Genomic DNA, 72,089 nt, shown 5'->3' on the forward strand with positions numbered 1-72,089 from the left:
CTTAAGTTGATAAAATCTTGCTAGAAGAGGTCAGTGAAAATACTGTATATGTAACGTTATAGAGCAGGTGAGGACAGACATAGCTGACACATGACTCCCTTCCTGTCTTGTTTAGTCTTCCAGTAGACCATATGATTGATCGTCAGACGACTGTATGACTGTCATATGGTTAGGTTGTTGATGAAAAGGGCGCACTTCGGGTATTTAAAGCGTTCTAGGATTTAAATATAGTCCTGCTGTCATCCACAAGAGATTATTAGCCTATGTATTATGTGAACTTAATTGATTTTAAATAAGTCAAATTAAAAGCTTAGAAATCCTTGTGTGTTGAGCACAAAGTACAAAGGAGGTGTGAGTTTCTGTTTTAAAAGAGCAGCAAGAGGAGATCAAAATTAGTTGCTAGCCAGTTTAAATAAGGTCAACCTGTTGCATTGGAATAATACTGAAGCCTTGTGATTCAATGGAAATTCTCACAGGTCCTATTTTTTAAATGTTTTCATTATTGCCATGTTTTACATATGCTTAGATAACATAGCATGTATGTCAGTCCATATCAAAATATTGTCAGAACATACAATATGTTTAATGGAATGTAGACCACAAAGACAGAAAAGTATTACATTTTTCAGCACTCAGTGACAATGACATTAGTAACCCTCTTAAAATACTGACAGTGCCTAATTTAAAGTAGAAAAGAGTTTTATTGTAGTTTGTTGTGGGACAGCCTTCTTTGTCTTTGCTGTTTATCCATCAGCTTTCCTGGCCTACAAATCTTGTTCTCCTGATATTAGAAAACATGTTTGTTTGGTACAGACCCCAACAAATCTCACATCATGTTTTTAATATTTTTTTCAATAAAAATAAAAATAATTTTTAATCAGTTAAAAATAATTTGATGCAAAAATAATCATTCCCAATAATTGTGAATCATATTGCAATATCTGTTTAAAAAAAAGTTTTTTCAAATTATTATATTTACTGATTCATACATCAAGTCAACAATCAAAACACATGTTTATTTTTACTCAGATTTTGGGATGGACTGATGGACGTGGTGTCCTGGACAAAATTCAAGCTCCCCTGGAGAGTTTTTGCTTCCCTCTAGGCTGGTCTCCTACCCTGACCGTTGACCTGGTTGACAGCCTCTTACCATCTGCCTATCTCCAGTTGGTAGCAATAGAAGGTATGCTGAGGAAGTTATTGTTCCTTTGTGGAGAGACTACTTAACAGATGCAGAAGGTTAATGTAGAAGCATTTAAGCATTTCTTTCAATCAACTGAAATATCTTCTCACTTGAAATTAATAATGTACTGCATCTTTTTTCTAAATTTAATTTCTGATGTATTGCTTTTTCCTTAGGTCTCAGGTAATACAGAAACTGTGGACAATTATAATCTGGAACCAATACTGTGTCAAGTCTTTACTTGACTTGTATGTACTTGACACTCATATGCATGTATTTTATCTAACTTTTTTTAGTATCCATTACTTCCACTGACAAGGAAGTTCCTAATTTAGCAGGAAGTCACTCTTAAACCAGGAAGTACATGTGCAAGACTTGCTGACCTGATGTTAAAAAGCAGCACTGCGTTTCATTAGTTGTTCAACATGCCCTTGGCACTTGCCCTCAGGGGAATCCCCGCCGCCATCATAAGTGTCGTTCCAATTGTCTGTAAAACTGAAGTGAACTTGGTGAGATGGACCCTCGGAGGGCTGAGGTAGGTAGGCCTATTTGAAACAGATGTTTGTGGTTGAAAAAAACAGAAATGAAGAAAACAGGTCGGACCAAACAATTTACAAGTGTAAGTAACAATATCTTGATATTCTGAGTAATAATGTTGAAATTAAATTTTTGTCATGCTATGGAATTTGCTTTATGCAATATACTTTAGTAGAATGTTATAATTCTCTATTACTTGCATTCAGAACTACCTATGTAACTGAATTATGCTGTTTTGCACAAAATTTCACATTATAGCATTGTTAGTGGGTGACACAAAGTTTATGTGATTATGGTACTAAAGGGTCAGAAGAAGAGACCGAGCTCCTCATTAGGCTGAGGAGCTCCAATGATGCCCTTTTCACAGGGAAGAGAAATGCCTCCAAACTGGCCTGGGAGTGAGTTTGATTTATTTTAACTTTAGCATTATTTGATCACCTTGTAGTATATATTACTGTCGTTTTTCTAAATGATTCCAAATAAAGACATGTTGCAAGTGTCTTTTTTGTTACTAAACCTAATTGAATTTGTAGCATACACGTTTGCAAGCATTTCACGTGTTGTCATCTTGTTCTGTGTTTCTGTGCCAACAGGAAAATAGTGCAGATGATGGGGTTGAAGGGGAAGCTGCTCGGGGCACAGGTAGCCAAAAAATGGGAAAACCTCAAAAAGAAATACAAGGTGCTGTGATATACATTATAGCTACATTACATGTATTCTGTTTCAGTAACAATAAGTACCAGTATTTTGAAAACAAATGTGTTCATATTAAAAAGGACTGAAAATGTTGGTGTGCTACTCCCATCACTTAATTAGGTTTGCTCTCCTTTACCCCTACAGGACCTGAAACCCCCCCCAGGAACAGGGACTGATCAGGGAGAGCCCACGGCAGGCAGCTGGCAGTAGTTTGCCATGATGCATGAGGCAATTGGCTCCAGACCATCCATTAAGTCCTCCAGTGCTCATTGCCTCATGCACAGGGCAAGATGAAACCAACACAGCCAGCTGTCTGCCAGAGCCCCCTGAAATCCTGTGTGAGGGGGGAATGACATCTTCACCACCACTACTACCTAGCCAGACCCCACCCCCGTAGCCTCAGCCAGGCAGGAGTGAGGGATCGATTATAGAAATTACTCACACGATCAGTGGTTAAAAAAAGAGGTTTGATCTTAAGACCTTGCACCACTGACCTCAACAGCACAAGGGGCTTAATCCACATTGTCCCTTTATGCGTCCTGCACAGCCTCCTCAATGTCCCCAACTCCCAAGCAGATATTATGGAGGGCAGCACAGCAGGTAATTATTGCAGGGACAAATGTATGGTCCACCTCCAGGGCCTTGAAGAAAATGCTGCGCCACCTTGTGTTCATCATGCCAAAGGCCCGCTCTATGATACAGCAGGCCTTGGCATGATGAAAATTGTAGCTCTCCTGGACTGTATAGTGGTTCCCTATAGGGTGTTAGGATGCAGACTGGCTGCTCCATGCAGGGGTACCCACCATCCCCTACAAGGAAGTAACCTGCTGGAGGGTACAACACATCGTTGAAAAGGGGGCTGTTTTTGAGGATTTGATGATTACTTTCTTTTGTTTGCTATAACTATTTTTGAACTTCGAACTGGTTGCGTGGTTGAATTTATTGAAATTGAGTGTTTTATTAATCTGCTCTGCTGTTATTTATAAGTGTTTGTTTTTCAAAGAAAATCAGGGGTGTCTGTGTTCTGAGCACATGTCCTTTGTGGGGTTTGGTATTCACTTGATTGATACCTGATTTTTATTTATTGCATCTGGGGGAATGCTAAATAGCAACAACAAGATAGCGCTGATAATATCTTCAACTTCATATTAAAAGTTCGACATGTGGGAAATTTAACTCATTGCAATTACTATATACTACATATTGAATCCTACTGTAACCCAGTTAGGCTGTGGGCTATGTATTTCTTCCCAATATTCCCGATATTGTGTTGTAGGCTACAGAATTTATGCTGATTTTCTCAGCTCACAAGAGACATTTCTGAAATCGCAAGCCTACTTACCAAATGCCAATGTAATGCAATCATCCAAAGGAAATGCCGTCGCCTCATTGAAAGGTATCTGTAGTTGTTCTGAAGAACTTGCAAGCCACAATAAAGCGCCACAGTCACAACTGGCCGACGGTCCATTGTGACTACTGACTCCAAGGGCAAGTGCGTTTCATTTAAATCCCCCGCTCCTCCTCCGCCCACTTTCCCTCCGCGCTCCAAGTGGCCTCCGTGCGACGTATGCTGTTACGTCAGGGCTGAGGGTAAGTGAATGAGGGGAAGTGGAACTACTTATGAAACGCAGCGCAGGATGACTTGAATAGCATCATTGTGTACATAATGCAGAGAATTGTAAAAAAAAGTTTAATATAATATCAGGAAAACTCATCTCTGATGCAATATTTAATGATCTGCTTAAAATACATCCAAATCATTCATTTTACACAAATTTCATGCAGTTATTGTGTTCTCTGTTTGTTCAATGTATAGTTTATCAGTTCTTCTGTACTGTTATTGTTATGAATATTATACATTATTGTCCTTGTATGGTTGTCTGGTTACTTAATTATAAAATTAGACAAAAAACCAGGTCTGAGAACAATTATGTCCTGTTGCCTCCATCTCCACCCCCCATGAATGAACATCAAGCCTAACCCCTAGTTAGTATTGCATTTTCTTGACCTCTCTGATAATAAAAAAATAGTTAAATGTTTCTATGAGAATTGATCATATATATATTTTTTGGCATTATTATTTTTCATTGTGATTGTCTGATCATTCTCCTTTAATTTGTCCATTATGTTGGAAAGGTGTCAAAAAAAAATGTTAAATTTTTTTTTATCAGAGAGGATAAGCAAATGCATGGTTTTTGAATAAAATGTCTGCTACTTTGGTTACATATCAATTAAAGCATTCATTAACACACCTTATCTGATGATCTATTCAGTGTGAACTAATCACAAAAAGTCATAGTAACTTGATCATTTTTGTAATTGGTGAGCGACAGGAAATCATGATACATCCTATATTAATTCATACAATAAATCATCATGAGTCATGCATTAGTTAAGCATTATTTAAGTATATGATTTGTACCCTTATGATAAAGTGTTACAGATTATTTTCTCGGTGTGGTATTGGGAGGGTACTTTTACTTAAGTAAAGGATCAGAATACTTCTTCCACCACTGGTAGTCAGTTTCCTAAAATGTACTTGATGTGGTCAACAGTATTGGCTCCAGTGGCAAAGATGAGAATTGTCCATAGTAGAGGTGGGCGATATATATCGTTTGCGATAATATCGTCATTGTTGTTTTGACGATGTGCAAATTTCCATTATCGAGTATTTAAATCACTTCGCCAAAAATATTAAAACGCTCAAGGAAACTGGTCCGTGTATGTTTTGGTCATTGGATTTTCCTTTCAGAAACGGGTATTAAAAAACAGAAAACGAGTGGTTATTTGATTTTCGTTTTAAAATACAAAAATTTAAATTTAAATACAAGGCTGTATTCACGGCTGGCTTGACCGCAGTCTACTAGCCTACTGTTTCTTCTACACAGCACCGTCCTGTAAATGACAACATCCGGTCTCAGAATATGAAAAAACAGGCCTTTTTTCCGTTTCTGTTTTCTAGTGATTTTATTTTTTGTTATATGAAAAAGAAAATGGTGATCGAATAATTTTTTTAATTTCGCTCATCCTTTTTTGACCATGAAAAAGAAAAAATGCCTTGTATTTAAATTTAAATTTTTGTATTTTAAAACGAAAATCAAATAACCACTCGTTTTCTGTTTTTTAATACCTGTTTCTGAAAGGAAAATCCAATGACCAAAACATACACGGACCGAAACTCCTCACATCCACTTTATATACGGTGCAGCAACGCTCTCTACAGCATGGCAGGATTCAGTCACACGACTAGTGGGCCTACGTGATAACATGATGTGATCACATGACCTCTCGCTAGCATCCTCCTTGCAACAGTTTAGCAGCGCGTTGTGATGGTAGAGAGAAAATGCAAGCATCTCCAGCCCCTGAAGCTACCGGTACGTCAGATGATTTAGTGCCGAGGCGTGGGTCTACCTCTCTGGCATGGAAATGGTTTGGTTTCGGAAAGACTTTCTTAGCGCAGCACTCAGAGCGCTTCAAGTTGAAATCTGTTCAACTTTTAACACCGCTGGACGCTCGGAAAATGAGTTTTTGAGCGCTCTCAGCGCTAAAAAGGCATTTGGTGGACACAAGCCCTAACTCAGACAATTCCAATCACATTTTAAAGGATATCGACTGATTATCGTCATCGCCAAAAACCCAAAAAATAACGAGATATTATTTTTTGCCCATATCGCCCACTCCTAGTCCACAGCTTCTGTATTTCCTCTTGACCTAGAGAAAAAGCAATACATCAGAAATTAAATTTAAAAAATGGTGCAGTACATTATTAATTGTTAAATGTTTTCTAATATCTGGAGAACAAGATTTGTAGGCCAGGAAAGCTGATAGGCAAACAGCAAAGACTAAGAAGGCTGTCCCGCAACAAACTACAATAAAACTCTTTTCTACTTTAAATTAGGCACTGTCAGTATCTTAAAGGGACATTGTGTAGTGTTTTAAGTATTGTATTAGCTAAAATCAATGTCTTCATTCATAAATGTGTCCTCATTGGTGTAAAATTACCTCTGCCAATGATCTGACTTATCCTCGTAAGCAAAGAATTTGTATATACATTGGACGGGCAAGTCCATGGAGGCTTCCATGTCGTTCCGTAATCGCCGAGAGGGACATAAAGCACTAGCCTACCTGTCTAGCTAATCCACAAAGCGTTTTCATTCAGAGCCAGCGTCACGTGACTGAAACCAGCTATAACGGAGAAGGAGATCAGTGAGAGGCGCTTGTCACTGCCCCGGAACATTTGAAAGTCTGCACTGCACTTTAGTTAATAATGGAGGATCATACTTATGCCGAGCCACAGGAGGAGGAATCCTCGCCGCCAAAAAAGCGAAAGGGAATTAAAAAGGTAACGTGACCAGCAAATTCAAAAAACGAGGGTAAACATCGGGGTAGCTTTTCCCAGGTGGAAAGAGCTAATGAAGGAGAAAGACTTTCAAAGGGACACTGAAGTTGCCTGCTTTCTCCTCAACAGGTAGGCTTCTTGGTACGGCTACCGTAGTTGCAATACGCATTTGAAAACGCGAGGCACTAGAGAGCACTATTCGTTTGAATGCAAAATACAATTTCACCGCTAGATGGGAGAAATTCCTACACAGTGTCCCTTTAAGAGAGTTACTAATGTCACTGTCACTGAGTGTTGAAAAATTTAATAATTTTCTGTCTTTGTGGTTTACATTCCATTAAACATATTGTATGTTCTGACAATATTTTAATATGGACTGAGAAGAGAGTCATGTGTCAGCCATGTTTGTCCTCACCTGCTCTATAACGTTACATATACAGTATTTTCACTGACCTCTTCTAGCAAGATTTTATCAACTTAAGTCTAACTATTAACGGAATATAACAATAACCTGAACCCAAGTTGTCGTTAGGTAATGTAGCTACTGCTTATGCTAGGTACATTAATATAGGATATTTAGACTAAAGTAACCTTAGAGCAGTGGCTCTCAATTATTTTGTCATGCAATTTTTTCACACCCCCCCTGAATTTTAATACCATTGTGAACCTGATAATATTTATTTGTGCACTGTATGATCACCTGATTATCAAAATAGATTAATAAAATGAGCTGAGATAACATCTGCAGCAACTTAAAACAATTTCCAAGTTCAGTTTATTAAATCAATGTGTAAAATCTAAACAAACTGCTCAGTCTGCGTGATTCTCAAAACAGAGAAAAAAGCAAATGACTCACTGGGATGTGCATTTTTATAGACTTAACACAGTAACATTCAAAACTTTTTTTTTTTTTTTAAGTATATTTTTAGGGCTTTTATTGCCTTTATTATAGTTGACAGCTGAAGACAGACAGGAAAGGGGGGCAGAGAGAGGGGATGACACGTAGCAAAGGGCCGCAGATCAGATTCAAACCCTGGGCTGCTGCAGTAAGGACTCAGCCTTGGTACATGGGTCGCCAGCCCTACCCACTGAGCTAATCGGGCGTCCCAAAACTTTTTTTAACTGTAAACACTGGTCACCCTTCAACTTCATCAGCTTATTACTTTTCAAAAAGGTATATGAGTTTTTAACGTTTGTTTTTTTTTGTGCAAAATTTGCAACGATATTGCTTACATTCAACGTTTGTCTGTTAGATGTTCTGTGAGTTGTTCTCGGAAGTCGTCTGAAATGTCAAATATACGTATCATATAAGAGAGACAGTATTCAGTGTCTCAGCACTTTTCTCACCTATGAGCAATGCTGCCAGAGTGTTAGTTCCTCTGCTATTGTGTAAGGTTTTTTACACCTTGCGATGTGGCGGTGTTTGTACGAGGCGTTTTTATTTACTGATGCCGCGCTCACAAAATGACCGGCCTGCTGGCGATGCGCATCGAGTTTTAGATGAAAAAAGTCCAGTGGCTTATTGACTGAAGGTCCCCAGGTGCCGTCTTGATTTGTTTGGTTTCATGCTGTCATTTCCGACCATATTCATGGTAAACCTACACATAGACTGTTGCTTAGCAAACTAACATCTGGGATTTAGTAACTTCAAGTTAAGTTACCAATAACACTACGTTCTTTTTATCTTAATCTTTTCTGGGAGCCCTGGTTGCCAAAGTGTTTCTGTAAAGACTGCCGCAATCCTCCAGTTTGTCCTTATGTAACGTAAGCTGCTTGGGCAGCGGAGGCGATCTCACTTTCCACGGTGCTGTGAGTAATGTTAGGCGCAGATGAGCTTGTTCCCTGCCGCTCAAGGGACGAGGACAATGATATGACCATTTAAAGTGATGATAAAATATTTCCTTATATCCAAATGGCTTGCTGCCCTATACCTTCCATGTTAATCGCGACCTGGACATGACCCTGCTCCACCTTCTCAACTAATCACAGCGCGATAAAATGACCTGCCTTCTGTTTCCACTATACTCCTTCCGTTTCTACTATACTTTGTCTCAAACAAATTGTACATATATTCTTTTCTTACATACATATATTTTCCTCTTACATACATATATTATTTGTAATAGATGTATACATTGATTGCATATACATGAGAAAAAAAATTATAAATGTGTGAGTGAAAATATATGAATGTGAGAGTAAAAATTTATGAATGTGTGAGTGAAAATATATGTGAGAGTAAAAATTTATGAATATGTGAGTGAAAATATATGAATGCGAAAGTAAAAATATATGAATGTGCAAGGGAAAATATATGAATATGAGAGTGAATATATGTATGTGAAAGGAGAATGTATGTATGTGAGAGTGGATATAAATGTATGTGAAAGGAGACTGTGTGTGTGTGAGAGGGCCAGAATGTATTATATCTTGTACGGCCCCTCATACAGAAGTCTTTTTCAGTGGGAGTTTATAGATTTTCTTTGCTTTTAGTATTCTCCTGCAATGTGTTCTACTCCCACAGGTCACGTGTAGATTGTTGGAAATCCAACCATCTTGCCTTAAAGCCTTCTCTCCTCAAAGATCTTCTTTACATCCAAGTGAAAGACAGGACATCTGCATAATGCTATGCATGCTTCAGATCACAGGCCTTTTTGCAGAAAGGCAGAAAGCATTGCCATGGAACTTCTGCTAATTGTAATTATCACTGAGGTCAGCAGGATTATTGCCCCATGTAAAGTTGGCCTATAAATTTCAGCTGGAGGGCAAATTCTCTTTTTGATAGTTGACAAGCCAATTTTGATGAATGAGCATTTATGTAAAATCCAAATTAAAGAAACATTTATAATTTCAAAATGGATTAACTTGATAGCTTTAGATCAGCGACCTCTGTAGATGACCCTGACAAAGTTTCAGGACAGTTGTCAGAACTGTTTATTCAGGTAAGTTGGGGTGCACCCTTTGGGTATGGTAAATGGTAAATTAACTGTATTTGTATAGCGCCCTCCAACCACTCAAAGCGTTTTAACACTATGTGCCACATTCGCCCTTTCAGACACATTCACACAGTGATGGCAAAGTCCATCGAACAGAAACTAACTCATTCGTTCACATTCACACATTGATGACGTAGCAGCAGGAGCAATTTGGGGACATGCAGCAGGGAGAAGCCAGGGATCAAACTAACAACGTTCCTATTAGAGGCTGTGGTTCATTCTGGTGAGCAGTTGGCCCCTTGCATGGCAGCCACTGCCATAAGTGCATGAATGTGTGTGAATGGCATGAGTGTGGCATGTAGTGTACAGCACATTGTGGTCAAAAGACAAGAAAAGGCGCTATATAAGTACAGTCTGTTTACCGTTTACCATTAGCTCTACCTCTGAGCCTAGCCGGTATGTGTGCTCAATCTGGTACCAATCCACTGACATGTTCCTACCACAACTTAGAATTCATCTGCCTGTTTCCGTAGTTCTGTAGATTCCAGGTTCCAGAAGGACCAAGATATTCAGATTACTTAATACTGACCACATAATTAAAACTCAATAAACAGCATAAGCTACAAGCCTTACTTTCAGGGAAAGTGTGTTTATGAATCCAATCCAGAGCCAGAGCCTTCAGTTACCAAGCTCCTCTCCTGTGGAACCAGCTTCCAGTTGTGGTTCGGGAGGCAGACACCCTCTCCAAATTTAAGAGTAGGCTTAAGACGTTCCTCTTTGATAAATCTTATAGTTAGGGCTGGATCAGGTGAGTCCTGAACCATCCCTTAGTTATGCTGCTATAGGCCTAAACTATCGGGGGATTTCCCATGATGCACTGAGCTCTTCTCTTCCTCTCTCTCTCTCTTTCTGCACTCCCCCGTCGCCAAGTGCTTGCTCATGGTGGTACTGTTGGGTCTCTGTAAATAATGTTAGAAGGAGTTTAAATAATGTTATAAGGAGTAATGTTATACGGTCTAGACCTGCTCTATTTGAAAAGTGTCCTGAGATAACTTCTGTTATGAATTGGCGCTATACAAATAAAATTGAATTGAATTGAATGGGCCGGTAACATGTGTTCCAGCTAATATATATGCAGACTAACAATTTATTGCCGCTTTCTAATATGGAGGGATCTTTGTTGTTTGTCAAATTGAAGCTAACCCATATGGGTCATTATGAATATCAGTTTGTGGACACTCTGCACGTAGGGAACGCACTGCAATATTTAAAACGTTCAAATATTCATTATAAAGATGTAGAGTTTAATGAAGCCTGGCTAAATGAACTTTGTAGAGAAGAAGATAATGGGGTTTTAGGAAAGGGCAGTGATAGTAAGGTAGTAAGTGGTGAAGCTTCTATAGATGTAGGTGAAGATGAGCTTTTGCACGATAGACAGCAGCATTGTATGTTCCAGGATACTTGTCTAATGCCTGTTGATATTGGTCAGGAAGCACTGGATCAGTATTTTGATAATGTTTTGAATCTGGCTCCAGCAGAAGGGAATAATCCTATGAGACTGTTGTCACATAATACAAATTAAGCCAAGTGCTTCCCTGTGTTGTTTCTGCAGGGGTGTAATACATATCTTGAACTTAGGGAGCATCGATTGACATTGTCGCGTTATTTTAATAATAGGATTTTACACGCTGATGGCACAAAATGTTGAATATCATATAATATAATATCTTTTTTGCTCAGTACACGTATGAGATTCAACAGGTTGTGTCAAATGTATTGATAGCCTTACGGAAAGGGTAAGGAGGTAATACTTCCCAAAAAGTAAATGATTTGTTGAATAATGAGGATTCATTAAAGAAGTTATTGGAATTTGATGATAGGTATCGTTTCCTTAAACCTATTAGAGGTACCCCATCATTTTGGCAGGGAGCGCGGCGTGATTTGCTAGCTTGTGTTCGTCAGCTTGGCATCACTGGTGGAAAAATCTTCTTAATAGTATTTTGAAACAGGAAGGTAGGACAGAGACAGTTGCACACTTAAAGTGGGCAGATAGGTGTGATTTGTTGCGGCCTAATCCTGTCACTTCTGCCAGAATGTTCGCTGGCATTGTTTTTTGAAAGAGGTAGTTCATCATTCTCCATCTCATCCGAGTGGTAAAATTAAGGACTTCTTTTTGTGGTGGAAGTTTGACCGAATAAAGGAAAACCAAGAAAGAGGAATTTGTTTTTGTACATTTATTTAGCTTCTGCGCAGAAGGACCAAAACCAGCAAAGCGACAGTCAGGGACAGTCAGCGACTGCCGAGGAATCGATGCTGTATGCATTGTCACCAGGGTTTTTATATGCATAAGAACAAAGAGTCAATAGTTACATTTAATGGAAGGATAGATATCAATGATTGATTAAAGGCATTTCCAAATGAAGACACACTCTTGTCACAGACCAAAATAAAAAAAATGGTTTGATGTGCAGGCTAGGCTATATTTCAACCTTACATCATTTAGCACATAAATGTTGTCATTGTATTCAGAAAGTCAGTTCATTTACAGTATCAGTAGTTTGGGTACAGTTCAGCCAGAAATGGAGCCAGTCATGCTTTCTACAGAACAGTATAATACAGAGAATCACTGTTCATACAAAGGTTATTCACTAAATGATCATTTTTCCTCTACACTTTTATAGCATGGAATTCCAGCAGCACTGTTCACCTCATGTACATGGCCTGTTTTGGATTGAAAATGCTCCATTGATTGATAAAAACACAGATGAAGAGGTGATTCAGTTTATCGTGAATATATAACGTGAATTACCGTCACATGATGATACATTATTGGACATTGTTAAATCTGTGCAGCAACATTCAAAGTGGCATTCCAAAACTTGCAAAAAGAAAAACACATTTTGTCGTTTTAATTTCCAAGGCCAGCATCTGCTTGAACTTTTATATGTCGCGACAAAAGTGATTGTCACAGTCTGCCTTCCTCATCACCTGTTCAACTCAGCCATCTCAGTACCTTTCCACTAACCTGCCCCTGCTCCTCTTCATCAGCCACTCTGCTCACCTGTGCACACAAGCTGCTCCTGATCACCAGTCAAGCCAGTATATACTTCTCCTCACCAGTCACTTGTTGCCATATCGTGTAGATGCACAGCTTAAACCTCAGAACTGTGAAACATTTTAAAAGAGTGATTTTGAGGTTTAGTGATGGATCGAGACATTCTGTCAAGTCAGTTGTGGATTTGAACAGAAGCAGGTTTGAAATTGAAGCAGATTAATTGGATAACATTCAAAAATTATTGATACTAGTGGTGTTATGGAAGATGCCGTGTCCAGAGTTAGAGCGTTTACAGTGTGATCAGGAACTGATAGTGGAAGAACATGAGGACAATATTCCAGATATATATATAATGTCCAGGAGTGATGGTTTGGCTTTGATTAGATCTCTGGATGAGACACAGCTCTCTATTTTCTATCAGATTTGACAGTGGTGCTTAGATAAGATGATGGGGAAAACGCCAGCTCCATTGCATGTCTTTATTACAGGTGGAGCAGGCAAAGGCCATTCAATATGAGTCAACCAGGTTATTGTCAACAGTTTGTCATCATCTGGACAGTATTTGTGTTTTGTTAACGGCTGCTACAGGGATTGCTGCATGCAAATTTACATGCCAATACTGTTACTGTCTCTCTCTCTCACCCCAACTGGTCGAGACAGACAACCACCCACCTAGAACCGAAGGATCTGTCCTAGGTTTCTGCCTTTTAACAGGCAGTTTTTCCTTGCCCTTGTCGCCAAGTGCTTGCTCATGGTGGTACTGTTGGGTCTCTGTAAATACTGTTATAAAGAGTTCCATCTAGACCTTCTCTATTTGAAAAGTGTCCTGAGATAACTTCTGTTATGAATTGGTGCTATACATATAAAATTGAATTACCGATGTCACATCAGCGCTGCCACCAAAGCAGAGCTCAAGCGGGGCTACAACGTAACCATGGCTGTCATACCTGGAGGTTGTACAAAATACAACCAGGCCCCTGATGTCATGTGGAATCAACTGTTCAAAGCCAGTCTACATGAATCGTATGACAACTGGATGGCAGGGGATTCGGACAAGGTATACACCACAGGTGGGAATATGAGAGCCCCAGCTTGTCGCTTACTCGTAGCCTTGGTCCTTAAAGCGTGGGACAAGCTAGATGCGGAGCTGGTGGAAAAACTCCTTCAAGGTGTGTGTGTGTGTGTGTGTGTGTGTGTGTGTGTGTATATGTGTGTGTGCGCATTTCTGTTTGTGTGTACTTGTAAGATGATTTAACAGAATATTGTTCTTTAAGGTGTGTGGCTTGACAGTGGCTGCTGATGGTAGCGAGGACCACTTGATCCACTATTTCAAAGAGGGAGAGCCATGTGCATCAGGGCGGGAGCTGTTATCTCAGGCAAGACAGGGTTGAAGTCGGAGAGGGAGAGGAGGGCGATGACGAGGAGTTTAACAACAAACTGGTAGTTGAGGATGATGAGGAGGACATTTAAACTTTGTCACACAGTAGCCTTTATTAATGATTTTCTTTGTTTAATTTTGATGTGTTCCCACAACTATGGTTAAACCTTCAGCTTTCATTCTTTCTAAGGTGTTGAGCCTGTTTAGCCTCTGCAAAATCCGATCAAATGTTAAAACAACAAGGTGATGCTCGCCGCGTCGCTACGGCAACACGGTTCAATAAAAATTCGGAAGATGCCATTGTCAACATTCTAAAGGTCTTCTGACCAAATGTCAGCTTGATGTGGTCAATCTGTTAGGATAAATACATACAAGTATTTCCGATTGCCACAAGGTGACGCTACCACTTTTACAGAATTGTATCACATAGATGTGTTCAGTACGAGACTCTTATCAGAAAAGTGAAGTTTGGGGCTGATTGGGCCGTGTACACTCAAGTTATAGCAAATTAATGCGTTCTGGCAGTACATCACGCCCTTCAACAATAACCATATTCATCTCATATCACAAAACAACATGTTTTCCGTCTTCTGACCAAATTTCAGCTGAATCTTCCTACAAGGAACAGAACATGATAGTATAAAACACAACATTTCCTGTTGCCAGTGGGGGGCGCTATGAGTATGACTGACTGAATATTGTCATGTAGACGTGTTCAGGGTGGGATTCTTATCAAACGTGAAGTTTCATTGAGATTGGACCATGTACGCTGAAGTTGTGACAACTTCCTGTTTCATGGCAAAACGTCAAACTTTGGCGCCACGGCAGAGAAACCCCATTCGGATTCAACTCACAGCAGCATGATTTTTTTTTTTGTAATATGAATAGGAAATTTCACATCAATTGACAAGTACAAATAGATTTACAGTTGTTAACATCAAAATTGTACAGAACCAAGGGTTTTGTATCAATAGTTTCTTGTTCCAAATGTCCATTGTCCATTCCCTTTTAATAATATGTATATGTAAAGAAAAAAAGCATACAATTTATCCAGAGGGGTATACAAGCAAAAAGTAAATAGATAAAATGAATAAATAAAGAGAAATGTCTGTAGCAGTTTGGCATCGTTCAGTTGTGTTCACATCACTGAGATACATTGGGAAACCCCCCCCAAAAAATAAATCAAATAAAAAGTGGACGTTCCTTCAGCTTGTTACCTTGACAAAATCTGGTCTTAAAGGTCTGATGAATTGTACCCACTTTTCCCAGTGTTTCATGAATACGTCTAACTTTAGGTTGAGAGAAAAAGTAACCTTTTCCATAGTATATATATCTATTGTCACATCTATCCAATTATTAATTGTAGGTCCAGTCTGCAACATCCATCTTTTAGTTGGGGCCTTTTTGCCTGCTGCCAGTAGTGCACCCATTAAATATTTGTCAATAGCCCTCAGTTCTGATTTTGAAATCAAATGGTATATGTGTTAAAAACATCCTGTACTGCTTTATGTATATCTTTCCAGTAACTTTGTATGTTTGGACATTCCTAGAACACATGGTAATGACCTGCAGCCTGACATCCACAATTACGCCAGCACTGGGAATTACCATTACTTTGGTGTACCTTCATGAGTGGAGTGATGAAATATCGAGCTACATTTTTCCAGCAAAATTCCTTCATGCATGGGATTTTGTAATTTTCCATTGTAATACACAAATGTCCTCCCATTCATTGTCCGTTATTGTTAGACCTCCTTCCCGTTCCCATTTGTCCTGTATGTATTTTGTTGAGGAAGTTTCTAAATTTTGCACTCTTATACAATCGGGAAATAACCCCTCTTTTAATGTTTGATTCATATGCATCAATAAATAGCTGGACAAAAGGTTAACTGGCTTCTCTAGTATCCCTGTTTTTTATTTTATGATTGTAGTAATGTCGTAGTTGAAGGTATCTATAGAAAAAAAAATTTTGTAGTGAAAAATTGTCCATTAGAGTTTGAAAACTTACGATAGCCTCCTTCTGTGTAATGCTACATAGAGATGTAATGCCTTTTTTAATCCAAACCTTGAATCTATTGTCAAATTTATTTGGTGTGAAATCTGAATCATAGGCACACCAACTAAAAATTTTAATATCTTCATCCAATTTGTGTTTTCTAATTGATGATCTCCAGACCTTGAAAGAGGATTTTACCCACGGATTCTCTAATCTATCTATGCATTGTTGTAAGTTTCTGTCTGGTAATGCAGCTTGTATATGAAAATCAGGTATCGCACTGCATTCAATATCTTTCCATTGTGCATAGGTGGGATTGCACCACCAGAGTAACGCTCTCATCTGTGCTGAGATATAATAATTCCTCAGTGATGGTAGACCCCAACCGCCTTTCTGTTTCGATAGTTGTAATGTTTTATATCGGACTAAAGGTTTTTCCCTTGCCATAGGAATCTTGATATCATTTTGTCCCATTCAGCAAATTGGTTTTGATTAATCATAACTGGGAGCGTTTGAAATAGATATAGGAATCTTGGTAAGATTGATTTTAATTGTTTCAATTCCCGAGCTTAGACTCAGGAAGGGTATGAGATTCCACCTTATAAGATTCTCTTTGATTTTATGGCTCAGGGGGTTCTCATGTAATTTTGACAGATCCTTAGGTAAAATCACTCCCAAGTATTTGAAAGATTCTGTCTTCCATCTCAGAGGGTACGTTTCCTTTAATTTTTCACATGTACTAAAATGATATGTAAGAGTTTCAGTTTTATTGACGTTCAGTTTATATCCTGATATAGAACCAAAGTTTTTTAAGAACATCATGACTTCCAGCAGAGACACCTCAGGCTTTCTAAGGTACAGGAGGACGTCGTCCGCATAACACGCTATTTTATGTTCTACCTTGTTAATTTGTATTCCCTCAATTTTGTCATTCTGTCGAATATGCTGGGCTAGTGGTTCTAAAAACATCGCAAAGAGAAGCGGAGACCATGCACAGCCTTGTCTCACTCCCCTTTCTAACATAAGTGGTTCGGATAAGTGACCGTTTATTTTGATCCTTGCCGTGGGGTTATCATTAATAGCTTTAATGCTATTTATCATTATTTCACTGAAACCTAATTTCAATAAGACTTTAAAAACGTATTGTCAGCTGACCGAGTCAAAGGCTTTTTCCGCATCCAGGCTTAGAATTAGAGCCTTCATTTTATGTTGTTTAATGTGGTCCATAATGTGCAGAGTGCATCTTACGTTGTCTTACATTTGCCGCATATGTATAAACCCCATCTGGTCATTATGGATTAAGGTGGGGAGTAATTTTTCCATTCTTTTGGCCATTATAGATGTGAATATATATGGTAATCAACATTAAGTATCGAAATCGGCCTGTATGACCCGCATTCAGTCTTGTCTTTCCCCTCTATGTATAAGAGTAATGATAGCCTCTTTCCAGGAGGGTCGGGTCTCTGCTTTTTTCAATGCCCAATTACGTGTAGTTAGCTGTATGGGCAGAAGCTCCACTTTAAATGCATTGTACCATTCGGTTGTAAAACCATCGCTTCCTGGTGATTTTTTAGTTTTTAGTCTATTTATTGCCTCAATTATTTTTTTTGTGTTATTTCTTTGCTTAGAGCTTTGTTCTGTTCCTCGGTCATGGCTGGTAAATCTAGTGTTTCCAAAAATGAATCAATTTGATCTTCTTGGACTTCTACTGTCCTGGAATAAAGTCGTTTATAGAATGACTCAAAAGTCTCTTGGATCTGTTTTTGTTTGCGTTCGATGTTTTTCAGGGTTCCGTATTTTATGTATTGTACTATTTGCATATTGCTTTTTCAATTTCCAAGCCAATAATTTTGTAAATTTAGAGCCGTTTTCATAATATTTTTGTCTAGTAAATAGCATTTTTTTCTAAATTTCTTGAGTATACATTAGATTAATTTCATTTCTAGTTTTTTTCATTTGTTGCAGTGTCCTTGCATCCTGATTCTGTCCATGAGAGCCTTCCAGTTGCTTTAGCTGGTTTTGTAGTCCAAGCAGTTTTCTTTGCTTTTGCTTTTTTTTTGTTCGAGGACACAGCTTACCCTGTAAAACAGCTTTTGCCGCATCCCATATCATGGGTGCTGAGGTCTCTCCGTTAACATTTTCTTTTATGTACATCTGAATTTCATTAGTCATTTGTTTCTTGAAGGATGAGTCATTGAGAAGGCTAGAATTAAACCGCCATGTTGTATTTCTTCGGTAACCTTCCAGATTGAGAGTAAGGTATATCGGGGCATGATCACTTAAGTCTATTGTACCAATCTCCGAGTCTATAATCCTTGACCTGTCTCTGCTGAAAATAAAGAAGTAATCAATTCTAGTGTATACCGAGTGGACACTAGAATAATGTGTATATTTTCTTGCATCAGGGAACATTTCTCTCCATATATCTATTAAGCCTATGTCATTCATCAATTATTTTACTTACTGCCTTAGAGGTATGTGATGGGTTTGATACATCTAGTTTTGGTTGCAAGTGCAGATTTAGATCCCCCCACATATCAATACTCCTTCAGAATGGCTCACTATCATATCAAAAATCTTCTTAAAGAGCGAGATGTTACTTCCAGGAGGAGCGTATATGTTCAGTAGGGTGATATCTGTCCCTTCTAATATTCCTCTAACCAGGATAAATCTGCCCTCTTTATCTTTCTGAACATATGTCTGTTCGAAAGTTATTTTGTTAGAGAGTAAAACAGCAACACCTCTCTTATGCTTGGATTTGTATGGTGAAAAGAATATATTTGTGAAACCCATTTTTCTTAATTTTTCATGCTCCACATCATTTGTGTGTTTCTTGTAAGTAAAAAACTTGTGCCTTCTCTTTTTTCATTTTTGAGAGTATCTTACAACGTTTTACTGGGTTTAATATTCCATTCACATTGAAAGAGACAATCCTGAGTTTTTGATTAGCCATTTATTTTTTTAAGCAAACTTAAATTGCTATCAGTGTGTGCTACAGACCCTCCCTCTGGTAAGACATTGAAATAGAAACATGAACGAATACAGTTATTAACATTGAACGAACTAAACAAAAAACAAACAGTAGCTTCCAAGGGTAAGGTTTCTGTGAAATGATCCCTTAAACAACCAGAGTATCTCTGGCTTCGGAGGGAAAGCCTCCTTAGACACCTGTGGGTGAAGGGCCCTCCATAGCAGCTTAGTCCATTAAATGTCCATCCCATTAAGTGTTCAGTGTTTTTAACCTCCGACTTATTTTAACACCAAGGAGATTTGAGAGAAAAAATAAGAAATACAAATCATTACCTGGGTTATGCATTTTGACTTATGATGTATCTGTTTCTCGTCTGGTGATGAGATTTGTTTTAAACTTTAAGCTGAGTAGAACTGAGTGTGTTTTGTGTTACCTCGTGCTTAGGATCTTATTTGAAACATTATCATCACTTTTAAGCAGACGTTTGTCTGAAGACCTGGAGTTTCTCTCTGATTTCGGCTCTCAAGGGTGAGTCTCCGCCACTCGCCGCTCGTCCTCCTCTCGCTGTGATCGTGTTGTAGAGTCGTGTCCCATCCTCGTACAAGACCCGTAGCCTGGCTGGATATGGAGTCTGGAAGCGGATCCTCTTCTCCTTTTTAATATTCGCTTCACCTTGTTATATTCCTTCCGCTTGGTCAGGACGACGGTAGGGTAGTCGTGATTAAAATATATTCTCTGCTCGTTGAGGAGGATTTCCTTCTTTTCCCAGGCCCTACGTAGAACTTCTTCTTTTGTTTTATATCTGCAAAATTTAATCACAGGTTTTGCGGCTAGTGCTCTGTGCGCTCTTTCAATGAGTAGTTCAGTGGAAAGTCCAGTTTTTCTCTGAGGAGTGTTTCAGTAAGAGTTACCATCGAGTTTACCTCTTCATTTTCGGTTAGGTTGGACAGTCTGATATTTTCCCTCCTTGCTCTTCCCTCTTGGTCGATCAGCTTCTCCTCGTGTTGGTGTTGAGCTTTATGCATGCTTCTCATCACCTGTTCCACTGTTAGCATCCTAGTTTCGACATTGTCAGTGTGGTCCTCTGCTTCTTTAATCCTCTGGTTTGTTTTATTAATCTCGTCTTTTATGTCATCTAACTGTTGGCTGTTCTCTCTTCTGAACTCTTGGATTTCCTGCAGAATCCGCTCCATGTTCACCTTTGGTTTTTCGTAGCCTCTCTGCCATCCGCCATCTTTGCCATTAGCATTCGCCTCTGTAGCTCACGATTCCTCGTCGTTCTCGTTAAAGGGACACTTCACCCATTTGCATTAAGCTTTGTATCTTTAGAACCCCAGTCATATTTTTGAATAGTCGTGCATCATTCCCTCACTTTGAGAGGGGAGAAATAAGGATTTTAGTGTTGCACTTCCTGCTTCCAATGATGTAAAAATCGTCATTTTGCGTCATTGGAAGCAGGAAGTCTCATATCTCTGTAGAGGGGGTGAGACTACAAACACTACTTCCTCATTTTTTTTTCACTCACCCTACAGACCTATTACAGATCAGTGGGTGGGACAGAAACTAAAAAATATAACCGCCATCTTGTTTGGAAGCTAAGCGGAGGCGCTAGCGAGCCAGACGTTACAACTATGGTAATCAATCTAATATGGAAGAAATCTCGAAAGTTTGATGGTCGAATCAGATGTTCATGACTACCTTTATGAGCCGCAATATAGCAAAGAGCCGCTGAGCCTGAACTGGAGGCGGCTGAGGCTTCTGCAGCCGAGGCAGAGGACCTGCCTGTCGCGGACGAGGAGCCCGGACTGGCTCTCGCTGGGGCGGACTGCTGGTGCCTGTGCTCTCGCTGTGTGCCTACGGACACACGGACGTCTGACTGTAAAGTGAGTGTTTCTATTTTCTGTCTTATAACAACGTGGCATGAATGTACACAATTTGTTCAAGCATTATCACAAAGTTATTCCCGGTTAATACGTAACGTCAGCCAACTGAACTAACATTAGCTTCTTTACTGCACAAACAGCTTGCAGTTGCATTGCTAACTACTGTGGCATGCTAAACACAAAGACCATGCATCGCTAACTGTGTGCTCAATGTCTTGTAGACAATATTGCCTAACAGCCTTTCTGTAATGGGTCCTGCAAGGCGAGAGATTGGGTCGAGGAATCGTTTTACCCGCTTATGTGGTGCAGGCTATCCGACAGAAATATCCAGCTCCAGATGGCCAGTACTGCGGGCACCAAGGAGTTGAGGACGCTCAGGAGGAACTATAACTGTCATTGTTAACATATTTATTTTTGTTGTTGTTGATATATTTCTGTAAATAAATGGTTTACATTCACGTTGTTGTAGTCCTTGATAGTGTTAGTGGGAGCGGCTTGCGGAGCTGTGCATTGTGGGAGTTGTTGTCTTTAATACAAATGCGCCCTAATGTCGCTTTCTGTCTTTTCTCGGTCAAATAGGCACCAAATTCAAAATGTATGTTACATTTCGACTACATATATAACCACTTTCAATAAATATTAATGTTTCCACAGGTGAAATGCTCCTTTAAGCTCCGCTGTGTTTTTCTTACTTTTCTCCCTCGTCTCCATTGTTACCCTGCTATCCAATTGTTTTTGGTATTTCTTGAGTTTATTCTCTGTTATGTAGAAAGTTGCATAACTGTTTGGCGACTACTTTCTCAAGAATGTTAGAGAGAAAGGGATGGTTAGAAATGGGTCTATAGTTAGCTAAAACCCCTGGGTCAAGAGTGGGCTTTTTAAGAGGGGGTGTAATTAAAATAAATAAAAAAATTCAGAGAATTCAGATTCAGGAGCTGTACGCTATAACAACCGACAGTGTGCATCATGTGATGGACGCCATAGCTGTAATGACATGTTTTGGCCACTGTGGCAAACTTGTTAAATCACACAAAATGTAAGTCTGACATTTTCAAGAAATAAGTTGACCAAATGTAGTACCATAAGGTTCCCCATTACAACATGAACCAGGCAGTCCAAGACCAATGAACCTCAACTCGAAGAAGTTAAATCCTAGTTTAACACCACGCATGTTAGAATGATTGAGTGGAATGGGGCAGATTTTAATAATGCTAAAATGTCTGCAGGGAGGTGTGCACAGATCAGGACTTAATTATTTGAACATTTCTTCCACAGAACACAGTGTGTTGTGATTTGTAGTTAGTGGTAGGTCACCATTAAAAACGAACCTGGATAATCCTGCTGTGGAAGGAGGGGTTTTCAGTGCATGTCATGGCACAAGCAGCAGCCACCGAAATGGTATCTAACTCTTCTGACATACAAGCAAATGTGACGTGGTTGTACATTATACATTATTCAGGCATGAATTAAAAAAATAAATCCTATGTTACATTCACTGTCTCTCTCCCACGCTCTCCACTAGATAGACACCCACAAAGAGAGAAATAAAAAGAGGGTGGCATGAAACAAAGCCAACCCCCCTCCCAGTTGTCAGAATCAATATTGGCATGTATGACAAAGACAGAGGGTCTCTAAAGAAAACTGCTAGATTGAATATGGCACTGGAAATGACAAGTGACAAGCGAGCTGCTGTCTCAGGCTGACAGACGAGCTAACAACTAGAGACCTCCATGACAGATACTCTCCAACACGTCAAGAAAAGAGAGGACACTAGGGACAGAGATGACAGCACCCACAACCACATTAATTCTCCAAAAAAACAAAGAACTGGCCTCTGAGGGGAAAAAAAAAACACTCTCCAATCGTCCCCTCTGGCTTTACATTTAGAGAACAAAAAGCCCTGCTGCTTTCATCTAGATCGAACCACTGTTTTATATAACTGCCTCCATTTCTTTTTATTCTCATTCCATTTCATATGTTGGTGTTACTTTGTAGGGCCACAATGTCTGCAGTATATTCCAATGGGTCATAAAGTCATACCCATTATTCTACTTAATCCTTGTAAAGCTGTTATGCTCTCTATGTGGTATAGCAGATTTGCTCTGTAAATTACATGCCCTGCTATTTGTTTACAGAACCAAAATGTAACCAAAAATATATCTACATGCATATTGAGAAATAAAACCAGACTTGGTTTCAGAAGTGAGGGGAGGGGAGCTAATTTATTTATGTGAAAAACAAAACATTTAGACTTCTATGAAAATGACTTGACAGTTGTAAATCAAGTGCATATCTATAAAAGCCTCTTTCATACATAAGATGCAGTTCACAGAGCCCTGAACTCCACCCCATCAAGCACTTTTGGGATGAACTGGAACAGAGATTAAGTGCATGACCTCATAAATCAAACTATCACCTGAAGCAGCTAAAATGTATATGCACTCCATGATATTGTCACAAATTATGTATTGTTTTACAACATGGTCATATGCAGGTACTTCTCAGCTAAAACCGCTCCAGTCTCTGTACAAACAGGTCATCAAAACACTAGACAAGAAACCAAACCGCTCCCACCACTGCCCAATCTTAAAAAAATACAACATGCTCAGCTGGGATAACATGACAAAATATGCAAATATGTGTTTAATGTACAAAGTCATCAACAATCTGACATCCCCTCCACTCAAAACATTTGTACAAGTTCGAACATCTGCATACCACTCAACAAGAGGTGCAGCAAGAGGGGACTGCATCATCCCACTCAGGAAAAGTCAGTTTGGTCAATCCACATTCTCACACAAAGCAGCACAAGAATGGAACACCATTCCAGCTCACATTAGGGAATTGGACTCACATCCGTCTTTTAAATTCTACCTGAAAAAATGGTTCATACACAATCAGATGTGTGACCATTAAAACATTTAGGCTCAGTGATTATATCACACTTAGTGCGTGACTTCCCTTGCTGCCACCTGCTTCCATTTTGCCACCTTTCTGTGTGTGTGTGTGTGTGTGTGTGTATGAGAGAGAGAGTGTGTGTGTGTGTGTGTGTGTGTGTGTGTGTGTGTGTGTTTTAAGTCTCTGTCTTAACTAATCACTTGTGTGATGTTCAACTATTGTATATTAATCCATTGTCTTTATTGTGATAATTTTGTTTTCTATTTTAACATTGTACATGTATTGCAGTTTACTTTTAGGTTGACTTAGAACATCTGTCCAGGGACAACAGATGGAAAATAGCCTTCTGGCTAACTCTGGTGCAATTAATGTACACTGTCCCTGTTAAAATAAACCAATAAATAAAATAAAATAAATAAAATGCTCTACAGAAAGAATGGGCACAAATTCCCACAGTAACACTCCAAAATCTTGTGGAAAAACTTCCAAGAAGAGTGGAAGCTGTTATGGTTGCAAAAGGACCAACTCTATATTAAAGTATATGTATTTGAATATAATGTCATTACAGACCCTGTTGGTATTATGGTCAGGTATATGTATATGTGTGTGGGTGGATGGGTGGATGGATGGATGGATGTATTATCCTTCTAGTGTCAAACTTTGCACATACATACATCATTCTGCAAAGAGAAGCTCAAACATCACACTGTTGGAACAAGAAGAAAAATATTTTTTTAATCAAGGGGGATTAAAGGAACAAAGTAACATTCAATTAAAGAATAACTCAGGGCTGCACACTAGGAGGAAATAATTAAATCAATATCAAGCTCTAAGTCCATGCAAATCTGGATGTTTTGTCATTACTTTTGTTTGTGCATACTGGAAAATTCTTGATTTTGATAATCTGTGAGTGTTTTAAGAAAAAGCCATACAAACTCAGACACAAATGCTCAAACACGTGTGAAATGTAGAATGGACTGACGTATATGCAAGAAGAAAGGTCCAAGTTCGCCAAAAACATTAGGATCCATCTTCTGGAAATGTTATGTTCTTAGATATCAAATAAAAAAAATCGAATTTGTCCACGGGGTGATTTTACCTGATGACACTGAACAAAAAGGTTAGGAATCATCTAATTTCATGGCAATCTGAATTCGTTAGTTGTTTTTTTCCTTTTTAACAAGGACATTTTCAGTGCTATTTTTTTGGGCATTATGTGTACCCAGGTTTTTAGGAGTCACAGCATTGCTCTAGGCAGGGATTTAGAAACTCTGAGGTCCAAAACTGAACTTCCTTGGAGGAGGGTATCGAGCATGCACCAAAGCAGCAATTTAGTTATTTTTAGGCAATTATTTCATGACTTTGATAGTATACCTCTTCAAAAGGTCCAGACCTCAGTGATCTGAGTGCGGGGTGTGTCCATGCTAGCCAGAGTTGGCAGTATATAATTATCAATATATAATTTCCAGAATGGCGCCGGTGACAACGGCAGCCTGTCAGCTCCTATCATTGTTGTAGTTTTAGTGTGTTTGCAGTTGTGTGTTTTGCTATTTTGCTAACAGTTTTCTTACTTTCTGACTTTCTTACTACTTTGTTCACGTTTATTCTACTTTTTATTTTTTGTTTGCACGGGTCTCCATGGCGACGACGAGTCCCATTGTTTACACCCGCGACCAGATGATCGCCCTGAGGTACCCGAGCATCCTGACTGGAGAGAGACCCTCCATACCGGAGGAGCTGAGGAGACGGCGAGGCTGCAGGGCGGGGGTTAAACGGAGGATGAATAAGAGGAGGTTTAAACCCTACAAATGTGGCTACACGAGCAGATACCGGACTCCAACGTCACCATTTCCGGCTTCCAGACGGTTTGAGCCGACAGGGACACCACGGCGACCGTCATGAAGAAAGGAGGGGGACTGTCCGTGCTCATAAACCACAGGTGGTGTAACGCCGGGCACGTCTCTGTGAAAGAGCGTGTCTGCAGCCCGGACATCGAGCTTGTCGCCGTTATCTGCCACGGGAACTTTCCAGTGTTATCGCCATTACTGTTTATATTCCTCACAGTGGTCTTCATCATCACCATCACTGTTTACATTTATGATGTCTTATTTATTCTCCTGTACAGCACTTTGTTTAGTCAACTTTGGTTGTTTTTAAAGTGCTTAACAAATAAAGTTGGATTGGATTGGATTGGATACCCAATAAAAAGTTTAAAAAGTTAAGAACCTTAACTTGGGGAGTCATTTCTACGGAGTTGGACTTCAGAGAAAAGATATGTATAACGTTGATGTTAAAAAAAGGCAAAAGATAGTCAGTGTTTGGTTTGTCTAACCTGAGCTTCAACATGGTGTACTCCATTGAGGAGGAGCGACTCTATGTAGATAAAACCGTCTCATTCCAAGGTAACAAAAACACAATTATTCTTATTTTCAGGTGATAATACAATCATCATAATATAAACCTGTAAATATAATTTTAACTACACTAATAGTAGTGACTGATGAAGATGAACATGAAGAAGATGATGACTACGGGGGACAATGAGCAGTGACAATAGTAATAATAGTGACTGTAGTAATAATAATATTAATAATAACAATAATATCAGTGATATTAGGAATGGCAGTCAAGCAGGGCTATGGCAGGAGGCTCCACCAGGATCCATGAGAACCTGTGAGACGAGAAAGCACAAGTACTCCGGGGAAGAAGTGAAGTTAGTAACATGCATTAAAGGGACATGAATGAGTGCAGAAAGAGAGAGAAACAGGAAGAAAGGAGCTCAGTGCATCATCTGCATAGCAATGAAAGTTAATGGAGTGATTCCTAATAATGTTGCCTAAAGGGAGCATATATAAAGTAAATAGTATTGGTCCAAGTACAGAACCTTGTGGAACTCCATGACTAACTGTAGTATTTATGGAAGATTCATCGTTAATGTGTACAAACTGAGAACAATCTGATAAGTATGACCTAAACCAGCTTAGTGCAGTTCCTTTGATGCCAATTTGATACTTAAGTTTCTGTAAAAGAATATCATGGTCAATGGTGTCAAATGCAGCACTAAGATCTTGTCCATTGTCGGAAGCAATCAAAAGGTCATTATTAACTTTAAGCAGAGCTGTCTCTGTGCTGTGATGAACTCTAAATCCTGACTGAAAATCCTCAAATAAGCTATTGTTATGTAGAAAGTCAGACAACTCTTTGGCGACTACTTTCTCCAGAATCTTAGAGAGAAAGGGGAGGTTAGAAATCGGTCTATAGTTGGCTAAAACCCCTGGGTCAAAAGTGGGCTTTTTAAAAAGGGGTTTAATTACAGCTACTTTAAATGACTGCGGTACATACGGTGCATTTGGTGATTAATTTTCTCTCTAATAGTAATAATTTTATTATAAAAGAAGCTCATGAAATCATTGCTACTTAAGTTTATGGGGAGATGTGGCTCAATAGAGCTGTGAGTCTGTCAGCCTGGCTACAGTGCTGAAGAGGAAGCTAGGGTTGTTCTTATTTTCTTCTATTAGTGTTGAGTAATAGGCTCCTCTAGCATTACGGAAGGCTTTTCTATAGGTTTTAAGATTATCTTGCCAAATTGAGTGATATTATAATAATTTCAAAGAGCACCATTTCCATTCAGATTTCCTTGTTTTTTGTTTTAATTGGTGGGTTTGGTGGCTATGTTTTAATAATTTCCTTTTTATAGGGGCGATAGAATCTATTGTTGATCGTAGTGAGCCTGCAGCACTATTAACAAGATTATCAATTTCGGAGGGACTAAAGTTGTTATAGGACTTTGTTATATTGAGACATGGCATTGAATTAAACATTGATGGAATCTTAAATTTAGCTACAGCACTGTCAGATAGACATCTGCTGTAGGAAGTTTTGCCTAATGGCTTATGATCTAGTAATGGAAATTCAAAAGTTATTAAATAATGGTCAATAGAAAAGGATTTTCTGGGAAGACTATTAAATGTTCAATATCAATGCCATATGATAGAATGAGGTCAAGAGTGTGATTAAAACAATGAGTTGGTTTATTTACACTCTGACAGAACCCAATCGAGTCTATTAATGAGATAAATGCGTTACTAAGGCTTGTCAACATCCACATGAATATTAAAATCACCTACAATAATTACTTTATCTGATTTAAGGACTTAATTTGATAAAAACTCTGAGAATTCATATATAAAATCAGAGTAAGGGCCAGGAGCACGGTACACTATAACAAATAGAACTGGCTGCAATGTTTTCCAGTTTGGGTGAGAAAGACTAAGACCAAAGTTTTCAAATTAATTATAATTTAGTTTTGGTTTAGGGTCAATTAAAACGCTCAAATCATATATGGCTGCTACTCCACCTCCTCGGCCGGTGCCTCGGGGAATGTGAGTATTAATATGACTGGGGGTGGATTCATTTAGGCTAACATACTGCTCGTGGGACAACCAGGTCTCAGTAAGACAAAATAAATCAATATTATAATCTGATATTAATTCATTCACTAAAACAGCTTTAGAGGACAGAGACCTGATATTTAACAATCCATATTTCATTCTTTTATTTTGTGCTACTGAGGAGTTGGTTTTAATTTTTACTAGGTTTTTATGTTTAATTCCTCGTTTTTATTTCTTTAAATAATTTAGGTGGTCGGGGGACAGACACAGTCTCTATGGGGTTTTGGGTGGGTGACTGGAAGCGCAGAGAAGTGTGTAAGACAGCAGCTCTGCTTCGTGGTCCCAACTCTGGATTGTCAGGTTTAAGAAATAAACTTGGTCAATTTTCCTAGATAAGAGAGCCGCTCCGTCCAAAGTAGGATGGATGCCGTCTCTCCTAATCAGACCAGGTTTTCCCCCAAAAGGCTGCCAGTTATCTATGAAGCCCACATCGTTTTCTGGACACCACCTCGACAGCCAGCGGTGGAATGACAACATGCAGCTATACATGTCATCACTGGTCACATTGGGCAGGGGTCCAGAGAAAACTACGGAGTCCGACATTGTTTTTGCATATGTACACACAGACTCCACATTAATTTTAGTGACCTCCGATTTGCGTAATCAGGTGTCATTACCGCTGACGTGAATAACTATCTTACTATATTTACATTTATCTTTAGCCAGCAGTTTTTAATAGGATTCGATGTCGCCCGCCCTGGCCGCAGGGATACATTTAACTATGGCCGCTGGCTTCGCTAACTTCACGTTTCTGACTATTGAGCTGCTAATAACCAGAGTTGTTTCCTCAGCGGGTGTGTCACTGAGTGGGGAAAATGTATTAGAAACATGAACTGTGGGCTTCAGTGGTTTATTCTTCCTCCGTTCAGTCACCCAGGCTCCCTGGCTTCTCGGCTGCTCGGGAACTACCGGGGGACAGCTAACAGAAGCTAGCTTGGGTTGGCCCGCACCGTCTACTGGGGGCTGGCTAGCTAGAGCGGCTAAAGATAACTCTGTGGTGCGGTACTATGCCTCTAGATCACTGAGCCTCGCCTCCAGCGCAGTAAATAAATTACATTTCAGAATCAGAATCAGAATCAGAAATACTTTAATAATCCCAGGGGGAAATTATTTTTGTTACAAACTCCAATTATACAAACAACATATATTATACAAGCAACATATATATATATTTATAAGATCAAATATACAGTTTAATAATGTGCAAAAAGTGCAAAAAATGATTGTCCGTGTTTGAGTCAGATTACAGAGAGGGAGGCGTTATAGAGTTTAATGACCACAGGCAGGAATGATTTCCTGTGGCGCTCTGGCTGAAGGTGCTCCTCTGCTAGGCCAGTGTGTTGTAGAGAGGGTGTGAGACATTGTCCAAGATGGACTGAAGCCTGGATAAGCTTCACTAAAAGAGGCAGAGGAATAACTAAACATGTGACACACTGAGCAAGACAGAGCAGCAGAGGAAGAGGGAGAAGCCATCCTCGAGTGTCGCAAATGAAGCTAACGTGAGTGAAAACTTTGTAAATAGCGAAAAGTCGCTAAAATAAGGAGGTAGCTCCGAGTGTTTAGGTAGAACTAGTCTGCGTTTAAATGTTAAGCGGGAAAATAACCACTGTAATGAGTAAAAATTATTTATTTTTAGCATTCACTGGACAGAGCTACAGTAGCAAACACTGCACACAGGAGCAGGAAGTAAACCGGAAATGACTCAGTACGCTTACTGTTGCACATCAGCAGTGGTGTAGCCTAGAAGGGCTAAACCAAACACAAGCAACGCAGATTAGAATCATACTTCATGTTATAGCTACAACCAATAATAAGCGATTCAGTAGTTTGGATGTGTCCATACTTGAATACTATTGCAGAAGTTGAGCTGACAAGATATAGACTAGCAGCTGGTTCTTTGGCTCATATAGACATATTTATGTACTAAACATCTTGCTTTTAGAAATGACCTGGAACACAGAATATATACATATTAAGGTTTAGGGGATGGCTTGCATTTAGAGTGAAAGTGTTTTTATTTTACAAAGCTGGAGCAGATTGCCAGCAGCTATGAAACTTGTATCCCAGAACTATCCCTCTTTGATCAGCATACCTTCCAGATATAAAGTGACCCTGTTCTCCAAAGACTGTGTTCACTGTGTGGCATTTTAATTTTCTCTTCTTGCTCCCTTTTCAAATCTGAGAGCTAGTAAACCTCTGAAATCAAATTTCTGCGCACAGAAGTGTGGAGTGGCAATCACATTCAACTTGTTAAATAGTCTTCAACCTCAGAAAAGCTTGATTTCCATCAAATTCCCAATTGGCAGCATAGCAATTTCAGCTCAAGGAGGACTGTTTATTTTGGAGTGGGCAAGTTAAAGGAAAAACAACCAGCGCTCTGCTGATAACTCAGCAGAGGTTTGGTTGAAAATTCAGAATAAAATGTTGTGTTTGTACTGAATACAAGCTGAAGGTGTATCACTTAGGACTCTGGATGTAAACAAGTGTTGTCAAATCTACTGTATTTAAACATACAGTCAAAGGAGACCTTTAAACATGAACTTGTTCATTCGCTGTGGTTAACTGGACTTTTATTGTGACAGGTCACTTCCTGTCACCTCATTAGGTTGTAGGACCTTGTCCTCGTCTTCCTCTACAAGAGACGCTTTATCAGTCTCTTGATTCAACAATCATCATATTATTTTGATTATGTTCCACCAGGAGAGTTTTCAAGGCCTCCTCTTTCCCCTTCACCTTTTTGACCCAGGAGGGGAGGTGAGACTGTGGCGCCGACAGTCTCCTGCACCGAGAGCCTGGTTCTTTTCAGATTCTCAGATGGGATCTCTAGGTGTCAATTTGCTTTATCCTCTTCCACAGATCAGAACGACACCCTACACCTAAAGTGGATCGTGTATGATAATTAAGTGCCTTTTTAGTTGTAAATTCCTATGGAATAGACATGGAATGTGTTTGCATCTCCTTGATCTAAATTGTATCACCTCCAGAGAGAAACTCCTCTGGAATCCACATCTGGCATTCTGACACCCCTTCCTCTAAAGTGTAAATTACGATGTTTTCTTTTGAAAGTGGACATTCCAATCTAGGAAGCAGAAACAACAGTTGCACGGATATAGATTTAGTTCTGTTGGAGTATTATGTTAAAACTTCATCTTCTCAAAATTAACAGATTGCCATCCAGCATGAGAAGATCGCAAATGTAATGTTTGTCTGATGTTTCTGTCTTCAGATTGGACTAAGTTACAAAATCATGTGTAAAATGATTGAATGTTGGATGGAGCCACAGTGCCACCTTTTGGTAAGATTCTGGTATTCAATTCAATTCAATTCAATTTTATTTGTATAGCGCCAATTCATAACAGAAGTTATCTCAGGACACTTTTCAAATAGAGCAGGTCTAGACCGAACTCTTTAAAACATTAATTACAAAGACCCAACAGTACCACCATGAGCAAGCACTTGGCGACAAGGGCAAGGAAAAACTGCCTGTTAAAAGGCAGAAACCTAGGACAGATCCTCCGGCTCTAGGTGGGTGGTCGTCTGTCTCGACCAGTTGGGGTGAGAGAGAGAGAGAGAGCGATAGACAGACAGACAGGTGCACAGCAACAACAGTATTGGCAATGGCAATCTAGCAGGACCATGGCAGGAGGCTCCACCAGGATCGACAAGAACCTGCGAGACGAGAAAGCACAAGAACTCCGGGGAAGAAGTGAAATTAGTAACATGCATTAATGGGACATGAATGAGTGCAGAAAGAGAGAGGAAGGGAGGAGCTCAGTGCACCATGGGAAATCCCCCGATAGTCTAGGCCTATAGCAGCATAACTAAGGGATGGTTCAGGACTCACCTGATCCAGCCCTAACTATAAGCTTTATCAAAGAGGAATGTCTTAAGCCTACTCTTGAATGTGGTGAGGGTGTCTGCCTCCCGAACCACAACTGGAAGCTGGTTCCACAGGAGAGGAGCTTGGAAACTGAAGGCTCTGGCTCCTGTTCTACTTTTAGAGACTATATATATGGTATAGCGTAAGGTATCTTCCAAACAGATTTTGTTTTATAGTTGTGTATTATTCCAAATGGTAAATGCCTGACACACAATTTTATAACAAGAATTAAGCTAACACTATATGAAATATGTACAATCCATTAGTGTTGCTTCATATGCATGTTTGTGACATTTTAACTAGGTCTGCTTTTATTTTTACATCAAGTAATTTCGGTTATGTTATGTTAAAACATGTAAACTATGTATTAAGTCATGGTGGGTTTTGTGAATGGTGAATTAGGATTTCGAAACTTTAAAACACGATAGAAGTGAGTTAATAAAATTACGAATATCGAAATATCGCTAAAGGAAGTGACGCGATTAGCCTTTCCGGATACGCCTCCAGACTAAAACATATATAATATAGACTCCGGTCTTGTTTTTTCTCTCTTACTTTTACACTTGCAAAACTCTCTTCTTAAATCTACGTTGGATCCATTCGTTATTTACTTTCGTTCTACTTCGATTTCGTACGTTATTTTACTTCGTTTGAGACACGTGTTGAATTTTTCCTCACGTAATAATTTGCGGCGCTGAAGTACTTCTTTTATTTTGAAGGCTCAAGACACGAACAAAGTTAATTCTTTTATAAGTTTTTTTTAGTTTATATATCTTGTCAAGTATTGTCGCCTGATTCACAGAAAAATAATTTAGTTTAATTCTTGGACTTAGTGACTACAGAGGATTCGCAAGGCCAGCGTTTCGTCCTACAGTTGTTTTAGACCAGAAGTTGGATTAGTTCATAATCAAAGCCAAAGACCAACCACTCTGAGGAACTTTTCTTAAGACATTGATCACAAGCCAGAAGGACATCACCGTGGTTGACCGCTCAAGGAGACGTATAAACGTTTCAGCCGGACAAAGACATTATCCTCCAGACTACCTGCCTCCAACGCACTCAAAGCGCCAAGCCGCGCTGGGCCTTGGACTGGAGCGCTTGCCACTGGTATCGGTGACGACACGTTCTTGGACCTGTGATTCTGAACAGCAGCCGAGCAGTACCAGCCGGAGGAGAAAGATCCTGAAGTCCCTCCATCTCTACAACAAAGTAGGCTGAAACCCACATACACTGCCGGGGTCCCACACACTTCCCAAGAGTTGGTGTCTGTCTGTGAGCTTTGATTCCCATAGTTTAAGCTTAGAAGAATTTTCGATTAGAGCATCGTAGTCTTAGATTTTACTCCCGTAATATTCTAAGGTTACTGCCGTATCGCAAAATCCACCATCGCTCCTGAATCACCCAATATTAATAATTCATTTACTGTCCACATATTCTGTTATTTGTTGTTATTTGTTCTCATTATCATTTCATGTTATTTACTCTTCATTAATTTAGTTAATAAACATATATAACCGTATGTCGTTGTCTGTGCAGGTTTGATTTGATGCGGGGAAATCGATGAATCGTGTAAAAGAAATCACTACTTCAGAATTATTGAGATTAAATATAGATTTTGAAATTTGATAAATTGATTTGAAATTGATTTGATTAGATCTGTGGAATAGTTTCCTCCGGATTATACCAGTAGCTAAACAACAGAGGTGGTGCCCCATTTACGAGTGTATTATTAATCCCCAGTGATTAATTACCTTTCTAATGAAAAAGTAGTGTATCCCCTACAAGGTCACCTGTGACTGTAACTTGATGATGCGCGATGTCCAGGTGACAAAACTCCTGGCACAGCGTTATTCACACTCTCTTGGCTCCTTACTCTCTGGGTGATGTGGAAAATGAGTCAAGGAGTGAGTGAACGGATAAGGTGTGCTTAAGTAAGTTTGAGCGGAAATGAGATGACTGCAGGGCGATGAGAGATGAAGGGGTGAGGGGTAGGGATTAAGGGTTGTGGGATGAATTGAGGGATGAGGGGAAGAAAGGATGAAGGTCGAGGGATGAAGGTTTGTTGGCGGATGGATGAATGGATGGAGGGGTTCTGCACGATGGTAAAAGGGAACCGAGTGGGTTGTGAGACTTTGAATCGACTCATAAGCATGCCGTTTTTTTATATCGTTTAGGTCGTCACAGATGTACGTGTGATATGTTCGAGAAGAACTGCCTGGAAGCAGTGAATGTGGCTCTGATGCAAGTGAACGCCCTTGAGTATGGCTCTGGGGAAATTCCTGGTTTGGACAGGATTTGCCGATGTGACGAAGTGACGTGTGCAGGTAGCGGTTCTCTGGGGATATATGAGGGTTGCATGTGTAGTGTAATGCGCTTTGAGTGGTCGGAAGACTAGAAAGGCGCTATACAAGTACAGGTCCATTATCATGTGGACAGATGTATTTGAATGGTGAGGTCGACGCGTATGCGTCTGTAAACTAATGTTACAATGATGACTCTGAAATAAAACTTTTAACTGTTGCAGGGCTTCCTGCTTGCCTGGACTAAGAGGCAAACCGGTATTTTGAACAAACGATTGCATATACGTTTGAAGAATTTGCCATAAAAGATTAATTATTGTTAAATATTAACAGGGAAGGAGAGGAGACCCGGAAAGAAGGGAGGACCAGGTCAAAAATCAAAAAATGGGCCAAAATGAGAGATGTTAAGTTCAGCGCGCAGAATTAAATGGGCGATGTTGACGTTATGAGAGGCAAGAATCTGTCGTCTGAGAGTGGGTGACGCAGGAGATTGTAGGGAGGATTGGGCGTGCTGAAGGCAATGCTGAGGCTAGATAATTATTATGCATGTGGGAAAGCCGAAGTACGACCCGATCTTGTTCTATTAATGCCAGGCACCAGTTAATCCAATTTAAGGTGATGCACAGGCTTCATTATTAAAAAACCAAATTGTACAGAATCTTTCCTACCATTTCCTCTTAATGTGACCGATTTTTTTTGACATATCTGAAACTGTATAATTTTTGGTGTGATATATTTAAGTGGTTTTCTGAAGTGTGCGACTGTGTGTTTGAACCTGTTCCGGAGATTGCATTATTTGGGATTTCTCCTTCGCTACTTAAACACAATGTTTAGGTACAGAGCATAATTATGTATGGTATGGTAATTACAAAGAAAGTGATTTTACGCTTGGAAGTAAGAAACTGTGCCTCAGTTTAAGTCTTGGTTGAGTGAGCTCACTGGTATTTTACATATGGAGAAAGTTTGATACGGCATGATGGACAATCTTAATATATTTTCGGATATATGGCAGCCATTTCTGGCTCACCTTGCTAAATATGACACTGACCCTGACCAGCAAGGAAGTTCATAGAGTGCCATCCACCTCTAATTTTTTAGAATTTGTGCTAAGATGCTAGTGCTAAGGCTAGTGATGCAGCAGTGTACCTAATTATTATTTTTAAACATGCCCTGTATTTTTGTTGTTGTTTTTATTTGCTTGTTTGTTTGTTTTGCTCTTTGTTTCTTTTTTGTGTATCCTGTTATATACAAACATTTAATTAAGATATTATAAAAGAAAAGAAATGAGAGAAGGGAAAAGAATGCTGGGATGGAGGGATGCATGTGCTCAGGTTGATTGTGAAGCCGAAATGGCAGTTACTGGGTTTGATACGACCTGGCCCTCTGAGAGGGCTGATGAGGAAGGCTGGGCGAGGAAGAGTGGTGCTTTCCTGGAAGTCTGTGGAAAGTTGGAGAAGTTTCATTTTGTGTCGGTGCGTTGGAAGAGTGTGTTTCGCTGAGAGAGGGTGCGCCTCAAGCAAGTAACCGTCCACTCAGGTATGTTTACACCCGAAAGACGGCTGGAGAGATGGCATGGTAAAGTTAAAAATTAAAATTGATTAGACTAATCAAGTTAAACCACTGTTATACCAACAAATTGTACCTCTGTGATTTATCATAGCACCTACAACAGTATGAAAAAAAGACAAGCAGTAAAACCCTTGCAGAATGAGCTGAGTGTATAAAACTAATATTCTTAGTTTTAAAGACAATTGTTTTCTACAGCAAGTACAACAATGGTTATAGTAAATTAATATTTATGAAAACTTGACCTCTATTTTGAAATCTATATAAGAGAATCCTGTCAATACTACTTCTCTATTGTCAGACCTAAATCAATATTCATTGAAATACAGAGGACCAGATCTTTGGAACAATCTACTTCCATCAGTACAATCAATATCTACCTTATCCTTATTCAAAAAACATCTGAAAAAGTCTCTAATTAGCAAAGATTCCCAACACTCATGGATCTCAAAATAATGTAATGGACAATTATAATACAGTTTTGTTTGTTGAAAACAAAGTAATGTAATATTTCTAGCTGATGAATGTAAGCGTTTCTATCTCACAAGCAAGTTTCCTCCACATTACAGAAAATAATCCAAAGACTAACTAAAGTAATGTAGAGTTCCCAGTCCGGACAGAGTAACCTAAGAAGATGGCTATCTGCATGGCTAACTAAACTGAACAAAATTATCAACGCAACACTTTTGTTTTTGCCCCCATTCATCATGAGCTGAACTCAAAGACTCTAAGACTTTCTCTATGTACACAAAAAGCCTATTTCTCTCAAATATTGTTCACAATCTGTCAAAATCTGTTAGTGAGCACTTCTCCTTTGCCGAGATAATCCATCCACCTCACAGGTGTGGCATATCAAGATGCTGATCAGACAGCATGGGTATTGCACAGGTGTGCCGTAGGCTGGCCACAATAAAAGGCCTCTCGAGAATGTGCAGTTTCACTGTCCGGGCGGGTCCGGAAACCAGTCAGTATCTGGTGTGACCACCATTTGCCTCACGCAGTGCAACACATCTCCTTCACATAGAGTTTATCAGGTTGTTGATTGTGGCCTGTGGAATGTTGGTCCACTCCTCTTCAATGACTGTGCGAAGTTGCTGGATATTGGCAGAACCTGGAACTCGCTGTCGTATACGCCGATCCAGAGCATCCCAAACATGCTCAATGGGTGACATGTCCGGTGAGTATGCTGGCCATGCAAGAACTGGGATGTTTTCAGCTTCCAGGAATTCATTCATTCATCATCATCAGTCACTACTCTTAGTGTAGTTGTTGCTACTGTTGTTGCTGTGCAACTGTCTGTCTGTCTCTGTCTCTCTCTCTCTCTCTCACTCTCTCTCTCTCACCCCAACTGGTCGAGGCAGACGACCACCCACCTAGAGCCAAAGGGTCTGTCCTAGGTTTCTGCCTCTTAACAGGCAGTTTTTCCTTGCCCCCGTCACCAAGTGCTTGCTCATGGTGGTACTGTTGGGTCTCTGTAAATGTTATAAGGAGTTCGGTCTAGACCTGCTCCATTTGAAAAGTGTCCTGAGATAACTTCTGTTATGAATTGGCGCTATACAAATAAAATTGAATTGAATTGTGTACAGATCCTTGCAACATGGGGCCGTGCATTATCATGCTTCAACATGAGGTGATGGTCGGGGATGAATGGCACAACAATGGGCCTCAGGATTTCGTCACGGTAAGTAAATGTCATCAATAAAATGCACCTGTGTTCGTCGTCCATAACACACGCTTGCCCATACCATAACCCCACCGCCACCATGGGCCACTCGATCCACAATGTTGAGATCAGCAAACCGCTCACCCACACAACGCCATACAGGCTGTCTTCCATCTGCCCTATACAGTGAAAACCGGGATTCATCCATGAAGAGAACACCTCTCCAAAGTGCCAGACGCCATCGAATGTGAGCATTTGCCCACTCAAGTTGGTTGCCACGACGAACTGCAGTCAGGTTGAGACCCCGATGAGGACGACAAGCATGCAGATGAGCTTCCCTGAGACGGTTCCTGACAGTTTGTGCAGAAATTCTTTGGTTGTGCAAACTGATGGTTGCAGCAGCTACCCGGGTGGCTGGTCTCAGACGATTTTGGAGGTGAAGATGCTGGATGTGGAGGTCCTGGGCTGGTGTGGTTGCACATGGTCTGCGGTTGTGAGGCCAGTTGGATGTACTGCCAAATTCTCTGAAACGCCTTTGGAGGCGGCTTATGGTAGAGAAATGAACATTGAATTCACGGGCAACAGCTCTGGTGGACATTCCTGCATCTGTGGCATTGTGCTATGTGATGGAACTGCACATTTTCGAGTGGCCTTTTATTGTTGCCAGCCTACGGCACACCTGTGCAATACCCATGCTGTCTGATCAGCATCTTGATATGCCACACCTGTGAGGTGGAGGGATTATCTCGGCAAAGGAGATGTGCTCACTAACAGATTTTGACAGATTTGTGGACAATATTTGAGAGGAATAGGCCTTTTGTGTACATAGAGAAAGTCTTAGATCATTGAGTTAAGCTCATGATGAATGGGGGCAAAAACAAAAGTGTTGCGTTTTGTTCAGTGTAGTTAACAGTAGCTTCATCAGCAGTTAGCAGCTAAAGTACAGATAATGGGTAAAGCTATCTGTAAATCACTGACAGTTGAAGAAGAGCAGCCAGAGGGTATGAGAGGGAAAAACAGAAAATGTAACCTGCCATCATCTGGGATGTTGTCCCTGGAAACTGACTGGTATCTATAATGTTACTGTGGTGGAAATGTGTTTAATAAAACATTTAATTAAACATATGATCTTGTCTTTCTGTAAGGTTTTATTCAAGTCATCCATGAATGGTCTCAACGCAACCGTCAAACACTCTCGTATGTGAAAGTCTGAAAGAGCCGAGATTGGAAGAAGCAGTATGGTTTTATCCCTGTTGGAGCATCACTCTAACACAGTTACACATTCCTGAGTTCTGGGACAGTAAACAAACAGATGTGTGGTGAGATGATCATGTCCTTGGCTTCTTAGTGAAGTCTCAACATCCCGCTGTTTACTTGTACATAGAGTGTAGTTAGAAACAGGGCTAAAGGTTACATGCATAAAATAGTCTCTTTAACAGTTGCGTATGGTTTTACAATGACCAGGTCAAAGGGTTGTATAGGTTCTTAAAAATTGCCATTACATTACCACTACACATCTTGTATTGAAACCTCTTAAACGTCTTAACTTGAGGATTAAGACTTGAGGCCTTTAGCTCCCTCAATCAGCCACCTCTGTGCCTGGATACATTCTACTCCAAAATATAAACATTGTTCTTTAAATAGCATTAGCTTAAGAGGAATTTATTACTGCGTTGAATAAGTTTCTAAAGCCTCCTCAATCTGTCGTACATATGGAGTGTTATTATCAAAGCTGAGTACAGTTATAATGACATCCTGCAGGGCACCTAATATTTCAGAATGTAGGGAGAGACTGTAACACTAAACATTATCCGCAGTGTCTTACAGATTCATAAACGTTATAACGTCATAAAAGCTGAGTCAGGTGAGGTCGCACTTGAGGAAAAGGCAGGACATTTTTTACTCTCATTTCAAAGATTGAGTTCAGAGAAATGGCACATATAAAATTCACTTAGTATGCTGATTTGTCTGCATCCTTTAAGGCAGGCCTTTTAACAGCTTTCATCTCTCCATAAAGGGATTCAATTCCTGGGTAGAGAGGCACTGGGGGCCGGCAATAATCACCCTGCTTCAGAAGCCCTTAAGCTCATGTTATGATGAAGGCAAACTGTCAAGTGCTAAATAGAAAAACATTATGTGCTCTCTTTTTGGGAAATGCACCTGTCATTTCGTATCGGTTGCATGCATATCCCAGAACAGGCTGGAAACATTATCTGTCACTTTTACTCTCCCAGCACATATCTCTTAAAAGGTGGAGAAATAAAGCAGTGCATTGAATGCTGTATGGGTCACAGCTCCTTGCAAGCGTGGAGCGTGTTCTCTCTGCTTCCCAGCCCCCCATACCCACCCCTCTATACCACTGGGAAAAAGGGCTTTGAGTACAATCCATGATTACAAGGATTAGATTGGTTGCTAAACCTGGAGGGTAACTCTCATGCAGTTTCAAATCACACTAGATGGCCTTTCCAATGGCCAACTGCAAAGACTGAGAAGCAAAGGGAAGAAGAAAGGGTGATAAAGAGAGACAGGGAGAAATGTTTTGGCATCACACACGATGCATTTCACTGTGAATGCATCCAAGTCAACTGTGAATAATATTTGGAACTGCAGGATACACAGCATTTAGAGAACAGCCGAAAGCCTTGAAACACAAGGCCTGCATGAGCAGTCCCTGATGAACTTAAAAAAAAACAAAACACTGGGTAGTCTATGATGCATTTCAGCCCATAATTAGGGCAAAGCACACTCCTCTAATTAAACAAATTTAATTTAATTTGAGAGGATTATTACGGCTCTTCCGAGAATCTTCATCAACAAATTGGCTGAAATGCCTCCCGCACTGTTCCCAAATGGTGGCAAATGCTTTCACTGGTTTTAACTCATTAGATCTGGATGTCCACTGCTTCTAGACACCACATTCTTTATCATTAAACCTTAGGCAAGCCAGAAATATTCCAGCATGTGGAAAAGAGTTGAAGTAGAATCTCTGTCAGATATGTCTGTGCCCAAATTTGACTTAGATACACACAATCAGCAAAATCTTTCTAACCAGTTCTGTTGAAATGGACCCTGGTGCAGTTTTCCCAGTAAGGAAACATTTGGTTTTCTTGTTTTGGTGTTTTGTTTGTGGTATGAACACATGATTTAGATTAACTACACATAAATCCTTTTATCTGATTGTTAAATCTGTTCAGGAAGTGATCTTATAATTGATTTGTATAAGAAGTAACTGATAACAATCAGCATGGGCATTTTTTCCTGATTAATGGGTCAAGCTGTTTAAACTGCTGTACTTGTATCCTACTCCATGTACTTTGTCAGTTTATTAAGTCCATTAAAAAGTGTGTGATGGCAATCCCACAGTAATGAGCCCTGAATCCTGAATTTCTGCCTGTTAGTCATTTTTCATAACTATTTTGTCCCCCTACTTTCAGGAGTTATGGTGACCTCTTTAACTCTGCAACAATTACAATTGCGGCCAACATTACTGTCTTTCAGAGGCTCTAGTGGGCTCAGTTTTAAAGCTAGCATGAGGATACATGACACACACATCAGAGTAAATTTCAGTTTTTCTGCTTTATTGCTGAAAACATCATTGAATGATATCTGATTGGGTTTGAATTGTTCAATACAACTGATCAGGATACTTTTGACTATGGCAACGGCTGTGCATCCTGATGTTGCAGATGGTAGGCTTACAACAACAATGGGCAATCAGAGACAGTTGTGGCCACATCATTACAGACACCTGCTCTGAGCAGGATGATAGGGGGAAGCTCTAATGACATTGATGATGCTTGGTGCTCAAATGCAGTCAGAGTCAGAATCAGAATCAGATTTATTGCCAGGTAGGTTTTTACACATACGAGGAATTAGTCTTGCTGCAGTGATGCATAAAATATACAATCACACAAAAATATACAAATCACACAACAATCACACACAAAAAAGTACTTTTAAAATATAAATAAATAAAGATAAGAAACTGTGCAAAAAACGGGAGTGTATTAATGTAATGCATATATACAGGGTGGGTTTAAGAGTCAGTGTCAGTGGGGGATCTGGGCCTTGTTATTGAGGACAGAAATAAACAGTTTTTGTGGCGTGATGTTTTGGTCCTGATGGACCACAGCCTCCTGCCAGAGGGAAGTGTTTCAAAGAGTTTGCGTCCAGGGTGGGAGGGGTCAGCCACAATCTTGCCTGCACGCCTGAGGGTCCTGGAGGCATACAGGTCCTGGAGGGATGGCAGATTGCAGCCGATCACCTTCTCAGCAGATGGAATGATACGCTGCAGTCTGCCCTTGTCCCTTGGCAGTGCCAGCAGCGTACCAGATGGTGATGGATGAGGTGAGGATGGACTCGATGATGGCGGTGTAGAAGTGCACCATCATTGTCTTTGGCAGGTTGAACTTCATCAGCTGCCGCAGGAAGTAAATAAGTGAAACTTTATTTATATAGCACCTTTTTGACACAGAGATCCAAAGTGCTTTCCAAACAACAAATAAATAAAACATTACACACACAAACACAAACATAGAGAGCATGTAAAAACAAATAAAGGAAGATAAAACAAAAGGGAGGGATAAATTAAAATAGACACGACAGAAGAGAAAACAAACAAGTAGATCTATAAAAAGGCTTGCCTGTAGAGGTGGGTTTTGAGCAGCCGCTTAAAACAGTCCACAGATTCAGTGAATCTAAGTGATTGGGGAAGACTATTCCACAATGTTGGGGCTAAAACAGCAAAGGCATGGTCACCTTTAGGGCTCTATCTTGCCGATCTGAAACGCAAGTATCAAACGCAAAACGCAAGTAGCTTCGTGGGCAGATCTCGGGCGCTGTTGCTATTATGCCGGTGGGATAAATGACTCTTGCGCCCGGCGCAAATCTAAAATGGGTTGGTCTGAAGTAGCTACATTAGTCATAGGTGTGGTTTGGGTGTAACGTGCAATAAACCAATCAGAGCGTCATCTCACATTCCCTTTAAAAGCAGGCGCACTTGTTCCATGGCGGATTGCTATTATAACGGCGGATTTGCCAGGCGCACGCCAGGAGCGGTTCACAGCCGAGGAGACCGACGTTCTCGTCAGGGCTGTAAAATACCGAGAAGTGACATTATTGACATGAAATAAATGTAACACAGCCATACAATAAATCAAAACAATGTAACGCAGCTTCGCAGGAAGAAGACCCTGGCCTCGGGAGCAGTGCGCACGGGCCGAGCAGTGCGCAAGGGCCAGCTGAGCAGGGAGCGGCGCAAACGCCAAGGTGCAGAGGATCCAGACCCACTACACGCCGGAGGACCACCCATTCCTGCAGCAAACCGGGTTTGACATGCTGCAGCGGGAGCTGTCCGGGATGCGGCAAAGTATTAATGCCCGTCTTGACCTGGTGGCGATGTTGCTGCTGCCTCTCAAGCACATCCCCTCAAGTCTGCGCCCTTAAAATAGCATCTGAATAAGCACCACTGTGTAACCCGCCTCAGCTCTAACTGTTAATGGTTAAGACTGGGGGATACAGGTATGTTTATTTATTAGTGCATTAATTACCTTGTGGACCAGAAAATCAGAAGTCTAGATCGCTACAGGAGAAAGGGGTATTAGCAATATTGCATTGAGTGAGAGTAAAGGATTCACACAACCAACAGGTAAGTTTTAAGTATGTTATATTGTGTTGAATAAAGAAATAAAATTGAGAATAAGAAAAAAACAAATTTAAATTGTCCACATAACATGAGATATCAACACAGTTCTCAATAAACTCAATCACTGAATAATCACAGTCTCTGTTTGGGCGGCTCGCCACTACCACTGAGGTTCCCCTCTACCTCTAAAGAATGGGGGAAATCCCAGCGGAAGAAGAAGAAGTCATCTTCATGCAGATCTCAACCCAGGAATCCAACCAAAGAAAATAAGACCCGGCCTATAAAGGCCAAAAGAGGGTTATTTAAATATTCATATAAAGAAAATATCCTTTTAAATGTAAATAAATGCATATGAACACATATTTATACATATATATTGTAACATTGTTCCCTGATAATCATTTTAACTACTCTTTACTGTGCATTAAATGAACTGAACACATTTCTCATTATTAACATGAGACAAAATGCTTAACATTTCTTTCTCCCCGCCACTCACTCTCAGAGAAACAGAGTGGGGGTAAACAAAACACCGTAATATAAAACACAGAAACATATTTCTGACACAACATACATGAAATTAATGCCTCGTTAATTCCTATTAACATTAGCAATTGCACCTTCCAACTCCATTTATCAGTCTAACTTCAGTAAAGTTTACTCACCAGAGGCTCAAGCATCACATATACACACACTCCGGGTACAAGGCAGAACACAGCTCTCATCAGTCCAGGTTTCACTTTTTGAAGAGACAGGGACACGGGAGTTCAGTAACGTATAACCTCAAAACAGAATTTAGCGGAGTAAATGTGGCTAATAGCACGGGCTAGCGCCATGCTGCTAATAAACACAACTCACGTTCTCCTTCGTCTGTCACAAAACACACGGTCCGCTAATCAAGAAGAAAAGCTTCGCTCTCTGCACCGACGATAAAATTAACGTTGGGAAGACGTTGGAATATTTGGCTCTCTTACACAAAACAGTGATATCTGCAGCAACAGGTTAGCATGACGCCACCTTGACGTTGGTCCGGCAGAGAGAGAGAAAAACACGACAGCACGCACACCTTGATGGCGTCTCCTTGGTAACGCTACGTTACATCACGTGAACTCCCAATGTCACCCGAATCTTTCACACTTTCAGAAAGGCACATTCACCACACTTTAAATAAACAAAATATTATTTGTAAACAGACATGAATAACCCGTTTATATTAATTTCTTATAATCTATTAATTTATTTATTGACATATTTAAGATTTTAATCCTAAATCCTATTTATTCACTTCGTGTAAGATTATTTTAAATCAAACTCTATGTATTTATCTGTCACATAGAAAATATGAATTTATTAATTTTTTGATCTAATCAACTAACTGATAGACTGGACTTCTAATAAGGGCCTAGTAACCTGGGTTACAACTGACTTTAGACCCCCGGAGCGCAACTTCATTCCCTAATTTAAGAACGTGCGTCGGTGGAGGGAAAATTCCAATGTGCGTCGAGTGCAAAATAGGAATTATACAAGCGCCAGTGTACAAAGTCAATTGTGCTGAGTGCAAGATAGAGCCCTTAGATTTACAGTTAGAGCGTGGAACGGATAAAAGGCAGAGATTTCAGGAGCGGAGTGGCCGAGGAGTGGAATGAGGAACAAGGAGATCTGAAATGTAACTGGGAGCAAGGTCATGAAGTGCCTTATATGTAATCAGTAAGATCTTATAGTTGATTCTGAATTTTACAGGAAGCCAATGAAGGGAGGCAAGAACAGGAGTGGGACCGACGGCTGGTTCTGGGTAAAAGTCTGGCGGCTGCATTTTGTACTAACTGTAATCGATTTAAGGAAGCCTGACTGAGGGACGTGTAGAGGGAATTACAGTAATCTAGACGGGAGAAAATAAAGGTGTGAATTAATTGTTCCAGATCACTGGAGAACAGGAATCTTTTGATTTTTGCTATATTTCATAGCTGCAGGAAACAGGACTGGACAAGTTTTGTGAGATGAAGGTCAAATGTCATATGCTGGTCGAAGATGATACCCAGATTCTTAGCATCTGCATAACAGTGGTATGACATGTCATTGAAGAAGCTGAACAAATGACACAGAGGAAGCATGTGCAGGGAGAACAAAACTGGACCAAGAACCGACACCTGAGGGACACCACACAGCAGGGGAGCGGAAGAAGAAACATGATTATTAATGCAGACATTAAAGACTCTATTAGTCAAGTAGGAATTAAACCAATTTAAGGCTGTACCAGAAATGCCAACCCAGTTCTGTAATCTATCCAGTAAAATGGCGTGATCGATGGTATCAAAGGCTGCAGTCAGATCAAGAAGACTTAAAGCTGCAAGCAGTGTTGGGCGGGACCTCGCACTCCACGCAACTCGGACCACGACAGGAAAATCTCACGTAAATCAGCTCAAAATCGCCATGCAGCGCTTGCCAGTAGGTGGCGCTATCTCTATGTCTGAATATTGTCATGTAGACGTGTTCAGGGCGGGACTCTTATCAAACACGTGAAGTTTCGTTGAGATCAGATAATGTACACTGAAGTTGTCAGGATGTGTTCAGACTAGGACTGTTTCAGAATATGTGAAGTTTATTGGAGATTGGACATTGCACACTGGAGTTATGAGTATTGTTTTATGGCGAATTGGTTGAATTCGACAAGTCGTCACTGGCTAGCGGTTTGACGCACAGTCAGAAATAGCTCATCTTTTCATCTAGTTTGTATGACCACAGAATTCAAAATGGCCAACTTTGATGGAACGCTACAGACACACCCTTCAACATACATGCACAAATAGCACAACTTTTAATCAGGACCGTTTTTTGACTGGACTGACCAATTTTGAAGCAGATCCGATAAATTCCCTAGGAGGAGTTTGTTCAAATACAACGTGAAAAATCACAGAAAATGACCAAAAAAATCAAAATGGCTGATTTTGATGCCACGCCACGGACACGCCCTTTAATGTACATGCACAAATAGCACAGCTTTTAATCAGCACCATTTCTTGATGGTACTGACCAATTTTCAAGTAGATCCGATAAATTCCCTAGGAGGAGTTCTTTCAAATACAACGCGAAAAATTCACCGAAAATGCGCACGGAATTCACTATGGCCAACTTGGAGGGCACGCCCTTCAACGTACATGCACAAATAGCACAACTTTTAATCAGAACCATTTTTTGACTGTACTCACAAATTTTGAAGCATATCCGATAAGTAGGTAGAACTAGTAGGAGTTTGTTCAAATACAACGTGAAAGTGAAAATCAAAATGACTTCCTGTGGGGTTTCGGGTATCGGTCCAAGAGGCTTTTTTGTACGTCCCGGCATGCTACATGTCCCTACTGAGTTTCGTACATATCGGTGAAACGTGGCGCCGGGGCTGCTGTTTTCTTATCCTATAGGGGGCACTACAAACACGACGAATACGATTTTTGGTATGTGAGATTCAGGCACCACTCTACACGTGCCCTGTGAATTTCATATTCATAACTATTATGGTCTCCGCACAGTGATTGTTGACACATTTTTTAGCGAGCCTCAGGGAGCCATAGGGAAGCATCGTACCAAGGTTCATCTTAATCACACATACCATTGTAGAGATATAAACTTCATTTTAAACAGCGCCACCTTGTGGGGATGGCCTGAAATTGTGCAGGATGCCTAAGGAAGACATGTGGAACTATGGACCCAAGTTTGGTGTCAATCGGACATACCAATGTGGAGAAATGGTCCACTTCCTTTTTTGACGAAAAAACACAGGAAGTGCTAATTTTATAACGTGCTGGATTTTTGAAATATCAAAATTCTTTTAATCACTTTTTCATTATGAGGGTCCTCAGATGCAACGTGAAAAGTTTTGTGCGAATCGGACAAAGCGCATGGGGGAACACGGACAAGTAATTTATGAACATTTCATGCTCTAGCGGAGAGAAATTATAGGTGGAAGTGGGCGTGGCCTATATGGGGAGATTCAGCTCTATTCACCGAACGCGTGGATACAAAGTTTTTGAATGTGCGACAAACTATGCAGAAGTTATTAGCCTAAAAGCATTTTTTATGATAGTAGTGCTACCTAGTGGCCAACCCGAAAGCGACGCATAGAATATCACATTTTTCACCAGGCCTGACAACTTTGCCAAATAAAATTGACTTTTCGTGTATGTTCAGGGGGGCAAAAACGTAATCAAAAGTGCTAAAAATAATAATAATAGGTAAGAAGAAACAGAGATCGGAGCAAAATCAGACAGTAAAATAGGATGACTGATCATTGCAGGGGGAAGAACAGTGAGGGGAAAATGAGACCTTATACCATCGATCATGCCAATGAAAAAAGACAGGAATTTTTCAGTCAGCAGGAGAGGAGGCCTGGATAGCAGGAGGAGATGGAGTTACACGCTGGTTGATAGTAGTAAACAAAAACCTTGGGTTATGTTTATTGCTAACAATCAGATCAGAAAAGTAGGCAGCTCGCGCATCTTTAATAGTCTAGTTCAATTTAAATAGTAGTTCCTTCATGTAGAGGCGTTGGACTTCAAGTTTGTGCTTTTTCCAATTTCGCTCTGCCTTCCTATATTCCCTTCTTTGTTGTCTAATATTGTTGTTGATCCAGGGAGTTTTATTTATAACTGGGACAGCCCCGGATGTATATGGAGCAGAAAACTCAAGGGCTGAAGTACATAAATTATTAAACCAGCTAATTTGATCATTAATGTTGAGAAAGTGAGGAGGAGAATTAGCTAGACCAGAAAAATGGCTACAGAATGTGGCTGCAGACTGATTATTAAAGATTGGATTATACGTTTCTGGGATAGTGAAGCAGTTATAAAATGAGTATAAAAAGTAATACATTTGTGGTCAGAGACAAAATCATGCATATTCAGGGAACTAAGAGACAGATCCAGAGTAAAAACTAAGTCAAGGGTGTGCCCACGGTTATGTGTAGGGCCTGAGACGTGCTGCACAAGGTTAAAAGATTTTAAATGTTTAAAAAGTCTGTGGCAAATGGATTTGAAGTTTTATCAATATGAATGTTAAAGTCACCAGCTATAATATCCTTTGAGCACGAGAGAGGACAGTTGGTCAGAGAATTCAGTGAGGAAACCACTGCTGGAGTTGGAATTGGGGGGACGGTAAATGATTATACAGCAGATGAGGTCTTCACGCACAATTTTAAAAGTTAAAATTTCAAAACTGTTAAAAGAGCCAAGGCTAAGTGGAATACAAGTAAAACATTTTTTAAAGACAGCTGCAATACCCCCACCCCGGCCTGTTAGTCAAGCGGGGAGCACTCCCCAGGTTTTAGCCAGGTTTCAGTAAGAAACATAAAATCAAGCTTATGGTATGTAATAAGATCACTGAGAATGAAGGATTTATTAGCCATAGACTGTGCATTCAGAAGAGCACAGGCAACTGGGATAAGAGGTTTAGCTGGAGTGGAAATACCACAGTAAACCGTAACCAAATTATGAGATCTAGCCGTAGAAGAGACAGAGTGGGTAGAGTAGTGGGTTTTAAATCTAGGCATAATTCTGACAGGAATACTGTAAAAGCCTGGGGGGGTACAGTTAAATGGACTCATTGCAGGTCAAGATATACAGGCTTTACAGGAGTGCAGAGTCAGTTCAATGTTGGTGGATAAGAGGCATGACCCTTCCAGTGAAGGATGGAGGCCGTCCAGCTTAAAAAATTGAGTCCGAAATAAAAAGGCGGGGAAATTGTCAACAAAAGGAATATCTCTGGTCAGACAACAACCCTTGAGCCAGATGTGGAGTTGGCGAAGGCGACTAAACTTCATGTTACCAAAACGAGGTGAGGGGAGCGGACCGGAAATAATTACCTGCTTCCCGGTGACCAGCAGACTGTCCACAAAATGAATGAACTCCTCTTTGAGAGTCTCTGACTGCTGGTATTTGATGTAATTTGTGCCAGCTTGGACGATGACTGCAGTGGCGGAGTTGTAGTTGTTAATCTGCTGTAGAGCGCTGGGTGTAATGTCCTTAACGCGGGCACCAGGATAGCAGAAAGTCCGGCCGCCAAATACTGCCACGTGTCGAACCATCGAGATGCCGGCAACAAGCACCGACGGAGGACACCGAGCCTGGGCGTGGAGGTCTGACCGCCTGGAGGACTGGACCCGAGAGACTGCAGGTGATGCGCAGGCCGGGTTGCGCGTAGAAGACATTTGCCCATTTGCAGCGGCAGCAGGGGAGACCCAAGGGGCCGTAGCAGCCAATGGACAAGGGGAGTTGAGGTCCACCGGATGAGTGGCAGACGGATGAACCAGGCCAGTGGGATTTGGTCGGTCCTGGCGTACAGGTGAAGGTAGGCGATCCGGACGAGTACCACTCCTATCATTATCAGTTAGCTATGGCTTTTCCCTCTCCCTCTGCTCTGTCCTGCTCAGTGTGTCAGATGTTTAGTCATTCCTCTGCCTCCTTTATTGATAATGGTACATGTATTAAGTGTAGTTTTTTTACTGTGCTGGTAAGTTAGAGGAATGGCACCGCACCACAGAGATGTCTTTAGCCGCTATAGTTAGCCAGCCCCCAGTAGCCGGTGCGGGCCGACCGAAGGTAGCTTCTGCTAGCCGTCCTTCGGTAGTTCCCCCGGTAGATCCCGAGCAGCCTGGATGACAGGGAGGCTGGGTGACTGAACGGAGGAAGACTAAACCACAGAAGCCCACAGTTCACCACTAACCCATTCACGTTTCTGATAAATTTTCCCCACTCAACGACACACCCGCTGAGGAACCAACTTTGATTATTGGCAGCTCGATAGTCAGAAACGTGAAGTTAGCGAAGCCAGCGGCCATAGTTAAATGTATCCCTGGGGCCAGAGCGGGCGACATCGAATCCTATTTAAAACTGCTGGCTAAAGATAATCGTAAATATGGTAAGATTGTTATCCACGTCTGCGGTAATGATACCTGTTTACGCCAATCGGAGGTCACTAAAATGAATGTGGACTCGGTGTGTAACTATGCTAAAACTATGTCGGACTCCGTAGTTTTCTCTGGACCCCTGCCCAATGTGATCAGTGATGACATGTATAGCCGCATGTCGTCATTCCACCGCTGGCTGTCGAGGTGGTGTCCAGCAAACGATGTGGGCTTCATTGATAACTGGAAGCCTTTTTGGGGAAAACCTGGTCTGATTAGGAGAGACGGCATCTATCCCACTTTGGATGGAGCGGCTCTCTTATCTAGAAATATGGCAACGTTTATTTCTAAAACCTGACAGTCCAGAGTTTGGACCAGGAAGCAGAGCTGCTGTCTTACACGCTTTCTTTAGAACAGTCACCCACTCAAAACCCCATAGAGACTGTGTCTGTCCCCCGACCACCTAAATTATTTAAAGAAATACAAACAAGAGGAGTTAAACATAAAAACCTAATAAAAATTAAAACCAACTCCTCAGTAGCACAAAATAAGAGAATGAAATGTGGACTGTTAAATATCAGGTCTCTGTCCTCTAAAGCTGTTTTAGTGAATTAATTAATATCAGATTATGATATTGATTTACTTTGTCTTACTGAGACCTGGTTGTCCCACGAGGAGTATGTTAGCCTAAATGAATCCACCCCCCCCAGTCATATTAATACTCACATTCCTCGAGGCACCGGCCGAGGAGATGGAGTAGCAGCCATATATGATTCGAGCGTTTTAATGGACCCTAAACCAAAACTAAATTATAATTCATTTGAAAGCCTTGTTCTTAGTCTTTCTCACCCAAACTGGGAAACATTGCAGCCAGTTCTATTTGTTATAGTGTACCGTGCTCCTGGCCCTTACTCTGATTTTATATCTGAATTCTCAGAGTTTTTATCAAGTTTAGTCCTTAAATCAGATAAAGTAATTATTGTGGGTGATTTTAATATTCATGTGGATGTTAACAATGACAGCCTTAGTAATGCATTTATCTCATTAATAGACTCAATTGGCTTCTGTCAGAGTGTAAATAAACCAACTCATTGTTTTAATCACATCTTGACCGTGTTCTATCATATGGCATTGATATTGAACATTTAATAGTCTTCCCACATAATCCTTTCCTATCTGACCATTATTTAATAACTTTTGAATTCATACTATTAGATTATAAGCCATTAGGCAAGACTTCCTACAGCAGATGTCTATCTGACAGTGCTGTAGCTAAATTTAAGGAGGAGATTCCTTCAGTGTTTAATTCAATGCCATGTCTGAATTTAACAGAGTCCTATAACAACTTTAGTCCCTGAAATTGATAATCTTGTCGATAGTGCTACAGGCTCACTACGATCAACATTAGACTCTATCGCTCCTATAAAAAGGAAATTATTAAAACATAGGAGACTAGCACCTTGGTATAACCACCAAACCCGCCAGTTAAAGCAAATAGCTAGGAAATCTGAAAGGAAATGGCGCTCTTCCAAATTATCAGAATATCGCTCAAATTGGCAAGATGATCTTAAGATTTATAGAAAGGCCCTCCGTAATGCCAGAGGAGCCTATTACTCAGCACTAATAGAAGAAAATAAGAACAACCCTAGGTTCCTCTTCAGCACTGTAGCCAGGCTGACAGAGAGTCACAGCTCTATCGAGCCACATATCCCCATAAACTTAAGTAGCAATGACTTCATGAGCTTCTTCTATAATAAAATTATTACTATTAGAGAAAAAATTAATCACCAACTGCCATCAACAGTTATCAGTGGCTCTCCAAGTTCAGGGACTTCTGTCAATGTAAACTTAGATGTATATTTAGACTGTTTTTCTGCTATCGATCTTCATCAGTTAACTTCAATCATTTCTTCATCGAAGCCATCAACCTGTCTGTTAGACCCGATCCCAACTAGGCTGCTTAAAGAAGTTGTTCCCTTAATTGGCACTTCTTTACTGGATATGATTAATCTTTCTTTATTATCAGGATATGTACCACAGTCCTTTAAAGTAGCTGTAATTAAACCCCTTCTTAAAAAGTCTACTCTTGACCCAGGGGTTTTAGCCAACTATAGACCGATTTCTAACCTCCCGTTCCTCTCTAAGATTCTGGAGAAAGTAGTCGCCAAAGAGTTGTGTGACTTTCTACATAACAATAGTTTATTTGAGGATTTTCAGTCAGGATTTAGAGTTCATCATAGCACAGAGACAGCTCTGGTTAAAGTTAATAATGACCTTCTGACTGCTTCTGACAATGGACTTGTCTCTGTACTTGTATTATTAGATCTTAGTGCTGCATTTGACACCATTGACCATGATATTCTTTTACAGAGACTTGAGCATCAAATTGGCATTAAAGGAACTGCCCTAACCTGGTTTAAGTCATACTTATCAGATCGTACTCAGTTTGTACATGTTAACGATGAATCCTCCATAAATACTAAAGTTAGTCATGGAGTTCCACAAGGTTCTGTACTTGGACCAATACTATTTACTTTATATATGCTCCCTTTAGGCAACATTATTAGGAATCACTCCATTAACTTTCACTGTTATGCAGATGATACGCAGTTATATCTATCAATCAAACCCAATGAAATTAATCAATTATCTAAATTACAAACATGTCTTAAGGACATAAAATCCTGGATGACCTGCAATTTTCTGATGTTAAACTCAGAAAAAACCGAAATTCTTGTTCTTGGCCCCAAAAACCTTAGAGACTCATTGTCTAAAGATATAGTCACTCTAGATGGCATTAACTTGGCCTCTAGCACCACTGTCAGGAATCTTGGAGTTCTCTTTGATCAGGATTTGTCATTTAACTCCCACATAAAGCAGACCTCTAGGACTGCCTTCTTTCATTTACGTAATATTAGAAAAATTAGACACATACTATCACAGACAGATGCAGAAAAACTAATCCATGCATTTGTTACTTCAAGGCTGGATTACTGCAACTCTTTATTATCAGGTTGCCCCAATAAGTCCATTAAAACGCTCCAATTAATTCAGAACGCTGCAGCACGAGTACTGACAGGAACTAGAAAAAGAGATCACATCTCTCCTGTACTAGCTACTCTGCATTGGCTCCCTATAAAATGTAGAATTGAATTTAAAATACTCCTCCTCACCTATAAAGCTCTTCATGGTCAGGCCCCTTCATATCTTAAAGAGCTCATAGTACCCTATTACCCCACTAGAACACTACGTTCTCTGAATGCTGGGCTACTTGTGGTTCCTATAGTCTCTAAAAGTAGAACAGGAGCCAGAGCCTTCAGTTACCAAGCTCCTCTCCTGTGGAACCGGCTTCCAGTTGTGGTTCGGGAGGCAGACACCCTCACCACTTTCAAGAGTAGGCTTAAGACATTCCTCTTTGATAAAGCTTATAGTTAGGGCTGGATCAGGTGAGTCCTGAACCATCCCTTAGTTATGCTGCTATAGGCCTAGACTATCGGGGGATTTCCCATGGTGCACTGAGCTACTCTCTTCCTCTCTCTTTCTGCACTCATTCATGTCCCTTTAATGCATGTTACTAACTCCACTTCTTCCCCGGAGTTCTTGTGCTTTCTCGTCTCGCAGGTTCTCATGGATCCTGGTGGAGCCTCCTGCCATGGTCCTGCTTGACTGCCATTGCCAATACTGTTGTTGCTGTGCACCTGTCTGTCTGTCTGTCGCTCTCTCTCTCTCTCTCTCTCTCTCTCTCTCTCTCTCTCTCTCTCTCTCTCACCCCAACTGGTCGAGACAGACGACCACCCACCTAGAGCCGGAGGATCTGTCCTAGGTTTCTGCCTTTTAACAGGCAGTTTTTCCTTGCCCTTGTCGCCAAGTGCTTGCTCATGGTGGTACTGTTGGGTCTCTGTAATTAATGTTAAAGAGTTCGGTCTAGACCTGCTCTATTTGAAAAGTGTCCTGAGATAACTTCTGTTATGAATTGGCGCTATACAAATAAAATTGAATTGAATTGAATTGAATAAGTCCATTAAAACACTCCAATTAATTCAGAACGCTGCAGCACGAGTACTGACAGGAACTAGAAAAAGAGATCACATCTCTCCTGTACTAGCTTCTCTGCACTGGCTCCCTGTAAAATGTAGAATAGAATTTAAAATCCTCCTCCTCACCTATATATATCATGGTCAGGCCCCTTCATATCTTAAAGAGCTCATAGTACCCTATTACCCCTCTAGAACACCACGTTCTCTGAATGCTGGGCTACTTGTGGTTCCTATAGTCTCTAAAAGTAGAACAGGAGCCAGAGCCTTCAGTTACCAAGCTCCTCTCCTGTGGAGCCAGCTTCCAGTTGTGGTTCGGGAGGCAGACACCCTCTCCACATTTAAGAGTAGGCTTAAGACATTCCTCTTTGATAAAGCTTATAGTTAGGGCTGGATCAGGTGAGTCCTGAACCATCCCTTAGTTATGCTGCTATAGGCCTAGACTATCGGGGGATTTCCCATGGTGCACTGAGCTCCTCTCTTCCTCTCTCTTTCTGCACTCATTCATGTCCCATTAATGTATGTTACTAACTTCACTTCTTCCCCGGAGTTCTTGTGCTTTCTCGTCTTGCAGGTTCTTATCGATCCTGGTGGAGCCTCCTGCCATGGTCCTGCTAGATTGCCATTGCCAATACTGTTGTTGCTGTGCACCTGTCTGTCTGTCTCTTACTCTGTCTCTGTCTCTCTCTCTCTCTCTTTCACCCCAACTGGTCGAGGCAGAGGACCACCCACCGAGAGCCGAAGGACCTGTCCTAGGTTTCTGCCTTTTAACAGGCAGTTTTTCCTTGCCCTTGTCGCCAAGTGCTTGCTCATGGTGGTACTGTTGGGTCTCTGTAAATAATGTTTTAAAGAGTTCGGTCTAGACCTACTCTATTTGAAAAGTGTCCTGAGATAACTTCTGTTATGAATTGGCGCTATACAAATAAAATTGAATTGAATTGAATTGAAATCATTCCCACTTGACAGGGGAGACTGTGGCTCAGAGGAAGAGCAGGTCGCCCTCTAGTCAGAAGGTTGTTGGTTCGATCCCCGGCTCCTCCCCCCACATGTTGGAGTGTCCTTGAGAAAGATACCGAACCCCCAAATTGCTCCCAATGCTGTGTGTGAATGTGTATGAATGCGTTAGTTTCTGTTCAATGGATTTTGACATCACTGAGTGAATGTGTGTGAAAGGGTCAATGTGTAAAAGCACTTTGATTGGTCGGAAGACTAGAAAGGCGCTATACAAGTACAGTTCCATTTGCAATTTTGCACTATGCCACTGGTGAACTTGTGAACTTGTGCAATTTTCTGCACTCAGTAAAAGTAAAGATACCTCTACTAAACAAACCACCTCCTTTATGTGCATTGTGCACTGTGAAAACTTCTCAGGCATTATTTTAAACACCTTTTCACAGAATCTGAGGTAAGGTCCAGGGTTTTGGTCGCAATATGACAATGATCATTGATATCAACCATCAGAATCCAAAACCATTGATGATTTCACATTCCACAAGTATATTAAAGAGACCAATACGAAACACATGCCAGAGACTGTTTGCACTGAATGACCAGGCAGAGCATCAGCTCGTCCCAGGGGATTTCTTAAAGGTCATCCTCACTGTAGTACTGTGTGACAAAGTGTATAGCTTTAGGTCACACCTCTTTTCCTTGCAAAGGAGTTCAACTTTGGTAAACTTTGACCGACAAAGTCACAGCCTCAACCGATAGCAAAGAAGGACCGTGTCTGTTCGCCTCAGCCGGCGATGGTCCACTCTGGGCTTACTGTAGCTGTATGCTCTCACTGCTGAGATGATTCAGCACCACAATGTATACCTGACTAAACCTGATTCCACTCTGATACCAGCTTTTGTACGTACATACTAACTGACCTCAACGTGAACTGCAGCTTGTATGCCGAAGAGGTCGTTTACAGGCTTTGGGGGCTGGCCAGATTCATTCATGTAACAGAGTCATAAGGTGTTAACAGATGTCGAATTAATTATATCATTATCTCGGGAAAACAAAGTTTCGTTATCTCGAGATCTCGAGAAAATTATCCCGTTATCTCGGGAAAACAAATGAAATTAACTCGTTATCACAAGGAAATAAAATGTATGAATGCATGGCCCTTTAGGGCTTCCGTAGAAATGGATTCTGATAAAATAAAATTCAGGCCACTGTAGTCTCTCCTTTGTGCTTGGAAGAGGAGTGTGAAGCGAAGGAGTTGGGATCTACTACCACATACTTTACTAAATCCTGCAAACTGGACCTTAACAATTGAGATGATATATGGGGATCTAACATGTAGCTGTTAACAAACGGCTCATTCTAAGGTAATGAAAACACAATGATTCTTATTTTCAGGTGATTATACACTAATAAAAACATACCTATGAATATTATATTTCTGACAATAGATCCTCCTAAATGGTACACACTTTAAAGATAAACTGGGTGCTGTAAATAGCCAGAGCTATGTTGTGTTGCACTTATGGTGAAACAGCTGTTTCACAAAACAAAGTTGTGATGCATCTATGGTGTTACACCTTTGGTGCCCTTTTTATTTTTTTGGCCCCTGCCCCTCAACTAGCAAGAGTCCACCACTGGCAAGGACTCTTTGGTCTTACTGTTAGAGAATACAGTCAGGACAATCATCGCAGAAACTCTCCTTGAAAAAAATATTTAATTTGCAGAGTGTAAAAGACTTGTAAATGAAGGAAAGAAAAAGCACTTTTTTATCATCTTCCACCTTTGTGGATTTAAGAAGTCCATTAATCAAGCTATGACATTTACTTTGTTCTCATTAAACATTAACAAAAATAAACTCATTCTTTTTGTACTGCTGGTGCTCCCTAAAGGTCATTGTTTAAGACTCTGGTAGGTGTGAAGGAGCTCACAGTATTGGAACACACTTTAATGAACATGTTTCATGTACAGCCGTTCTTAGAGTGGAGTTAAAATAACAGCTCTTTCCACTCTGTGGGTTAGACATTGATTTCCACTACATGCAGGTGTTACTCACAATTTAGAAAAGTCACTATGTATGGAATAATATGGTGTGCAGTGGAGTATAACAGAAGGCTACATGGGAAATTAAGGCGGTTATTCTTATTGATTATAGTGAGGCTCAAGCTAAAGGAGTGTGGAAAATGAGATGTGGCACGTTTATTGTGACTACGACAACACCAGTGTTTCCATAGCATCTCAGAATAATCCTGTAATATTCTGACAATGTACGCCATACACAACCTGACCTCCACTTCAAAAATCACAAAACTACAAGAAATGTAGAGGGAATGTAAAAATAGGGCTCCAAGTGTGTGGCCATCCACCTGTATATTTAGTTTTTTTTTGTTATGTTTTTGCAAATTGGAAATGTGACAAAAGCCATTTCCTAATTGAAATTTCAGTCTGGACACAGTGGATTAGAAGGTAATTTCAAGCAGGACTACAACATTCACTACAGACATTTAGGAAGATCTCTTGGCAGAAATGGAATATGACATACATGTTTTCGTACTTATATTTCGTTGTACACCAAAAAAAATGAATGTGGCGAGTTGTGACATTTTATTTATGTTAATTTTTTATTTTCACTTTATTTAAAATACATGTATTTGTTAGGTTAAAATATTGTTTTCTAATAGTCCAAAGTCCATATAATTATGTCTCTCATTATCTGTACAAAATATTAATGTGTTGTTTAATAACAAAAAAATTAAGTTAAGTGAATTGGGATTGAAATATTGCTAACATCCAGAAGGTTGCAGTAATGCAACGCCAGATGCGCTTTGCCACTTAACGTCCAAGGACTTCATTTTGGCGGAAAACTACTCTTGGTCTTCCTTTTCTGCGTTGGACAAGGTAGGAGGATATTTATTTTCATTGATATATATTTTTGTTATATTTTTATATTGAGTATGATTGTATTTTATATTTGTGATATATCCAATATCACAAATAACATTTTTGGTGTGCTGTGACATTAGTTTTAGAGTACAGATGGATCTTGGACATTGTAGCTAGCTAACTTAAGGTTAACTGTTAGCTGCATATCGTTTGTCGTTTTATATCGTCTGCTTTTATCCCGCCAGTCAGAGAACACATTATCACCGTAAAACTAGACCAGTCGGTATGTAACTAACGTTATATAACTTTATATTCAGTCTATTGACATTTAGTTATGTTACTCTCTTCAGGTGATGCTGTTTACCGGCAGTTCAACAAGTCTGCACTGTGTTGGTGACCACAGAGAAAGCTCTGTTTTTATGTCTGTGTTTAGTTTAACGTTACTTTGAGATATCAGGCTTATTTTACAGGAAGGTAACCGATTCCTGTCTGTCGTTTCAGAACTATTAAAGGTACTGCTAATACAACCCAACTCTCTCTTTCACCCCAACTGGTCGAGGCAGACGACCACCCACCAAGAGGCGAAGGATCTGTCCTAGGTTTCTGCCTTTTAACAGGCAGTTTTTCCTTGCCCTTGTCGCCAAGTGCTTGCTAGTGGTGGTACTGTTGGGTCTCTGTAAATAATGTTTTAAAGAGTTCGGTCTAGACCTACTCTACTTGAAAAGTGTCCTGAGATAACTTCTGTTATGAATTGGCGCTATACAAATAAAATTGAATTGAATTGAATTGAATTATAGGATTCTGTTAAATTCAGACATGGCATTGAATTAAACACTGAAGGAATCTCCTCCTTAAATGCTGTAGGAAGTTTTGCCTAATGGCTTATAATCTAATAGTATGAATTCAAAAGTTATTAAATAATGGTCAGATAGGAAAGGATTATGTGGGAAGACTATTAAATGTTCAATATCAATTCTATATGAAAGAACAAGGTCAAGAGTGTGATTAAAACAATGAGTTGGTTTATTTACACTCTGACAGAAGCCAATTGAGTCTATTAATGATATAAATGCATTACTAAGGCTGTCATTGTCAACATCCACATGAATATTAAAATCACCCACAATAATTACTTTATCTGATTTAAGGACTAAACTTGATAAAAACTCTGAGAATTCATATATAAAATCAGAGTATGGTCCAGGAGCGCGGTACACTATAACAAATGGATTCATTTAGGCTAACATACTCCTCGTGGGACAACCAGGTCTCAGTAAGACAAAGTAAATCAATGTCATAATCTGATATTAATTCATTCACTAAAACAGCTTTAGAGGACAGAGACCTGATATTTAACAGCTCACATTTCATTCTCTTATTTTGTGCTACTGACGAGTTAGTTTTAATTTTTATTAGATTTTTATGTTTAACTCCTCTTGTTTTTATTTCTTTAAATAATTTAGGTGGTTGGGGGACAGACACAGTCTCTATGGGGTTTTGGGTGGGTGACTGTTCTAAAGAAAGCGCAGAGAAGTGTGTAAGACAGCAGCTCTGCTTCCTGGTCCTAACTCTGGACTGTCAGGTTTTAGAGATAAACTTCGCCATATTTCTAGATAAGAGAGCCGCTCCATCCAAAGTGGGATGGATGCTGTCTCTCCTAATCAGACCAGGTTTTCCCCAAAAAGGCTTCCAGTTATCAATGAAGCCCACATCGTTTTCTGGACACCACCTCGACAGCCAGCGGTGGAATGACGACATGCGGCTATACATGTCATCACTGGTCACATTGGGGAGGGGTCCAGAGAAAACTGCGGAGTCCGACATTGTTTTGGCATAGTTACAAACCGACTCCACATTAATTTTACTGACCTCCAATTGGCGTAAACGGGTGTCATTACCGCCGACGTGGATAACAATCTTACCATATTTACGATTATCTTTAGCCAGCAGTTTTAAATAGGATTCGATGTCGCCCGCTCTGGCCCCAGGGATACATTTAACTGTGGCCGCTGGCTTCGCTAACTTCACGTTTCTGACTATGGAGCTGCCAATAATCAGAGTTGTTTCCTCAGTGGGTGTGTCGCTGAGTGGGGAAAGTGTATTAGAAACATGAATGGGTTGGTGGTGAACTGTGGGCTTCGGTGTTTTAGTCTTCCTTCGCTCAGTCACCCTAGCAGCAAAAGATAACTCTGTGGTGCGATACCGTTCCTCTAACTCACTAAGCCTTGCCTCCAGCGCAGTAAATAAACTACACTTAATACATGTACCATTATCATTAAAGGAGGCAGAGGAATAACTAAACATCTGGCACACTGAGCAGGAAAGAGCAGAGGGAGAGGGAGAAGCCATAGCTAATTGCTAATGCTAATGAAACTAGAGTGTATGAACAACTTTGAAAATAGCGAAAAGTCGCTAGAAGAAGGAGTAACTCCGAGTGCTTAGGTAGAACTAGTCTACGTTTAAATGTTAAGCGGGAAAATAACCTCTGTAACGAGTAAAACAAATTTAGATTTAGCGTTCACTGACAGAGCTACAGCACCAAACAGTGTACACAGAGCAGGAAGTAAACCGGAAATGAGTCAGTACGCTTACCGTAGCACGTCACAACCAGCAACACGTGTCTCCTCCCTGCCTTTACTGAGAGCTGTCTTATGGCCAGGGGGACGAAAGAGTTTTTGAGTCTGTTGGTGGAGCTGAACTGGGACAGCAGTCTGCCACTGAACACACTTTGATTCAAAAATGGATTATTCACCTCCAATTATAAAGGTTAACTACCTATCTGAAATTAAAAAGGATTGTTAAATTTCAAACCCTGATGAGAAGGCTGTAGCTAAAAGGTTAAATGTCCATTGAAGAAAAAGAGGGAAGGGGTGTACGGCCAATACAGTCCTTCCTTGCCTGCCGTACTGTTGGTTGTTGTTAAAACTCCCGACTTTGTCCAAAGTCCGCAAAGTCTCTGACCAGTGCAGTCTCTGTTGGCAGGGTGAACAAAAGAGTGGTCCTTGGAAATCAATTGGAGACCTGAAGCAGGGTGGAAATGGTTAATCCTCTGCCCGACACTCGTTTTGGCTTTAGGTTGTTGGATTCCTCTTTCTGCGATGTTGGGCTGTTCGTTTGCTACGTCTCTTGAGTTGAAATTCTAAGTTCAAAGATGCGTTGCTCCGATGTGGTCGATCGATCAGCAAGTCTTGAACCCGAGAGCTCGCCAAGGTCTAACCCCGATCCTTCTTGTGTAGCAACATTTATCCCCTTAGGGTGTTCGGTTCGAGCCATGCTACTTCCTCTTTTGCTCCTCACAAGATGTGTGTCCGCTGTGTGTGCTCAACTTCCCCTTTCTCTCCTCACCGGACATGTCTGGTTGCAATACGTGCCTTTTCACCTAGTTACTCGACACACATCAGGCAGAATAAAGCTGTGACATTTAAATCCATTTGGAGGATGCACTCTCTCTTGTAGAAGACATTATATTCACTTCAGTATTCCAACTCTAGGGCACAGAACAATAAAGGCTTGGAAAATGCATGTGAATGACGTTGCACAGCCCCTAATAAATGTGATACTGGCTCAATGATACATAAATGAGCAAGTGCTCCGAGTTACAGACTATTAAGTTGGGAATGCTCAGGAGTGTAGAGAGGGGGTTCACAGCTGGAAGGGACATCGAGGTACTCAAATTCATCTCATTTGAAAGAAAAAACATCCTTTTTTTGAAGTGAATTACTCAGTCTTTGATAGGGTCTTTCTTTGCCTGGGGGGAACTCAGATGTATATCTTAACTGAAGTCAGAAGGGAAAGTCTCAATTAAATCCTGGCTGGGCAAGCAGGGGAGTCACCCTCAGTCAGGTATAATTAATGTGGAGGTGGAAGGACATATGTGATTGGCAGGCAGAGCACTCTGGGGAGCTGGGATAGTGCTGTGGGGAGCTGGGTGAGTAGGTGTGCACACACACACACCAGCCTGTTCTCCTTCCCAGGTCGTCAAATACATTTGTCACACCTCTTGGCTTCCCATACAGACGTGCAAGGTACTCTTTAGTGTCTGTACGAGACACCGGGCTGCCAGAAAAGTCTGCATATGGAAGAGCTTGGGGTGGATGACACACAGGACTTTCACCTAGAGACCTATGTTGTCGTCAACCAAAAGTCATCTTTGACTTACTGTAGTTTTGCAGTGGTGGAAAGAGTACTAAAAATCTGTACTCAAGCTACAGGTGTTTAAATATACCTCTGTAAATATGTAAAGTATCCTTCTCAAAAACTAGTAAATGAAACTGAATGGATCCAACGAAGATTTGGATTTGGATTTGTTTTCAATATGATAACAAATATGCTCACTAATGAAGTGCAGAGTCCTGGACTGGATTAGTATTTATTGATATTTTCAACAAAATGTTGTTTCTAGAGCAGCAACAGTAAAGTTTGCAACAGCAACATAGCAGTAGCAAGTAGCAACATAGAATACATAGTGTAATGCATATTTATGTAAGAGCATAATTACTGACTTCTAAAACATCCTTATAAAATAACAAGGACCCAGCTACCACCTAATTACAATAACGTTAGTTGTAATTTGTAGACTTCCACTACTACTGAGGGTGGCTGTGGCTCAGAAGCAGAGTGGGTCGTCCACTAATTGGAAGGTTGGTCGTTCAATCCCCGGCTGTGAATGTGTATGAATGCATTAGTTTCTGTTCGATGGGCTTTGCCATCACTGAGTGAATGTGTGTGAAAGGGCAAATGTGGCATTTAGTGTAAAAGTGGTTTGTGTGGTCGGAAAACTAGAAAGGCGCTATACAAGTACAGGTCCATTTGCCATAACTGTAACATGATGTATTTAAATTATAGGTTATATATTATAAGTTGTGTATGTAAGTGAGTTAAGTTGCCGAAACAAGTCATTTTGTTGACTAAACCAAACCAAACTGCATTTCACAATACTAACCACATGTTGAAGGCTTTCAAGCAGAAAGCAGCATAATTTATCAGTTTGTAGTGATACTTTAGCCATCGCTGTTCTCCTCCCCACAGTTGGCTGTATTTAGTATGTAAAGCATACTTTCTGTTGAATTTGAATTTTATGCTTTGCTCATCCCACAGAGGTGACACTAATCAATAGTCAGCTCAATAGCTGCCATTTGGAAAACAAGCTTGTTTCTTCTACAGCTTGAATTAAGCAGAGCAATCATTTTGTGGGCGGCTGTGGCTCAGAGGTAGAGGTAGAGCGGGTTGGCGGTTCGATCCCAAACTCCTCTCTTGTATGAGTTTGAGTTTACGTTCTAGTGAGCAGTCGGCACCTTGCAGGGCAGCTGCTGCCAATAGTGTATGAATGTGTGTGAATGGGGTGAGGCATGTAGTGTACAGCGCATTGAGTGGCCCGAAAGACTAAAAAGGCACTATATAAGTACAGTCCATTTACCATAATGTAAAAGCAATTGTTTCAAAAGAATTTATCACAGCATGTAGTGTCAGATCTGAGGTGAGTAGCGCTGTGTCACCGGCTCAGAAAATACAATTAAAGAGCATATTCAGCTTGTGTAAAAACGTGTAGATGATCATATTTCTCTATTACTCCCACGCCTGGAAGCAGTCACTTTAACAATGACTGATGCACCTCGACCATACGCTTATTAACTAAATCAGATTGCATCCAGACTATGGTGCTTTGTCACCGAGTTAGTTAGACTCAAACTTGCAGAAAGTATCATAAAAATAATTAACTTTTATTACTCTCAAGTATATGACAGTTCTGATCCCTCCACAAGGAACAATGAAGTGGAGAAGTGGAAATTAAAGCCACAAAAAAAGAATCAAGCTGGCCCACATTACTGGGCCTGATTTACCTCTACTTCAACTCTTTAGTTTAGTTTTTTAGAACTTAATCTGTCATAAACGAAGGGGAAACAGTGGAAGAGTGAACATTTGTTACCATGGCTACTGGAGTCTTAGCATGCAAGGAGTCAGTATTCCCTGGTGAATCATTATTCACTGTATTCAGTGAATAATATATTCATAAGACTTTGTAGTCCTCCAGACCCACAATTCTTACATCTCACATATTTGCAACTCAGCGACTTGGAAAAAAAATGGTACAACCTTCATTTTCGTGGGAAACGTATGGAAACGAGTGCATAAAAGTACATTTACAAAGTTTATATTTGAATGACACAGCTGCATGTTCACACTCTTAAGACTAACATTGACTGCATATTCCTGTTTGCATTGTCTACAAAACAAAATAAATGCTTAATTATGACTAGCAAAAAGATCCTTACCTCCTCTCAGAAGCACAGACTGAGAGAGGTGCAGCACTGACTTCGAAAAACTGAGACCTCTTAAAGTGACAGATATTAATACTAATAATATTAAAACTTCAGTCCAAAAATACTCCAAAAACATACAAAACATGTTAAGAACTTAATAAAACACATATCCTTCAATATTTATCAGGATCTGGTAAAGTTAAAAAAAAAAAAAAACATATAATGTCAACCTGTTTACACCAGCATATCATGTGTGGGCCTCGACATTTTACGTAAATCAGATACAAAATCGCCACACAAGGCTTACTTCCTGTTGCCAGTAGGTGGTGCTATCACTATGACTGAGTATTGACATGTATGTGTTCAGGGAGGGACTCTAATCAAATGAGTTTGGTGGAGATTGGACTATGTATGCTGAAGTTATGACAACTTCTTGTATAATGGCGATATATAGATAGTCTATGCCATCGACACGCCCTTCAATGTACAGTCACAAAGAGCACACATTTTAATCGTAATGGTCTGATTAATTCCCTAGGAGGAGTTCATTCAAATACAACACTTGCAAATCGCGCTAACGTGGCAGCCCATCACTCCACCATCTGTCTCCATGTTTGCATGTCCACAAGCCCTGTGTGTGCATTTCAGCCTGTGTGTGTGTATAAAAAAAAATAGTGAAAAAAAGAATTTCAATCCAATAGGGGATTAATAAAGTAAAATCTTAAATCTTAAGAAAGTTCTAAAATTGAACCTGCTGGAGCCTTTCTGTGTGGAGTTTGCATGTTCTACTTGTGCCTGCATGTGTTTCTTCTTCTTCTTCTGCTCATAAGCATGAATTGTGTTTAGGTAGCTCAAAGCACTTGGTTAAAGTACCTCTCCACTCAAAAATGTTGTTTAGTTTAAGCTTCACTGAAAAGCTCACTGAGAATGATATGTGTGCAGAGTTTAACACTAGAAGGCTGTGGCAAAAATTTACCAGAAAGTTTATGACAAGGGTTTTGAAGGAAGTGGGTAGGAAGAATGTGTTCTTCATTTTGGCAACAGTCTCAATTATACTTTTTGTAGTTAACATATCAAAGGAGCTTAAGGTACAGCTGGTGCTAGGAGAAGATGATTCAGTGACAGTAGGGGTAACAAATAAAATTAAAGCTGCAAGCAGCGTTGGACGGGACCTCGCACTCCACGGAACTCGGGGTGTGCTGCGGCCGCGTCACGTGCCGTTGTAACACGTGCGGACCACGACATGAAAATCTCACGTAAATCAGCTCAAAATCGCCATGCAGCACTTACTTCCTGTTGCCACTAGGTGGCGCTATCACTATGTGTTCAGGGTGGGACTCATCAGACGTGAAGTTTGGAGCCAATTGGCCAATGTACACTCAAGTTATAGCGAATTCGTGTTTCGTGGCGATACATAAAAATTTTCTGCCATGCCACAGACACGCCCCCTCACCACAGTCAACACATATCATCAACAATGTGTTTTGCATGTCATAAGTAAATTTCAGCTGGATCTGATCATCCTGCTAGGAGTAGAACATGAAAGTATAAAACGTGATACTTCCTGTTGCCACTAGGTGGCGCTCTGACTATTACCTAATATTATCGCATAGACGTGTTCAGGGTGGGACTCTTATCAAACATGTGAAGTTTCGTTGCAGTCGGATCATGTATGCAGAAGTTATGACAAATCCCTCTTTCATGGCGAAGGTTTGAAATTGGATGTCACGGGACGCCACACCACGGGCACAATGTTGGACAAACAAATCTGACTGCTCTGACCAATTTTGAAGTACATCCAATAGAACCTGTAGGAGGAGTTAGTTAAAATAGAAGCCCTGAAATGCCAAAAATGACATCACAGTGTGACATTCGTTAAAAATGGCCAACTTTGACGGCACGCCACGGACACGCCCTTCAATGTACAGTCATAAATAGCACAACTTGTAATCAGCAACATTATTCAAGACTACTGTCAAGTTTTGAAGCAGATCTGAAAAATTCCCTAGGGGTTTGTTTGTTCAAATACAAGACCACAGACTTCAAAATGGCCAACTTTGACGGCACGCCACGGACACACCCTTCAACGTAAAGTCAAAATGACCACAAAATGATGAAAATTAAAAATTGAAATTGCAGACTTCCTGTGGGTTTTGGGGCATGGGTCCAAGAGGCTTTTCTGCTTCTTTTATCATGACATGACATGCGTAGCAATTTTCGTACATGTGGGCCTTATATGTCTTGGGGGCTGATTCTGGGGGGCGTGGCTTAGACGTTTGGCGGCACCCGTGCACGGGGACAATATCATATCGGTATTTTAGCTACGTTTGAATTTTGTGCAAATTTTCATGGCATTTTGAGCATGTTGCGGGGGCCAAATATGCGGTCGAAGTCCCAGAGGTATAATAATAATTCCTAGAGGAACAATAGGGTCCTTGCACTTGTTAGTGCTCGGTCCCTAAAAATTGTTTCAGACTGTTGATTTCTTAATTGATGGTTTAATAACAGCATTGGCTGTCCCCACCGCTAAAGTCACCAAGGCCTGAACCTCAGTATTTTTTGCAAGGGGTATATAGTCATGAAATAATTTCCTAACTTTGATGCTTGATTCATGCCCCAAAGACCCCTAGCAAGTTCAGTTTTTGGACCTCAGTATTTATAAAACCCTGTGTACAGCAATGGTGGTGAGGTACTCCTAAATGCCTGCGCAACTACGTCTCAGTGTAATCACAACTAGCTTAACACTAAGAAGACAACACTGAAAATGTCCTTCTTAAAAAGACTAGACCGTACTCCTTAAAATTATTTACAGAGATCGAACAGTTCCCACCATGAGCAAGCACTTGGCGATGGCGGCAAGGAAAAACTTCCTTTTAAGAGGCAGAAACCTCGGACAGACCCTGGCTCTAGGTGGGTGGCCATCTGCCTCGACCAATGCACAGCTGCAGGAGCTCAGTGCATCATAGGACATCCCCTGGCAGTCTAGGCCTATAGCAGCATAACTAAGGGATGGTTCAGGACTCACCTGAGCCAGCCCTAACTATAAGCTTTATCAAAGAGGAATGTCTTAAGCCTACTCTTAAATGTGGAGAGGGTGTCTGCCTCCTGAACCACAACTGGAAGCTGGTTCCACAAGAGAGGAGCTTGGTAGCTGAAGACTCTGGCTCCTGTTTTACATTTAGAGACTAAATTAACCACAAGTAGCCCTGCATTCAGAGAGCTGATTCATGAGCTCATTAAAATATGAAGGGGCCTGACCATGAAGAGCTTTGTAGGTGAGGGGGAGGATTTTAAATTATATTCTGAATTTTACAGGGAACCAGTGCAGAGAAGTTAATATTGGAGAAATATGATCTATTTTCCTAGTTCCTGTCAGTACTCGTGCTGCAGCGTTCTGATTTAGAGTGTATTAATGGACTTATTGGGGCAGCCTGATATTAAGGAGTTGCAGTAATCCAGCCTAGAAGTAACAAATGCATGGGGGCGGCTGTGGCTCAGAGGCAGAGTGGGTCGTTCCTTAATCGGAAGATTGTGGGTTCGATCCCCAGCTCCTGGTGCCACATGTCGAAATATACTTGAGCAAGATACTGAACCCCAAATTGCTCCTGATGCCGTGCATTGGTGCGTGAATGTGTATGAATGTTAGTTTCTGTTCGATGGACTTTGCCATCACTGAGTGAATGTATGTGGAAGGGTGAATGTGGCACGTAGTGTAAAAGCACTTTGAGTAGTTGGAAGACTAGAAAGGTGCTACACAAGACCATTTACCATGGACTAGTTTTTCTGCATCCGTATTTGACAGGATGTGTCTGATTTTTGTAATGTTACGCAAATGAAAAAAGGCAGTCCTAGAGGTCTGCTTTATGTGGGAGTTAAAGGACGTAATCGAAGATAACTCCAAGATTCCTGACAATGGTGCTGGAGGCCAAGGCAATACCATCCAGAGTAACTATATCTTTAGACAGTGTTGGTGTTTGGGGCCAAGCACAAGAACTTCAGTTTTTTCTGTGTGTAGCATCAGAAAAGTGCAGCTCATCCAGGTTTTTATGTCTTTAAGACATGCTTGTAATTTAGATAACTCATTAATTTCCGGGCTTGATTGATAGATAATCTGACTAGAATATCATAGCTGCTTTAAAGATCTCATATCACTAGTTACTCATGGCTGAAGTATGTTTTGGGTTTTTGAGCTGTTAAATGAGCCACACTGGCCAGAATTTTACTATATGATAAGTTGAAAATAGTATTTGTATCATTAAACTGTGCAGAGTCAAAAACTATGTCAGTTCTATGTAAAATTGTCAGAGAATATAGCAGGCTGAAGTTGATGGGCCAACCAACTGTCCAAACTAAAATGGCAGCTTCACATCCTTTTTTCATGGTTGGAATGGGGAAAAAATGTAAACCAGTCGCATTAACGCTAACCAAAGACTCCATCCAGTCTGTTGCAAGCAGTCTTTAGTTTACAACAGTATGTATCGGTGTTGTTCCTACATACCTGCAGAAGTATGTAATTCAGAAAAGCACAGGAACTTATCAGCTCTGCTCTGAGGACTTGTTTTTACTGACTGTGCCTAGAGTCCATACTGAACTAGGGAAAAGGGCTTTTAGTTATGCTGCTCCTTTTTCATGGAACCAGCTGCAAAATGTGCTAAAACTTAAGGAGCTGGTTTCTATAAACAGGTTTAAATCCTTTCTTAATGATGTTGAAGCTGGCTCTTCTGTCTGTACATGCATATTTTGATGATGTTCTGACTGTGACTCTATTTATATGTTCTCTGTTGTTTATAAATGATTGTCTGTAACTGTGGAACTGTGCTGCTGCCTGTCTTGTAAAAGAGATGTTTAATCTCAATGAGACTTCTCCTGGTTAAATAAAGGTTAAATAAAATAAAAAAAAGAAATGTTGTAAATTGCTTTTGGGTTTTTTTTGAGCAGGAACTCCTTGATGACCCATTCAAAATCTTGTACAAACCACTGGCAGATTGTACAAATCCACAAATATCCAGCCATTCCAGCTGTATGGCATCCTCTGGTTTTGACCAGCAAGCTCTTCATGTATTCACAGAAAATAATGGTTGTCAAATGGTTCTCCCCAAATGGATACTCGATATGCTATAGAACAATGATTCTTCTAATGACATAAGGAAATTATTTAAATTCAATTCAATTTAATTGTATTTGTATAGCGCCAAATCATAACAGAAGTTATCTCAGGACACTTTGAATGAATAACCCTACAACTCAAATGTTTTGTGTGGCTGGCTAACAGACTGTAGAATTATAAATTAGCCTTTCCAACACAGATAAGTGAGTAAGGAACTTACTGTAGCTAACTTATGTGTACTGTGATCTAGGCCTATTATTGTTTGTGACAGCTATACACACGATTATGACCACAAATAAATTATGATCTCTCCCACTCTCTCCCACTTACACACACACACACACGCACACGCACACGCACACACACACACACACACACAGCCTGTAGTTTATGCAGCTAGTTGGTCCTCTATGGAGAAGTTGAAAAAGGAATAAATACTAATACTATTAAATTTTATTATAGAAAAATAAGCAACATTGTTAATTTCTTATATACAGTAAATATCTGTATATTGGAAATCAATAATCTTGCAGAGTGGTGCACAGAACTACTACTGCTCAGTATGATCAAAATCAAGGAAAAAGTAGGCAAAAGCACACTCCCCTATTTACATCAGCGGAGCTGAGGTGGAGCAAGTGAACAGTTTTGGCTTCCTGGGAATCAAAATAACAACCTGTCATGGTCATCTCACATCTCCTTCCTGGTAAAGGAAGCACAGAAACGACTGTATTTCTTAAACAAATTTAAGAAAGTAACTTTGAACTTTAAAAGAGGAGCGATAAAAAGCATCCTGGCTGGAAACATTATAAACTGGCATAATGGGATATGCACGGTGACTAAAACCACCCAGAAGATCAATTAATTCAAACTATTCATCATACCAATTACTACAAATCATACACTTCAGATAAAAACAGGAAAATGTTTTTACTTTTAGATGCCTACAGGAAAGGAAAAAAAACTAAAATCTCTTTTGTCAGTTTTTTCCACATTGAATGGAATGATTTAATGAATGGATGACACATGGGCCCTAAATCCTGTAAGATCACAAGCGTCTCTCAGTAGTATCAGTCTATGATAAACTAGTTCAAAAATGTTGAGTTCAAAGTGGGGCACAAGTGACAACAGAGGATGTTGAAAGAATGTCTGGAAGTATAACTGAATTATTATAATGATTCCCTTTAAAGTCTGTTTTAACTCTCTCTCTCAATTCAATTCAATTCAATTCAATTCAAATGGCTTTATTGGCATGACGTAACACTGTACATATTGCCAAAGCAAGCGTTTGGAATTAAAAATAATAATAGTAACAATGAAGGAAAACAATATTTACAACAAATTAAGTATAATCTATACTGTTGGTAATACTGTAACTATGATTGACTCAATCACAATCACAGTCACAATCAATCAATCTCAGTCAATAAGTAATTCATTACAATTAATTAAAACAGTAGTAAAGTAACAGGCTACAGTTAAAACAAGTAGTCTGTTGTCAATATAACAGTAATAAGAAATTATTAAATATAATATATATAATATTAAAATATATTAAAATTAAAATTAAATTGATAGATAAAACTGTAAACGTGTGTGTGTGTGTGTATTAAAAAACAACAACAACAAAAATCCTGACTGAAAATCCTCAAATAAACTATTGTTACGTAGAAAGTCACACAACTCTTTGGCGACTACCTTCTCCAGAATCTTAGAGAGGAAGGGGAGGTTAGAGATCGGTCTATAATTGGCTATAACCCCTGGGTCAAGAGTGGGCTTTTTAAGAAGGGGTTTAATTACAGCTACTTTAAAGGACTGTGGTACATATCCTGATAATAAAGAAAGATGTTAATAATGTTGAGGCCAAGATAAGTGTAGTTTTTTTGTATGTTGTAATTTAGTGGTGTCTAAATAGAAATTGTGTGTAACCTGATTTCTGTATTGTTTCTAAAAGATCATTATCTTAGTCTTTGCTGTGTTTACTGTCAGGGCCCAGGTCTGACAAAATCTCTGCAGGAGATTAAGGTGCTGCTGCAAACCTTCTTTAGTAGGTGAAAGCAACACTAAGTCATCTGCATATAGCAGACCTCTGATCTCTGTGTCGTTCAGGGTGAGGCCAGGTGCCGTGGAATGCTCTAGTTGGTTCGCTAATTCATTGATATATAGATTGATGAGAATTGGACTGAGATTGCATCCCTGCCTAACTCCCCGGCCCTGGGAGAAGAACGCTGTTTGTTTGTTTCCAATCTTTACGGCACATTCACTTTTTGTATACATGTTCTTAATCAGATCATATGTTTTTCCTCCAATGCCACTTTCAAGTAGCCTATAGAAAAGGCCCTCGTGCCAGATGGAGTCAAAGGCTTTTTTGAAGTCAATGAAACATGCATATACCTTTCTTTTCTTAATTTTTAATTCTTGATCAATTAAAGTCTGGAGGGTAAATATATGGTCCGTTGTGCGGCAATTTGGCAAGAAGCCAATTTGGCATTTATTCAGAATATTGTGGTCATCAAGAAAGTTGACAAGTTGTTTATTAATGATGTTGCAGAATATTTTTCCCAGGTTACTGGAGACACATATTCCTCTGTA

General features: G+C 40.2%; 1 long non-coding RNA gene across 1 annotated transcript; it reads left to right on the top strand.

The window, feature by feature from the left end:
- The first annotated feature begins 10,464 nt into the window (after window positions 1-10,464).
- On the top strand, window positions 10,465-55,245 carry LOC127371889 (uncharacterized). The gene is made up of 2 exons (XR_007886473.1): window positions 10,465-10,499; window positions 54,702-55,245. It is a non-coding gene; the product is annotated as an uncharacterized LOC127371889 (long non-coding RNA).
- Window positions 55,246-72,089: the final 16,844 nt, after the last annotated feature.

Source organism: Dicentrarchus labrax, unplaced genomic scaffold (genome assembly GCF_905237075.1).
Source record: "Dicentrarchus labrax unplaced genomic scaffold, dlabrax2021, whole genome shotgun sequence".
NCBI classification, from domain to species: domain Eukaryota; kingdom Metazoa; phylum Chordata; class Actinopteri; family Moronidae; genus Dicentrarchus; species Dicentrarchus labrax.